The following is a 72,089-nucleotide window of genomic DNA, read 5'->3' as shown; positions in this document are numbered from 1 at the left end:
AGAAATAAAAGACGAACTAAATAATTGTTCCTCTCAAAAGGAATATGATCGATTAATCACTTTTGAGAATCACGATCAACACATCCGCGAACAAAGCATCAGGCTTATTCTATCTTTAAGGAAATCCTTTATCAGCATCGTGCCTTGGCAACGAATTCTGCTTACAATCCGGAAGAAGCCTTCTTGGATTTTGTAACTGCCAAGCGGGATGAACTTGATCAGCAAGGTGGCGAGGTTGTGGTGAGGGACCAAAGGGAACTACATTTTTTAAATGTATTTGTCCAAGATCTTTGAATGCATGGCCCAAACTCTCCCTATATCCGAGATATGCTTTCTATCGAATAAGAGTGCTTGGGTATGTGTAACCCGCCTTTTTTCTTTCTTTCTTTTATGACTTGGATTTTGAATGGGCGCTGGCCGGCCGCTTGATGTGAACTCGAGAATTAGGATATATCGAATCATTACTATATATCATACTGTAGTGAAAGAACAATAACCTGAAAGGGCTCTCAACAGCGGGTATTGACATAAGATGAAAACGTAATCACCCCTTTAGGATCAGGAGCTCGAACAAGAGAAGTTCCTATTCATTTAGGACTTTCTAAGTCTAAGACTGACTTCGGGTGTTTAGGCTTTTTAACCTTGCTATCAAGGCAGTCCCTCGGTCGAGCAACCTCAGGCATCACAAACTAGGCGGTCGTTGCCTAGGTCTTGCAACCTTAGGGCTCGTCACAACTACCGCCTAGGTTGCTCAACAACAACTGGTCTGCTGCTTGGGTTGCGATGCCTAGGGTCACGCAAACCTCATCAGGGTCACACGACCTTGGCGATGGTCGCTAGCATCAGATCTAGCTCACCGGTAGCCTTGGCCCATCGTTGGAAGGTTTGATTTATTAATAAGAAAAGAAAAATTAGACCCAAAAGCCCTTTGCAAAAAAATATTTGCAAAACACTATTTAGGACAAAGTTAGCATTGCAAAGGATTTTTTACCAAATGTAATTTGCATTTCTCCAATGCGCTTTAAGTCAAAAGCATTTACATATCCCCAAGGCTCATTTGTAAAGTTGAACCAAACTCATCCTAGAACATTCTATTTTGGCAAAGACAACTTAAGATTCTACCATCAATCCTACGTTATTCCAACTTAGAGCAATACTCTATGAAGCAAGCCTACAATAAATACCTTATTTAAAGACATTTGCTAGAAGTTAAATATTATAATGAGCGACAAATTATTTATATCACATCAATATCAAATGATCAATTTACGTATCCGTAAAATCGACAAATCTAGTGATCGGAAGAGGAAAATTTTCTTCTCACCCTGGAGTGGAGTTTAACGCAGCCAAGACAACAAAGCTCATTATTTCTCTATAAAACCAAAAAGCTGAAGCACAACAAGATAAAAGAAAATTTTCGACATGGACGAATGAAACAACAATGCCAATGCCACCGACCTAAGCCCAGCTGAGAAAGAAAGATGAAGTACGACTTTTTCCACCTTGAAAGCAGAGACAGCACAAATTACACTGGCAATTTGAGTCGAAAGCCATTCAGCAGCAAAGCATTTTTCATGAATAACAGCAAACTTACAGCAAGTTCGTGCTCTCCCTGAGTTGAAACCTCGAGTCTAAATTAAATCTTTTAAATAGAATAATAAAACAGGGTGTGCAATCTCTTGTAATAGCACATTACTATAAAAGCCATCTAGCATTACAAAGCAAGACATCCGGGGTGCAATCTGTGAAACAAATGCTTATTCAAGGTCTTCAACTAAGAGGCGTGCAATCTCTCTCACTTTCCCATCTATCACGGTCCAGTGTCGCCCTCTCTTGTACAATAAACAATTATACGCTTACACGTTACAACAGCCCCAACTATCATTAAATCAGATAAATACAATTCATATCTGAAAACTACTCGGAAACACGTTGAATAAATATACTGCACAGTGAAACTCATCTGGCTTCATCAATCTTCATCTGGGAGAAAACTCCAGTCGTGGACGTCTCTGAGCTATCCGCCCATTCTTTGCTCACGCCCTCTTCCTCCAAGTCTGTGCTAAATGATGGGAGCTTCCTCACATTTGAAAGAGTCAATATCGACGAACCGTCAGTCGTGCTGTCGTCGTACATCCCTCTTTTCACTGCAGTTTGCTGAAGCTGCAAGGCGTATTCCAAGTCCCAGAGCACATCCCCCATGCTAGGCCTCTCTTCGTCCTCTTCTTGCAAGCATTTCTCAGCAACCTCCCCATATTTCTTCAGCGAGTTGGGATTGATCTCACCAGCAAGAACGGGGTCCACTATTTGCTCGATGGTTCCTTTCTGGATGCACCTAATGCCCCAGTCGGCCAAGTTCGCCTCTTCTCTAGGAAGCGAAGGGACAATAGCAGGCCGAGCACATAGCACCTCGAGAAGAACCACTCCGAATGAGTACACATCTGATTTTTCCGTCAGCTGTTGGGTCTTAAAGTACTCTGGATCGAGGTACCCGAAGGTGCCCTTGACCCCCGTACTCACATGGGTTTGACTTTGATCAAGAGGCCCCGACTTGGAGAGACCAAAGTCAGCAACCTTCGCAACATAATTCTCATCAAGCAAAATGTTGGTGGACTTGATGTCCCGATGAATAATTCCTCCAGCCGCGCCTCTGTGGAGGTAGTGCAAGCCCCGGGCTGCTCCAACACAGATCTCGAGCCTTTGCTTCCATGGTAAGTATGGGAAATCGGAATTGTACAGGTGATCTCTTAAGCTCCCCTTCTCCATAAACTCGTAAACAAGTATCATCTCGGACTGTTCAGCACAATACCCAATTAAGGAGACGAGGTGGCGATGGCGGATTTTGGACAAAATGGTGATCTCTGTTTGGAACTCGGAGAAGCCTTGTCCTGACCCCAGCTCGCTCCGTTTTATGGCAACTTTGGTGCCGTCCCTGAGAGTTCCTCTGTAGACATTGCCAAATCCACCCTTCCCGATCAAAAGTTTGCTATCGAACTTGTTGGTAGCAAAATGGATTTCAGCGAGGGGTATTTTCAGTCCCAGGTGAAAATTAGGGACGATGGAGTCATGGTTACTTTGCTCAATCAGTCTACTGTGAGAACTGCCTCCTCCGAATGCAGGTAATGGTGACCAAACCGAAATTTCTGTTCTCTTTGGCTTTCTATGCTTGCATATGAAGATCGCTGCAGATACAAATATGCAGAGAAACAAGATGCTTCCGGAAACTAGACCAATTATGAGGCTAATGTGCTTATTCTGGTTTTCGCCCCCAGATGGCACAAAATGTGAGTCCCACGACCCAAGTATCTCCATTATCTCCAGGCCATTGAGATAGGCCTGCTGAGACGTTGTCTCTGATGCACTAAGGAGGCCAATGCTCATGTTCACTAACCCTGAGCTGCCCGGTTGAACTACGTAATCATAATGAAAAGGAACTGCATCCTCACGAAACCCTTCTTTATTATACGGGTCGATGAACTCAGCGAAATTCTCATAAATGTAGAGATTAAAGTACACTGTGTTGAGAGACGGGCTAATGAAGTCGCAGAAATGAGCCCGGACCAAGTGTGGGACGTTGGCACTCACGTTAAAACCCCAGGTGGTGTTGGGGTGTAATGGCCAAGCAGATGCATTCATCTCCTTAGCAGTCAGGTAAATGCGTTCCGATGGTAAGCATCTGTCTAGAGAACCATCCTGGTAATTAAGATTTCTCCCATAGCCAGCTGTATCTTTTGCAGCATTTGGGGGATAAATGTAATTATCATCAGGATCCCAACTTCTCCACAAAGGATCATAAACCGGAGTTACTTCATCGCCACCGACATTTATTCGGTAAACTGTTCGTGAGACTTGGGAGGGAATTCCACTGTAGTTGCCGCTATTTTTCCCTGAAATGCCCACACTCGGAGCAGAACCAGGAATGACTCCATCGGGCACAAGGAACACTTCAAGGGCATTTATAAATGCGAAGGATGACCCTTGAGGACTAAAATAAAGTATAAACTTATTACTATTTATGCTAAGCAAGAACTCCTCCACTACAGGAGAGTTGGTACTACCGGGAATTTGGAAATCGCTGAGAAGGGTGAGCCCCCTTACTGAGACATTGAACACAGCCTCAGAGAGATTTCTTGTGGAAGCGAAAGGGAGAAAGTGGAGTCGCACGATGTGAGTACCTTTATCATTTACATCAAGAACGTATTGCGACGAAGGGCTTCCGAAGATTCTTGCTGTGTCGTAGATTTCTGAGACGGTCGAGAATTGGTTGCTGGATTGCGTGGAGGTACTCTGTTTTGTGAAGGAGATGGAGTCAGAACTCGTATCCCCGACAAAGACCCTGTCGGAATAGTTCAGGCTTTTGCTTGATCCACAATTGATGAAGTAACTGGTCTGAGTTGTGCAGGTCGAGGAAAGAGTGAGAAGAAGTGGGAACTGAAGAGAGACGAAGAAGAGAATGAAGCCAGGGGTGTGGACTCCATGGATGATGTGAAGCTTTGCCATCGAACCAGAGGAAGAGCATGAAACTCTGCTTCGGGAGAGAGAGAGAGAGAGAGAGGGAGGGAGAGAGAGATTGGTCCGTGAATTGTGATCAAGTAGTTTCAGTTTGCGTTGACTTGAGATTGCCTATCAGGCACTGGAAGTTGGGCCAGAAGATAATTCTCAGCTGGAGATGAGTGGCTCATGTGGGGAGTGGATGAATTTGCTTCTGCAAAAGGGTGTTCGACTCTCAAACGGGCAGTGTCCTAGTCATGATGGAGAGGACAATTTGGCCCTTCTCATCCCACACTTTCAGCGAGCCGCACGTGCCCCGAGCAGACGAGACAGAGAGTGGAAGATATTGAAATTTGGGAGACCGGCCGAGAGATGAATGTCCTTTCGCTCTTGGGAGAGAATAGCAGACGGAGGAGACGGTCCCAAAGAAGTCGAGGTTGATTATGAAAACTCATAGCTCGTGTACCGAAAATATACGAAAATGTTAATGACGGTCTTCTACTTCTATCTCACCAGTTGTCCCTTGATCGGTCCTATGACGAATTTCACTGTCGCGGCATTAAGGTTATTAATTTTTTTTTTCTCTTTTACCAAAAAAAAAAAAAAAAAAAAACTTCTCTTTGCCCTTACTAGCAGTTCCAAAATATTGTTCACAACCCCGTTTCAGACCAAGGCCGCAACTCAAAAGCTCAAGCCCATTGGTGATGGCGAGGAGCTTAAGATCTACGAGATTTAGATCTCGCGGGCATGGCCGCTCGAGTGATCTCCCATCGGTGAGACCAAAGCTCGATCAACCATGGTGAACTTTAAGCCCATATCTCAAGCTTGGGTGTTCATGGTTATGAGCTTTAAGTTTGAGGAATCATGCAGCCATGTTGAAAACAATTGTCATCGATCAATTTCACTCTTATCATCAGCAAATCGTCTTCTTCATGATCTCTCTCCCTCGATTGTTGTTTTAAGTTTTCACATTGACTTTAATGCTGCATAATATTTTAAGCAAATCATAACATCACCCACGTACTTCAACGTCAGTATCAATGATTTATTGTCTTATGTTAGCAAAACTTGAAAAGTAGAAAAAGAAAACTTAACAGAAGCATTATCATGAAATATTTTAACGGAAAAGTATACAAAAAGTCCTAAACCTATTACATTGATATCAATTTAATCCTAAATATTTTAATTAGGCTAATTTAATTCTAAATCTTTTCATATCGGTACCAAATTTGAGACAATGCCCTACATCCACTTCGAGCTAGAATTTTCCCAAGTTTCTGTTGTTTATATGCATTTACAAAGGAAAATTGCTATTTCAGCTATGAGCCGCCTAATATAGTTTTATTCTATTCAATTTATCTAATATAAAAACAAACTATTGTGTGAAATTCAACTGTCATTGTTCTATGTGAGCTCTAAGTTGATGTCCAAATGAAAGAAGAGAACTACTTGCCTGATCTTTTCATCCGCACAAGTTCCCCGAACAGTGCCCCGCCCTTAGTGTGCGGTGGCACGAACAACGAGGGGCCTTTAAACTCAAGCTTCGATGCATGGCGCAGAGGTGCCGAGGATGACGCAAAAAGTCCCGTGACAACAATTCCATTCTCAAGGCTAATGTCGCCGCAGATGCCGCCGCGGATGCTTGACTCTGCCTATTGAACTATCCACTCGCTGCCTAGCTCGCCAAAAACCCCTTAGAAGGTTAATTTTAAGAGGAGGCATGTGATTGGCGATGGAAGTCGCCGCCACGTAAGTGCTGGATCTTGCTTCTCCATGTCTTAGACACAACCCAATGAGTAATACGTCATTTCTAAACAAAATGAGAATCCACTACGCATAAATAAAATGATACCACAAACTCATAATTCAAACCCATGATATAATATATGTATCAAAATCAAATATGAGTCGTTTCATTTAGATAAAACTTTATACAAATTATAAATACTGATTTAATTCACCATTACAATTTAAACAATGGTCAAGTCCAATGCTCTCTATTAAATCACAAATCAACGGTCTACTCTATTGACTAATTCTTACCATGCTTTGCGAGCTGAAGTAAATCTAGCTTGATAAAATTCCCGTGACATGTATGCACAACCTTCTTTTCTTTCTCTTCTTTTCCCCTATTTTGCGTTCACTATCTTTTTCTTCTTCCCATTTTGTCTCTCAATCAGTCAACGTCCCTTTGCTTTAAATAAAGTGGTCTTCCTTTCCTTTTTTTTCTACTTTTATTTTATTAGCCAATTCATCTGACCAACTCAACAAACCCAAATATTACAAAATATGTTAATATAGACGTACTCTATAATATTCACTATTCTGAGAAGCTAATGTGTATATGAAGATTATATGATATTCCATATTGTTTATACCACAGATTTCTGAGATGGTCGAGAATTGGTTGCTGGATTGTGTGGAGGTATTATGTTTTGTGAAGGAGATGGAGTCAGAACCTGTGTCACCAACAAAGCCCCTGTTGGTGTAGTTCACTCTGTTGCTTGATCCACAAATGATGAAGTGCTTGGTCTGGGAAGTGTAGGCTGAGGCAATAGTCAGAAGATATAGAGGGTACTGAAGAGAGAAGAGGAAGAGAATGAAGCTAGGGGCATGGCGTCCATGGATGTGAAGTTTTGCCATGGAACCAGTGGAGAAGCATGAAACTCTGCTTCAAGAAATGGCTTTTGATTTCCTTCTCTTAGCTATTTCAAGGGAGAGATAGCGATTGGCCTGTGAATTGTGATCAAGTAGTTTCAGTTCGTGTTGACTTGAGATTGACTATTGGGCATTGGAAGTTGGGCAGGAAGAAGATTCTCAGCTGGAGATGAGAGGCTCGCTTGGGGAGGGGATGGATTCGCTTCTGCAAAGACCATTTTGACGTGCAAACGGTCATTGTTTTAGTCGTGACGCTGAGGACAATTTGACCCTTCTAATCCAACTCAACTTTCCGCGAAAGGGGCATGAGCACACAAGATAGAAAGTTAGAGATGGATGTCCCTAGGCTTTCAGGAAAGAATAGCATCTGGAGGAGACGGTCCTACATAAATCAATGTTGATTCTGAAAAATCAAAGGCCATGCTGAAAAAATAGGATAAATCGGCGATGCCTCACTTTTGTCCAAAAGTTTAAATCGTCCTTGGATTTCTCTATTTTATTTAAAAGCATCACCCTATTTTATTTTATTTTTTAAAGAAGTGTCACCATTCGTCCTTTGGTCAATTGGCAATGGATTTTGCTCACGTGACATCAACATTATTGAAAATTTTCTAACCTTGATTTTTGTTATCAGATCAAATAAAAAGACTACAAATAATTGTTGATAAAATTTCCTAATGAATTTTGAAGTTGATAAAACTATCGATATAACTGTTTTGAAGTATTCTTGATTCAAGGAAACACTTTTGGAAGAGAAGTCTATAAGAATCTTGATCCTATTCAAACTCAAGTCTAAGTTCTTTTGAATTCAATAAGCTAGTTAGTGGATATAATCAAGATTTTATGTGGATATCATAAACCATATTCAGACTCAAAGATTATAAGCTGAATATCATTAGATTGTGTAATCTACTTCAAGCGAAACAGATTCAAACTTTATACTAAAGTTGAAATTCTTCATACTTAGAGAACAACTTATATTCCCTTTCAAACACAAGTTCATAATGTATGTAATGGCTAGTGATTTGGCTCAGATTTCACACTTAGAAAAACTTGATTGACTCTCAATCATAGGGATTGTTTTGCAAACCAAGGTTGTAATGCATAACACTTTAAATGATTGGCAATCAATCTAGAAGACAACTTCTTTCTTTGAAGAGAGATATCTACTTTTGGAAACCAAGACTTCGGTTGTATGGGTGACCAAAATCAATGGAGATTCAGATTTTATCACTCAATGGCTATTCAATTTTCTCGATATATATCTATCCAATGAGTAAATTGGAAGATAATTCTCTAGAGACTGTCCAATGGCTAAATTGGATATATTTGATAGAATAACCTATTCATCCCCCTTTAGGTGCTATTTACTAGCTCCAATAATAACATCTTGCAACAATGCAATTTGTAAGTATTCTCCCATGACAACCCTTATTGGCCATGACCACAACTCAAAAGCTTGAGTAGTGGTGATGACCATGAGCTCGTGATCAACTGGCTTTAGATCTTGTGGTCATGGCAACCAACTGCTTGAGCTCTTGCATAGCTGTGTGAGCAAAGCTTGAATGGCCATGGTGACAGTGAGCCTAGGTCTCAAGCTTGAGTGGCCATGGCTGTGAGCTTCAAAGTTTTGATGGCAATTACAAACTTTGAGTTTAGACATCCATATTAGTGAACTTCGAACTGAAGCTCAAGTAGCCATGGTGATGGCCGTAGGCTACGAGTTGGAGGACCATGGCTACCTTGGTGAAAATGCTTTTCATGGATTAATCTCACTCCTATTGTCAACAATTTTTCTGCAATATGCTTCTTCATGGTCTCTCTCTCTCTCTCTCTCTCTCTCTCTCTCTCTCTCTCTCTCTCAATTAATTCTAATTAGAATATCAACAAAGGTTTATTGCAAAAGAAGAAATTTAAGGAGGATTAGCATGTGACAAATAAAGAATTACAAGAACAATAAAAAAAAATTAAAAGTAGAGTTATGGTTATCAATTTTGGTCAAAAGTAGAAGGACCATGGATGACATCATCTCATAAATAGTATTGGCACCTGTGAGCTCCTTGTGACATCCCAAGTATACCATGCGTTACATGTGTCATTTCTTATTCGATTTTTGCCTTTAATTGATAGCATGTGGAAGTATTACAAAATAAATTATAACAATCCTTACGAAAGTTGCACGAGTTTAATACATACGCATATGTTTTCTTTTTCATACAAACATCAGTAGTTATTATCATAAAAAAAAAAAATACATACTTCTAGGAAAATGGTTGAATTAACTAGCACCACTACTCTCATACTATTCCACAAGGGAGTCGCCATCAAATTTAGGGTTGATGGTCTTAGGTGTCACCTCCACCATCATGTCCAAGGAGACCATCATCCTACACACTGAGAAATAAGAGGTGATTTGAAGCCTAGTAAATGAAATCCCTAGGTCTAAGGTAGGAAATTATCTTAATACTCAACTTGACATCAATCAAATAGCATAAGTTCAAACCAATACAAAATGACCATGCATAAGCAAATTCTCTCTCTTTTTATTTATTTATCATGATGTGCCTATAAAGACTATTAACTATAATGTAAGTCCATTCACTCATAAGCAAGCAAAAGGCATGTTATTTCATGATACACTAGTATACCCTACTACTCATCGTGAAGCTTATTGATATATATTAGTAACTTCATACATGTCATAAAGCTCACTAACATGCGCACGTGCAGAGGTGACTTTATACTTGTCATTAGCCAAGACCTTCTCGATTCACGAGGCATTTCGACTTATGAGGCATTGTCATCCCCAACTTATGGAGGACGGAATTATACATACCTTTTGCCACACCTCAGGCCATTCATCTTGGATGTCCTCTACATTAGCGAGGATAAATATACCATTGTATATACACATGATGATGGTCATTTTTTAACATCATAACATGACTATAAGAGTTGTCATACCATGATTATACGAGGCCACGTCATAATAGCATTTCATATCATCTCAACCTTATAGAGAATTATCATATACAATAGAACATCTAATTGACTCTAGAGTCTTATCCACATATTCATACAAGGGAATTTGCTCGGACACGAATAGGCCGTGGCAAAGGTCTTAAACACATATCATCATTCACATGCAATTCATTATAGCATAACAATCACCATGTTCATCACAAGATTTTGCCATTACTCATGCACTTTAACACTGTCTTTATTTTTTCAGCTCACATTCATCAATGAGAAGAACTACATTAGTAAAACAATCAAGTAAAGCAACAACACGTGATTATACTCATAAAGCGAATCAAACTCAAAGAGTATATCAAACTCAAAAGCAAATTAGACTCATAGAGGAGCAGACTCAACGAGTAAATCAGATTCAAAAAGTGTATCAAACTCAAAAGGGAATTAGACTTAGAGAGCATATCAGACTCAAAAGCGAATTAGACTTAGAGAGTAAATTAGACTCAGAGAGCAAATCAAACTCAAAAGTGAATCTGACTTAGAGAGCACATGAAAAGCAAAGCGTAAATCAAATTCCGAGAGCATATCAAACTCAAAAGCGAATCACACTTAGAGAATAAATCTAACTCAATGAGCATATCAAACTAAAAACCAAATTAGACCGAGAGAGTAGATTAGACTCAGAGAGCATATTAAGCTCAAAAGCGAATCAAACTGAGAGAGTAAATTATACTTGAAGAGCATATCAAATTTAAAAGCAAATCAAACTTAGAGAACAAGTCAGACTCAAAGAATATATCAGAGTCGAAAGCGACTCAGATTCACACTCAATAAGTGAATATTACAAAGGACAGTTAAATATGAAGTTACAACAATAACACTTTCAAATTCATATTCATCATTACACATACCACGTGTCACTACACCTAAAAGAAACAAATTGACACATTCTAGTCATGTATGAAATCCGCAAAATAAGTCAAACTATCATAATGTATTTGAATCCCTATTTCATATAGTTACATTAAGTTCACACAGATCAACCAACCAAGTCAAAAGCATTAAGTAAATCAATTCAACTTAGCACCTAAGGTTTTCACTTACCTTGAAAATGACTTCAAATTCAAAGCTTTAAATCACCTCAGATGGAATAAACCAAAACCAAGAATCAACCAAGCTTTATTTAAAAACAACAAAATCAATTGGTATAAAAGAGAGAAAATTGATAAATTTATTTCATCGAAAACAATTGAGAGAGAATCTAATATTTTGAGGTGGGACCATTCCTCCTATTCGTGGATTCTTGAAAATGAAAGATTTGGAGAAAGGAGTTGGTGATGGGTAGATATTGAAGTAAATGTTTTTATCCTTGGATCTTGAGTATTCTCAAGGGTCCTTTTGTATGGCCAAAAAGTTATGAGAGATGAAAGGCATAAATGGCCCAATGAAACAGCTTCAAGTGTTTTTATCCATGGTTAAAGTGTTCCAATGAAAGAGCTTCAAATGGCTCCAATGAGAATAGCTAAGGACAAATGGCCCAATGAAAGTTTGCCACAAGAAAATATTTTGATGGAGATGAAGATGAACCTCTCTCATTTAGTCAAGTGTGTGCATGAATCACCAAAACAATGACGATGAACTATAGGCATGAGTCACCAAAAACATTGATAAACTATAGACATGAGTCACCAAAATAATCATGACTATAGACATGGGTCGCCCAAAGCATTAATTAACCATAGTTGAAATTGATGATGTCATGCATGATGTCAAAACTATCAAATTCAATACTCTGATCAAAGCATAGGTTTAAAAATTTTGGTAAAGAAAAGAAAGTGGTGTGTCAAATGAAGAAAAATAAGGATTCAGGAAACCAATATTCATACTGAACATTGGTTAGTCCTAAAATATTGTGAATATAATAAAATCATCAAAGAAAGATATCAAAATTAGGAAAACCTCAATTCAATAAAGTCGAAACTTGAATATTATAAAATATGAAAGTCAGAGTATACCAGCCATTCTCTACAACTACTATGGCGGTAATTTAATTACCTTCATTCTACTCACCAAGGCAGTAATGATATCTATCCATTTAATCTCAAAGTATCGTATTTTGGGCTATTACAATGACAAAAATCATGCTAAATAATATCTGTTGAGCATAGAAAATTCAAGATATCACACTTCTAGCTCCAGGGGCATGGCTATGTACTGCAAGGTCGAGTGATCATGACAGCTGCAACGAAAATATTTGTCACTAATTAATTTCACTCTCATCATCAACAAATTTTCATTGTCACTGATTTTGTGGTGAGTGTTGCAATATTCATGGGCTAGCCCTCCCTCCCTCTCTCAATTAATAGACAATTTTAAATAAAAAAGAGGAGTGATTCAAACAAAATCAGAAGGACCATTAGTGAGATTATCTAAAACACGTATAGTCAAACATACTAATTGAGGCAAAGATTTTTTTTTTAATAAAAAAAAAAGGCAGAGTCTAGTTTAAAAAACCCCAAAACGCTTAGGATATTATACTTGTAACCTTTTTAAATTTTCGAGGATAAAAGTAGCACTTAGACGATGCAATGGCTAGTTTTGTGATAAAAAAGTGTATCTTTGGTTTTACGGTGATTTGTCAACCATTCACCCCATTTAGAATTTAATGCATTGATTAACGACATATGTATTAATGTAATTAACATGTGTGTCATTTAGGAATGTAGATTACTAATATTGGCTTCTTCTCAATGTAAGAAAAATGTTGTTGTTTTCTCTGCAAAAGTAGCCAAAACACCTATGCACTAATTTATTGTCTCTCATCTTTATCTTTTCATTCTTTTACTATCTGATGATAAATCATATGTATTTAATATTTTATATTTCGTCATAGTAATATAATTTAAATTTTTTCCTATATTAGTTAGTAGACAAAAAAATCTATCATTTATATGCATTTAGGATAGTATAATTTGTATAGTACCTAATTTGTTATGTTGTGCTTAGGAATGTCAATGTTATACAAATTAATTGTTTTGAACGTTAATAATCGAGTTTTATACGTACCTTGTAGAATTAAGGATGCGCTAAAATATTGTTGTGTTCATGCTAAAATATTTCATACTCCATTTTAATCATAAATTTTATATGATATTCCATGCAAAGTATGGATGAATGTCTAGTTAATATTATATATCAATGGTAGAATCTTGGAAAAGTACCAAAAAAAGTCCTAAGCCTATTACACTTATTAATTCAGTCATAAATCATATAATTGTACCAATTGAGTAATAAACTTTTGGACAATTTGTCAATATAGTTCATCTAGCCAATTTTGGCTAAAAATCACCGATTTGGACATTTGTCATTCTATGTAGCATGATTGATGCTGACGTGAACAAAATTTACAATTTTTAAATATTTTTATGAACTTTTTTTTATTCTTTTCTTTTCCTTCTCTATTTTTGTTTTACAATTCTAGACTGACGAGGGCCAATGACCCTCGCCTAGTCAAGTAAAGGGCATGGTAGCCTTTGCTAGCCACGACTGAGAACCTCTAGACACTCTCCAAGAGCCAATGGAGGGCGTCAAGCCCTCACCCAAATCCAAGAGAGGGGCTCGTAGTCCTTGCCCATGGGTGGTGAGGGCATTGGGACGCTTGCCAGCTAACAAACAAGGGTAGCGACCCTCTCCTAGATCTAGGTAAGGGCATGAAGCCCTTGCTAGCCCATGGTTGGGAAAAAATGAAAAGAAAGAAAAGAAAAAAGAAATGAAGAAAAATAAAAGAGAAGAAAAAAGGTAATAAAAGATATAAAAAAATTAAAAAAATTGTCCATATTAGTATCAGCCATGCCACGCAGGATGGCTAATATTCATGTCAACATTTCTTGGCCAAAACTAGTCGGAAGATGATTATGTTGGCAAATTTTTAAAAAAAAATTAAGACTCAATTAGTAAAAATTTAGGACTGAATTAGTGCAAGTGCAATAAGTTTAGACCTTTTTTTTTTTTTTTTTTTTGCACTTTTTCAGTGCAATCTTTGAAAGTAATTTCCAAAGTCATACTATATGTCACACGTATATGTCCCACCAAGTTTCTTTTTAAAAATCAATTTGTCCCCATCACTTCGTAGACTTTAAATTATTTAATTTGTAGTATGGAGGAGCTTCATCAGAACCTAATATTAAAGAATGGGAGGTTGAAAAGTATACAAGGAGGAGAAACTATCTACCAATGTTTCTCTCCTCTTGTATCAACCATTTTAAGTCTGAGCATAGTAGGTCTAGACTATACAGCACCATTAGAAATCGGAGATACCAAATGAGCAGCTAAGAAATCAACAAGCTTAATGAATATGGTGAAATTAAATTCTACCTTAAGAGCTTTTTTTTTTTTTTTTTTTTTTTTGCACAATTATCTTTAGAGCTTTTGTATTATTTTGAATAAATATGTCATGATATTATGAATCTTTTATCTATCCAAATTAATCATTTTATGCCAAATAATAATTAGCTTAAGTTTTGGCTCGCTCTATTTCCACCCCTCTATTAGTTTCTGATACTCCCTATCTCATTGAATTGACTACATATTCTCTACGGTTCCTACTCTTGATATAAGATTATTTTGTACATTATTTCTTCTTCTTTTTTCTCAATTTTACTAAAAGAAAAACTTACCCAAATCCTTTCCAAATAATTTTTTTTTCACCCTAATTGGTTCTTCTAAACCCATTACACTTCAACTTTTCTTCATGTTTGTCTTCTTCTAAATTTATTCTACATTATCATAATCTAAGTAAGCACTAGTCATATATCGGAGTAAAGAAATGTTAGTTTAATATGCAAATTGTATACTTTATTTCTCTAAATTATCCTCATGATCGTGAATTTTTTGACTTTGATTTTTGGTACGAATTTAGAAGAATTTATTCAAAGATTGAATATTATGGTTGATATATGCATTATGCACAATTTACTCTAAGACTATCCTCTTGCCTGTGCTCAAGTTTATTTTGAATAATAGTTTCCTACTACAATAATATATATATATGTAGACACACACACACAACTTATTAACAAAATAGTTAGTTTTTTTGTCAGAAACACAATAATTAGTTATCTATCTACGAAATAAACTAGTTTTTGGAAAAGAGGTACACCAATTATGTTCCAAATGGTGAAAAAAAAAAGCCAAAAAAGAAGGAGGAGGAGGAGGAGGAGGCAGCAAGCATTAGTCTTAAATCAAAAGTGGCCCCACATTTAACCTTAATAAATGTTGTTTGAAAGGAGCATGTGCAGTTTCATCTTTAGTAAATTGAAACAAAAGAAAAGAGGAAAAAATGTAAGAAATAATATTAAATCAAGAAGAAGTCTTGGATAATATAGTCAATTTAATGTAAAAAGGGGTATCGAAAGCCAATAAGGGCACGATTGGGATAAGTTTATGATTTCTTTTTTGGCAATTTTCCCCATTTGCCGGCATTAATGATGTGGTCCATTGCTAGCAAATCATTGACCATCATGACGGCAATCCAAATTCCACAGTCGCGGCTAAGACCCTCCCCTCCACGAGAGGTTGTAAACGAAGGTCGTTGACCATGGAGGGTCATGCATCGCCTAGGATCACACACCTGAAGCAATTTGGGGTTGCTCCATGAGAGAGACGACCGGGTAAAATGGAGGGAGGAGAGAAAAGAGGGCTTGGCAATATTGGGCACGAATTTGATGGCTGCACCGGCGATGTGGAAAGGCCGAAATCGACTTCAAGGTTATGTTGGCGGCATTGTGGCAAGGCCTGCAAAGGAATGCTATGGTTGGATTTGGGTGCAGCCAAAGTGAGAGAGGAAGGGAGAGTGCGGGAAATGAGACATGAAAAAAAAATGGTTTTGAATTCAGTGTTTTTAATTGGGTGGTTAAGAGTCAATGTAACATTTACCCAAAAAGAAAATTGTTGAGGTGGTTTACTCGTGAGATCCCTTGGCAATACAAAAGGATTAGTGTTAGGTAGAAATTACACCAAAGCAAGATGAGATAAAAGAGGGCATGAGGAGGAATGGTCAATTCTAGTAGACTCAGATACCAAGTGGGAATTGAAGAATTTCTACTCTTTACGCTTATTGTGGAGAGCTCCTCAATGATTATCTGCCGAAGTTCCATAGTCTGATGATGTTGAAGTCGATCGAAGAGCTAAGTCCTAATATTCAGAAGTCCCAAAGTTTCGAGAGCCAATTGCCAAAAGTTTCCATATGAGCAGGCGAATGGACTGTTTTTAGTAAGAGGGTTGAGTAGGATGATGCCATGTGGCATTCCATGTGTGGAAATCAATGGTGCATAAGTTGCCATGCGTTATGAGGGCACAAGCTAATGACGGACTGTCACATGTGAGGATTGAGGACACAAACTAACCCCAGATACACTAAAAAGGTTAAGAATGGCCCAAGTCATCCCTAATGAACTCCACTCTATTTTCTTTAAATCAATTGCTAGTAAATTTCACAAATTATAATAAGAAATAATTTACTTATTCTGCATAAATATGACGTGATCAATTTACTCATCTACAAAATGCACAAATCAAGTGATGGGAGGAGGAAAATTTCCCAGTGCCACCAACCTAAGCCCAGATGACAAAGAAGGATGAATTAGGACTTTTTCCACTAAGCCCAGACGACAAAGAAGGATGAAGTAGGACTTTTTCCACCTTGAAAGCAGAAACAACGCAAATTACACCGCAAACGGGTTGAAATTTGAGTCGAAAGCCATTCAGCAGGAAGTGATGAATGATGGAGAACAGCAAAGAAGTAGTTCAGCTCATGCTCTGAACTGTCGATGAATCTGAAACCTTGAGTCTAATCAAATCTATTGAAATCCTTCAAAGGAAATAACAATAGGACGTCTCATAGCTATAAAAGCCATCCAGCATCATTACCAAAAACAATTACGGAGCAGGACATCCATGGTGCAATCTGTGAAACGAGCGTTTATTCAAGGTCTGCAACTAAGGGGCGTGCAATATCTCTCACATTTGGACATATTTGCCCTCTATCGTACAATAAACAATTATATGCTTACACGTTATGATAGCAACAACTATCATTATATCAGATGCTTCAACAAGGGCTTTAAAACGATTGGTACATGCACACTTCTTTCTCAGATAAATAGAATTCAAATCTGAAAACTACTCAGAAACACGTTGAATATACTGCACAATAAAATTCATCTGGCTTCATCAATCTTCATCTGGGAGAAAACTCCACTCATGGACGTCTCTGAACTATCCGCCCATTCTTTGCCCACGCCCTCTTCCTCGACCAAGTCTGTGCTGAATGATGGGAGCTTCCTCACGTCTGAAAGAGTCAATAACGATGAACCATCGGTCACACTGTCGTTGTACATCTCTCTTTTCACCGCAGTTTGCTGAAGCTGCAAGGCGTATTCCAAGTCCCAGAGTACATCGCCCATGCTTGGTCTCTCTTCGTCCTCTTCTTGCAAGCATTTCTCAGCAACCTCCCCATATTTTCTCAGCGAGTTCGGATTGATCTGACCAGCAATAAGAGGGTCCACTATTTGCTCGATGATTCCATTCTGGATGCATGCGATGCCCCATTCAGCCAAGTTCGCCTGGTCTCTGGGAAGCGAAGGGTCTATAGCAGGCCTTGCGCATAGCACCTCGAGAAGAACCACTCCAAACGAGTACACATCTGATTTTTCTGTCAGCTGCTGGGTCTTGAAGTACTCTGGATCGAGGTACCCAAAAGTGCCCTTGACCCCTGTACTCACATGGGTTTGGCTTTGATCCAGTGGGCCTGACTTGGACAGACCAAAGTCAGCAACCTTCGCAACATAATTCTCATCAAGCAAAATGTTGGTGGACTTGATGTCCCGGTGAATAATTCCTCCGGCTGCGCCTTTGTGGAGGTAATTCAAGCCCCGGGCCGCTCCGATGCAGATCTGGAGCCTTTGCTTCCAAGGTAAGCATGGGAAATCGGAATTGTACAGGTGATCATTTAAGCTCCCCTTCTCCATAAACTCGTAAACAAGTATCATCTCGGACCGTTCAGCACAATACCCAATTAAGGATACGAGGTGGCGATGGCGGATTTTGGACAAAACGGTGATCTCTGTTTGGAACTCAGAGAACCCTTGTCCCGACCCTGGCTCGCTCCGTTTCACAGCAACTTTGGTGCCGTCCCTGAGAGTTCCTCTATAGACATTGCCGAATCCACCCTTGCCAATCAAAAGTTTGCCATCGAAGTTGTTGGTGGCGAAATGGATTTCAGCAAGGGGTACTTTCAGTCCTAGATGAAGATTAGGAACAGCAGAGCCGGGAGTACTTTGCTCAGTCAGTTCACTGTGCGAACTGCCTCCTCCGATTGCAGGCAATGGCGACCAAGCCCAAGTTTCAGTTCTCTTCGGCTTTCTATACTTGCATATGAAGATCGCAGCAGAAACACATATGAGCACGATGCTTCCAGAAACTAGCCCAATTATGAGGCCAACGTGCTTATTCTGGTTATCAACCTCTGAATGCGCAAAATCCAAGTCCCACGACCCTATTATCTCCATTATCTCCAGGCCATTGAGATAGGCTTGCTGAGATGGTGTGTCTGAGGCATTAAGGAGGCCTATGCTGATGTTCACTAGCCCTGAGCTGCCCGGCTGAACCACAAAATCATAATGAAAAGGAACATAGGACTGACGAAACCCATTTACACTGTATGGGTCGATGTACTCAGTGAAATTCCCATTAATATAAAGATTGAAGTGCACCATGTTGAGAGACAGGCTAATGATGTCACAGAAATGAGCCGGACCAAGTGCGAGGCGTTTGCGCTCACCTTGAAATTCCAGGTGGTGTTGGGGTATAATCCCCAAGCAGATTCGTTCATCACCTTAGCAGTCCGGTAAACGCGTTCCGATGCTAAGTATTTGTCTAGATCATCCTGGTAATTAAGAACACTCCCATAGCTAGGGCTATTTTGTGCAGCGTTTGGGACATGAATGTAATTACTATCAGGAACCCAACTTCTCCACAAAGGATCATCGCCCAGAGCTACTTCATCGCCTCCGACATTAATAAGGTAAACCGTGCGCAAAACCTGGGAGGAAATTCTGCTATAGTTGCTGCTATTAATCGCCAAAGTGCCCACACTCGGAGCAGAACCAGGAATGAATCTATCAGGCACAAGGAACACTTCAAGGGCATTGATAAATGCAAAAGATGACCCTCGAGGACGAAAATAGAGTACGAACTTAGTAGTATTTATGGTAAGCAAGAACTCCTCCACCACAAGAGAGCCGTTACTACTGGGCACTTGGAAATTGCTGAGAAGCGTGAGCCCATCTACAGAGACATCGAACACGGCCTCGGAGAGATTGCTTGTGGAAGCGAAAGGGAAAAAGTGGAGTCGCACGATGTGAGTACCTCTATCCATTCCCTCAAGAGCGTATTGCGACGAAGGGTTTCTGAAGATTCTTGCCGTGTTGTAAATAGGTAAGACGCTCGAGAATTGGCTGCTGGATTGGGCGGAGGTACTCTGTTTTGTGAAGGAGATGGAGTCAGAACCCGTGTCACGGACAAAGACCCTGTTGGAATAGTTCTGGCTGTTGCTTGATCCACAATTGATGAAGTAACTGGTCTGAGTTGTGTAGGCTGAGGAAAGAGTGAGAAGAAGAAGTGGGTACTGAATAGAGACGAAGAAGAGAATGAAGGTAGGGGCGTGGACTCCATGGATGTGAAGCTTTGCCATCGAGCTGGTGATTGGCCCGTGAATTGTGATCAAGTAGTTTCAGTCGTGTTGACTTGAGATTGACTATCAGGCATAGGAAGATGGGCAGGAAGAAGATTCTCAGCTGGAGATGAGTGGCCCATTTGGGAGGGGATGGATTTGCTTCTGCAAAGACCATTTTGACTCCCAAACGGAGCACTGTTTTAGTCATAATGCTGAGGACGATTTGGACCTTCTCATCCAACTCAACTTTCCGCGAATGGGGCACGAGCACACGAGATAGAAAGTTAAAGATGGATGTCCCTTCGCTCAACTTTTCGTGAGTAGCAAGCCGGAGGAGACGGTCGCCCGAAAGTCAATGTTGATTCTGTGCTGAAAATATTAGATAAATCGGTGACGCCTCACTTTTGTCCAAAATTCAAATCCTCCTTGGCTTTTTCTATTTTATTTAAAAAAAGCATCCCTCCATTTTCATCTTTATTTTTATAAAAAGCGTCATCATTCGTCCTTGGTCGACTTGGCGATGGATTTTGCTCACTTGATGCCATGCCAACATTGTTGAAAATTGAGCCGTGGCCTGCGTTGTGCGGGACTCCTCCGGCACTCTGTTAGATGGATTCTCGAAGAATATTTGGGCGGAATCAAGCGCACAAGCTGAAAGCCTAGCAGTCCTCGAAGCCCTAAATTTTATGAAAGAGAGAGACTTCTGTGAAGCCATCTTGGAAACTGACAGCAAAAGCGTGATCTCCAGCTTGAAGCACGAACGGGAAACTCAAGTTAACGCACGTGGGGCAGCGAGGATGTGTCGTCTTCTTCTCCAGCAGATGCCGCGTGTGGGCCTCGCGTTTTGTCCTCGCTCAGCAAACCAGGTAGCGGACTGGGCCGCACGAAATCAACGTCTGAAGTCCCTTCCTCCGAATTGGTGGGCCTCGCCTCCTTCAAGCCTTTGGGCTCTTTTACGTTTCGACGCCCCGGTAGCGGGCCAAAGCGGGTTTCCGCCTATATGATAAATAAAGTTCATCCTTTTGACAAAAAAAAAAAAAAAAAACATTGTTGAAAATGTTCTAACCTTGATTTTTGTTATTCAAATCCAATAAAAGACTACAAATAACTATTGAGAAAACTTCCTAATGAATTTTCAAGTTGATAAAACTATCCATATAAATGTCTTGAAGTATTCTTGATTTAGGGAAACACTCTCGAAAGAGAAGTCTATAACAATTTCGATCCTATTTCGACTCAATTCTAAGTTATTTTGAATTTAATAAGCTAGTTAGTGGATATTATCAAGATTTTATGTGAATATCATAAAACATATTCAAACTTAAAGATTATAAGCTGAATATCATCATACTGTGTAATTTACTTCAAGGGAAATGGATTCAGACTTTATATTGAAGTTCAACTAGTGTTCTATTTCAAACTGAACATTCTACGCCGAACTTAATTGTGATCTCGCAATTCTCTGCGTCCTCTCTGCCGATAGTGGCCTCTTCTCTCGCCGACGGTGAGTTTCCTTTTCTCCTTCCTGCGATCGCTCCTTTTTCGTTCCAGACTTCGATTCTGCCTTCGCAATGGATATTGCTACATTCTACCCACCGGATTGATCATTTCATTTTCTCTTCTCAACCAAAAACAACAAAAAGAATGAACAAATTGCTTCCTCAAACCCTAACTTGTCATAACCCAGATCTATCGGTAAATGCTCATGTAATCTACAGAGCTCCCTTCATTCCCTATAAATCCATCCTCTGAACCAAAATCCACCCATCTTCGGAACCCCACCTTGTTGTCAACGAAAACCCTCTCTCTAGAAAGTCCTGCTGGAGCGATGGAGGGCAGCTATGAAAACCAGCTCCGCTTGTTGACCCTCTGTAAACGCATGGGAGATCTCTGGGCTGCGGATGATATTACGGAGTTGAATAATCACATCCCTGAGGCAAACCAAACGGCTGGTGAGCATCTATTATATGGCAAATTGTTTTCGAAGCCAAATGTTAACTTTCCAGCATTCTGGGCTACAATAAAAAAGGCATGGAAGGTAGAAGAAGTCAGATGCGAGGTGATAGAACAGGGTTTATTTGTTTTCATATTCAAATCGGAGATAGATAAGAAGAGAGTATTCCAAACAGGCCCTTGGTCTTTTGCCAGTAATTTGCTAGTCTTACAAGAAGGAGACCCTGCCGTTCCCGAGCATTGTTATGAATTCAAATCCTGCTTGTTCTGGGTGCACTTGATAGGGCTTCCATGGGCTGCAATGTCGGAGCCGTGTATTAGCAAGATTGCTGGAAAATTGGGAGAGGTAGAGGATGTTAGAATTGATGCTCGGAACAATGATTCTCGAAAGATAGGCAAAGCAAAAGTGAAGCTGAATCTAATGCAACCCCTTAGAACTAGCACAATCATTCACGTGGGAGATCGAAACTGGTGGATTGACTTTAAATACGAGAGACTCCCACACTTTTGCTATTCTTGTGGTTATATAGGCCACTATGCTAACTATTGTCCGACATATCCCTATGAAGAATCTGGACTTCCACAGGACAAACCAGGCCGCTATGGTTCTTGGTTAAAGGCAGAGGTGAAAACTCTTAGCCCTTGCTGGAAAACCTTCTATGGTGACGTCGATTTTACCTTGATAGAAGATGAAATGGTTCCCGAAACCCCTGTTATTCCCTCTTGTGATGTATCAAACAGGAAAAGTCCATGTGATGAGAGTCAAGCCCTTGTGCTTTATCAACCTGAGACAAAAACAACACCAGAAGAAACAGATTCAGCAGAGCTTATTGCACAAAAGAAAGGGAAAAGAACACAGCAGCCTCCAGATTTTCTAAAGACATATCAGATACAGGATGAGGGTGTAGCGACACAGGGGGTAGTGAAACTTGGTCCAACAAAACCAACACCCAAGAAATTGAAACGGTTTGCTCCCTACGAGAAGAGGGCTTCACTGACAGCTCTAGTGGATTTGGACCAACTTATGGAAACACCAATTCAAATATGGGAAGGTGAATCTGTAGGGGCTTTGGTGGCTAGCCCTAATAAGCCACCAAAGGAGCCATGAAAATGTTAAGTTGGAACTGTCAAGGTCTAGGCTCTCCCTTGACAGTCCAGCACCTACGAGCCTTAGTGGCTCGTGAGAGACCTAATCGGTGTTCCTTATGGAGACAAAGAATCAATACCGATGGTGGAAAATATCAAAAAAGACTAAGATTTACTTCTATGTTTGCTATTAACCCTATCGGCTTTGCGGGAGGACTAGTAATCTTATGGGATGAGTCGGTGCATATATCTATCGAGTATAGCTGCCACGAGATGATTGAAATTTCATGCACAGATGCTGAAAATGGAACTAAAATGAAGATTTCGATGCTGCACGCGTCAACAAATTTCCAAGAAAGAGTCTCTCTTTGGAACTTTCTTAGAGAAAGAAATGGAAACACTTCACAACCTTGGCTATGCATAGGAGACTTCAATGAGGTTTTATACCATTGGGAGAAGGTGCGTCGAAAATCAGTGGAGAGATTTCGAATGACAGCCTTTCGAGAATTTGTTGATTCATGTTCGTTAATAGACATTGAAAGTAAGGGGTGTGCATTCACGTGGACTAATAAAAGGGAAGGAGAGGAATTAGTCAAGAAAAGACTTGATCGGGTATTTTGCAACCTAGAATGGCGGATCCTATTTCCAAATGCTGAAGCTTTTGTCTATCCAAAGCAATAGGTTTCGATCATGGTCCTCTAATGCTTTGTTTAAATTCAGTAGTACCGAAAAGACAGAAATTATTCAGATTTGAACCTTACTGGGTAGATCATCCTGAGTGTGCAGCTGTAGTAGATCAGGCTTGGAAGACAGTACATGGGCAGCATAAAAACTTGGTAAGGAAAACAAAGCAAGTAACTCAAGATTTGAGAAAGTGGAGCAGAAGATCCTTTAGAAATGCATCCAAACAGATTGGTGAGCTCAGAAACCAGCTTATCCAGATAATGAACAGAGCAGACTGCATAAATATGGGAGAGGAATACAATAATTTAACTGAGAAAATTGGCGCATTATGGCGCCAAGAAGAAATGTATTGGGGCATTAGATCTAGAATTAATTGGCTGAAGTGGGGTGATCGGAACTCAAAATTCTTCCATGCAACAACCATTCAGAGACGACAAAGAAACAAAATCAGCATGCTCAAACTTGATGAGAATGTGTGGAGCCGCGAGCCTCGAGTTATCAAACAACACATCACAGCCTACTATAAGAATCTATACCAGTCTGTGGGGTACCAACACTATCAGCCAGTCTTAGAGCAATGTCCTAGCATGGTAACCGAGGAAATGAATGAGGCACTCATAAGACCAGCCACAAAGGAAGAAGTGCAGCAGGCTGTTTTTCAAATGGGGGCAACTAAAGCCCCAGGACCGGATGGTTTAAGTGGCCTATTCTACCAAAGTCAATGGCATATCATTCATGAAGACATATTTCAACTTGTAAATTCTTTTTTCAGAGAATGAACCTTTGATCCAGAACTAAACCTAACCCATATTACACTCATCCCCAAGGTGGCAAACCCTGAAAGAATATCAGAATTCAGGCCTATCAGCCTGTGCAACTTCAGCTATAAAATTATCACAAAGGTCATGGCGAATCGACTCAAACCTTGGCTCCATCTCATTATTTCTCCTGAACAAAGCGCTTTTGTTAGCAATCGACAGATACAAGATAACATCTTTATAGTCCAAGAAGTTATCCATCAGCTACGAGTTAGAAAAGGCGAAGGAAATTCCAGGCTGTGCTGAAACTGGATATGCAGAAAGCATATGATAGAGTCGAGTGGGACTTTCTATGTGATTGCATGAAGAAGATGGGTTTCGGTGATAGATGGGTGCAGCTGATTAGATTTTGCATTTCCTTAGCCCAATTTCAAATTTTAAGCAATGGTGAAGCAGGGGAAACCTTTAGCCCATCAAGAGGTATACGACAAGGCGATCTCGCTCTCACCTTATCTGTTCATACTTTTGGCCAATGTCCTCTCCCACATGGTGAAAAATGCTGTCAGTGATGGTAGCCTAAAAGGTATTAAATTAAACCCTCACTGCCCCACTCTTTCTCATTTATTCTTCGCGGATGATGCTATTTTCTTTATGGATGGAACACTTAGAGAAGCTCAGAATCTTGCAAACTTACTGAATTGCTATTGCTTTGCGACGGGCCAGTCAGTTAATCGTAACAAATCTGGGGTATTCTTTGGGGAAAGCTGTCCACAGGTTTTAAAAGGAAACATAGCATCGGAATTGAGGGTTCCTATCTTAGAAAAGACTGGAAAATACTTGGGGATACCATCCGATTAGGGTCCAACAAAAAAACAGATGTTCAATTGGATCATAGCACGGGTGGATAGAAAACTGGAGGGCTGGAAGGAGCAGTTAATTTCAAAGGCGGGGAAAGAAGTACTAATAAAAATGGTTGTTCAGGCTCTTCCCCAATATGCCATGAATATATTCAAAATACCCCTATCCATTTGTAAAGCGATTGAAAGGAAAATTTCAGATTTCTGGTGGCGAAAGAATGCAGCACAGAGAGGTGTTCACTGGAAGAGTTGGGATGTCTTAAAGATGAGAAATGACCAGGGTGGCTTGGGATTCAGAGATTTAATGGAACTAAACAGGGCAATGCTGGGAAAACAAGCCTGGAGACTCCATCAAACTCCAGAAGCCTTATGGAGCAGAATGTTTAAAGGACTCTACTTCCCTAATGGTAGCCTATGGACTGCTACAAAGGGTGCCAGACCATCATGGGGTTGGCAAAGCCTTCTACTTGGCCGCGATGCTCTTGAACCTGATTTGAAATGGGAGATTGGGGATGGCAAATCTATAAACTTAAGAGAAGATTGTTGGCTCATGTCGCAAAATTGGAGGACCGGCGAATCAAAACGACCCAAAGTTAGTTGCAGATATTATCGAGCCACACTCGCGCACATGGAAAAATCAACTCATCAATGAGCTTTTTGACAGCAACATTTTAGAGGAGATCCAGCAAACGACACTTAGCATAAACACCAGACCTGACCACTTAATATGGATAGGGCATCACTCGGGGAACTACAAAATCAAACATGGATATCACAGACTATGAGCAGCAACCATAACAAACAAAGAGAATCAGGCATCATCTTCTTTTCAAGTCCCCAACAGACTATGGAAGGAAATATGGCACATACATACTAATCCCGTAATCGGCACTTCATGTGGAGCTTATGTACCGAAGGTCTTCCTACCGAGACTCAACCCGTGCCGGAGGAAAATCTTACCCGAGCCTACTTGCCCTTTCTGCTGCGAGCATCCGGAGTCCTCCGAGCACCTATTTATCCTGTGCCAGTGGACAAACGCAATATGGCTGAACTTTAGTGACCAAATCAACACATCCCCGGCATCAGTTACAAGAATAGATCAGTGGGTATGTAACTACCTCTTCTCCGGCATCTCAGCAAGTCAAAAGGCGACCTTCGCGACCATTTTGTGGTACATATGGAAAGCACGAAACGGCCTGATCTTTCAAGGAAGGAAAACAGAACGAAACAAGATAATCGTGAAGCTCGCCTAGCTCAAGAACTTTTCGAGAAGTGGCAACCACAAAAGACAGTGCTTACCTCGGAAAGACACTCGTGGGTACCTCCAGATCCGGGAGCGTGGAAGATCAACGTGGATTGCTCATGGCAGGAGAGCCGATCAGAGGGATCCATCGCCGGTCTTTGTAGAGGAGCTGATGGGGTGTGCACTGCTGGTTTTGTGCAGAAAATCCGTGCTCAATCGGCTCACATGGCCGAAACCCTAGCTATCAGGCGTTCGCTCGAGTGGTTGAAGGAGAAGAGAGCTGTTCTGACATAATCACTTTCACCCGCACGAACTGAAGCCATCTTTTACGTATCTAGCGACCGCTCCTTGGCCGTTCGCCGGTTCCGGGCTGCATGAAACTCCATGGGCCTCGCGGCCCTTTGTACCGGACTGCCGACAATTCTGGGCCAGATGAAGGATGTTTGCTTGCAATTTGAACCGCGCGAGTCCAACCGAGCCGCGGACTAGGTCGCAAAATCACACAGCTCCGGTTCCTTGCCGGGTAATTGGGTTACTAATCCCCCGCACGAACTCTTTCTTATCTTATGTGTTGATTTTCCTACTATTTGTAATCCACCGACTTAGTATCAATCAAAGCGTTTTCACTTCGACCAAAAAAAAAAAAAAAACTAGTGTTCTATTTCATACACATGTTCCAAACGTATATTATGACTAGTGATTTGGCTCAAATTTCACACTTAAAAAAACTTGATTGACTCTTAATCATAAAGATTGTTTTGCAAACCAATGTTGTAATGCAAAACACTTTAATTAATTGGCAATCAATCTTGAAGACAAGTTCTTTCTTTGAACGGAGACATCTATTTTTGAAAACCAAAACTTTGATTGTATGTGTGGCCAGAATCAATAGATAAATTGGATAGATTTGATAGAATCACCTATTCATCTCCTTTTAGATGCTACTTGCTAGCTCCAACAATAGCATCTCGTAAAAACATAATTTGTAAGTATTCTCCCATGACAACCCGTAGCAGCCATGACCACAGCTCAAAAGCTTGAGCACTGGTTGCGGCCATGAGTTTGAGATCAGCCGGCTTTAGATAGCGGCCATGGCAACCAGCCACTTGAGTTCTTGCATGGCCGTGAGACCAAAGGTTGACTAGCCATGGCAACGGTGAGCCCCGGTCTCAAGCTTGAGCGACCACAAGCCGCGGGCTTCGAGTAGGAGTGACCATGGCTACCTCGGTGAAAACACACGTCACGGATTAACCTCACTCCCCTTTCATCAACAAATCTTTTGCAATATTTCTTCTTCATGGTCTCTCTCTCAATTAATTCTAATTAGAAATCTAGCGACCCCCATCAACAAAGGTTGACCGCAAAAGAAGATATTTGAGGAGAACTAGCGTGGAACAAATTAAGAAGTACAAGAACAATTTTGAATAAGAATAAAAAAGTAGAGTTATAGTTATTAATTTTGGTCAAAAGTAAAAGGACCATTGTTAACACTTAACTTTTAACCAATGCATCATCAAAGTTAAAAATGTGAGATAAGGATTTTTTATCGTAACAGAGTCTATTTCTCGAGTCAAAAGTGTCATTTTTAGTTTTATTTTCTTTGACCAGCCATTTGTAAACAATTTCTTACTTATTTATAATGAAAACCCAAAAAGTCAAAGAGTTAACTTTTGAATTGATGTTTTAGTCAACTCTTTGATGAAAAGTCAATTTCTAGTTAAAATTTGGCTTTTTTTGCACAAAAAGATCCCAATTAGTCTTAACATCACTTTGGCAACAAAAATTTTGAAAATTAAAATTAAAATTTTTTATTATAAAATCAACATTTTAATGAATCAGCTCTTTAACAAAAAAAAAAATTGAAAAATATAAACACCCACAATTCATCTTATTTTAGCTTTGATTTAACTTTGACATTGAAAATTCTATGAAAATCAATTAATAACCTCATTTTTCTAATTTTTTTATTTTAAGTTCCAAATCGACAAAAAATAAAAGTACTTTCATTTTATTCATATTTTGGCTTAGTTTCATTTATGATATTTAATCTAGAGGCTATTTTGAAATCACTCTCATGATCATTTCAGTGATTTAGCATGTTGGGATAAAATTTAACATTTTTAGCCTAATTGATTCTTCTCGGATTGCGTGCTAGCATTTCCATTCAACTCATTTTCTTAAATTGAATCCAAATCCATGATCAATTTTGCCAAAGCCACTTGGGAAATCTCTAATTTGATGGATTTAGCTTAGTTGAACTTAAGAAATCCAAGCTAATAAGCTTCAATTAGTGCAATTCCAGTTGACCCATTTTAAAAATAAAGTTTAATTTGATAGATTGAGGTTTAATTTCAACATTGGCCCTCAATTTAATTGGCATAAAGGTTGTACCTTCATTTTAGTGTCAATTTGGATGCAATAAGCCATCACGAATGTGTGTAATTGAACTATATCTCGTTACATTAATTGGATTCAATTTCAATCAATTTGCGTTTTGAGATAGAAAATTGCACAAATTGTGCTAATTGGAATAGAAATTCTAATTTCGTACACCCATTGAGTATATTCATGATTTTCAACGTTATAAAGGTATTAAACCAATTGGAACTAATTGAGATGCTTTTACAAGATTTAATTGGTTTAATTTCATCGAAATTAGATAATTTCTTTTCAAACTAGCTCATTTCTTCTCCTAATTGAACAAAGATTCTTTGCAATTAAGTCCCTAGACTAAGTTGCACAAGAAAAGACCAAGAATCGATTGAATTGGTCGAAATTAGTTTGGACTGGTGCGATCGACTTGATTGGCCTTCGTCGGAAAACGGCCAAACTAGCCATTTTCTGGTGAACCTTCAATGGCCAACCGCCATCACTAGCAAACCCAAGGTCTAGTCGATCTTCCCTCACCTCATTGCATGTTATTACAAATTTGCCCCTAGTGAAATTACAAAATTGCCGTGAGATTTGTGAATTACAAAAACGCCCCTGATTAGCCTTTAATCCCAAAATTGATCATGATTATCCATTGAGAGTTCATCGTAGATATTCAAATTGACATGTGCATATTATTGACCAATCGTAAGTAAACTTAATGGCTAAGTAAGTTGGTTAAACTAGGAAGATAAGATCCTAATCCTAAATTGATCCAAGAGCTAGGATATGATCTTACAATGAGGTATAAAGCCCATTTTCCCTCCAAAATTGAGGGACTTTCATATTTAGATTCTCTCTCTCTACCCCTCCCCCGATCGCCATTTCTTGGCCTCCCTCTTTGCCGTGCCGATCATCGCTTGCCAGAGCCCCTATCGGCGATGCGCTTGCACCTCTAATCACCACCACCTTCTCGTGAGTCTCACCGTCACTGTCCATGTTGGGAATAACATATTCCCTAAACCAATCCGATACTAAATCGAACCCCTAAAACGAATGCGGAAGACGAGCCTGAGAATAACATGTATCACCGATCAAAGATACATCACGGAATTGAGCGTACCTTATTGTTCACAAATTAAACACCAATGCTGAAGTTCAAGGAAGAATCTTGATCCCGTTTTACCGAGGAGTGTACTGTTGCTGTAAGGGGGGAGAAAAACGTTGTTTTAGGAGTATAGCGTCTTACACTTCTTAAAGGGAGAGAGAGACTAAAAACAACGTACGTACTCTAAAGGGTAGCTCCCTTTTTTTTTTTCATTTTTCTTTTTCTTTTTCCCTCAAAAGCGTCTCCTCCAAGAGACGCATCTCTTCAATGTAAAACGTCCCTCCAAAAGGACACAACCCCTCGTATCAAAACAACGTAGCCTTTCACATCGCAACCGTTCCTCCATGGGCCCTTATCTTGCAGGCCGTTTAGGCCCAACATGGGTGAACGGGCCCACTTAAGACCATCATCACATATAAAAAAAGCCATCATCTCCTACTCGCACATGGTGGACCGAACATGATCATCTTTACCTCTCTGCAACATTCATACCGGTGAATAATCCGTGCGACCAGCATACTTTGAGAGCCCGTTGCCATACATCTGTTAGGAATATATAGTAGCTCATAATGAGCATCACACTTTGAGTAGATTTAGTATGCAGTACCCTAGATTGATCGATCACATTTATATCTCTCTCTTGATCTCTTTTTAAACAATAATATATTGTATTCACAATTATTATTATCCCAGAAACAATCATAATTGGTCGACTAATGAATACAAAACTAGAATGTGATTCTTTAAATTCGATCTTCCTCTTTACTTGAAACTCTCAATTTTAGTTCAATTGTTTTTCTAGAAATGTCCCATTAGATCGAATCAATTCATGATCATTGGCAACATTCTAAGATAGCAAACATTGAATAGAAATTTTGAGGATAAGTAAGAGTCATGAGGGCACTAAATTGAGGAACTCTTTTCCTCAAGAGTCTCACACGGCATAAAAACTGAAATCAAACTTTTGCCACTCTTATTGGTCGTCTCATGCATACGTCGTATGAAATACGTATTACGGTATTAACTCATTTCCCATGGAGCGTATGTCTACATCTTTAATATCGTACATATGATAGTTCAGACATACCCAATGTCTAACTTGAGTTCACATATCTACTCATACACAGAATTCATCAGAACTCACATCTGGCATCATAGACAGATAAAGTAAAATATGTGAGTTATTTTACTTTCGAACATAGTCAATATCATGTCCTCATATTAACACTCAATTAAGATGACATATATATTTTAAGCTTGAACTCTCGATTATCACTTAGATAATAAGCTTAAAAACCATCTCATCTCTATTTATCACACAATAAATAGAGACGATTACCCGTGTGAGTGGGTTAATCTTTTATCTGTCTGACGTACTTTCTCAACTTAATATAATGCATTGAGCATTAAGATGCATAAACGTCAAACAAAGATTCATAAGCATTAATAATGAAAAAACACAAATTCATTAAATGTGAACACTTCAGGGAAATTACAATATTCAGTATATCAGCCTCTACGCAGTTCTAGAGATTTACATGACCACAAAACACATCTCTAGGTATTGGCTTTGTCATAGAATCTACTACCATTCTACGTGTAGATATGTATTGTAAGTTCACATCTTTTCGTGCAACCATATCATTGACAAAATTATACTTGGTATCTATATGTTTAGTCTTGCCATGATATTTTGGATTTTTGGTGTACGCTATAGCTGCTTGGTTATCATAGTTAACCAATAACGGATTTACAGCATACCCAATAAAACCTAAATAATCCAAAAATCTCTTAAGCCAAACACCTTCTTGTACTGCTGCTGATAATGCCACGAACTCAGCTTTCATTATGGACAAGGCTATACACGTTTGCTTCTTATTGCTCCAAGATATGGCGCAATTATTTAGTAAGAAAGCAAAACCAGAGGTAGATTTTCTTTCATCTAAATCTCATCCCCAATCAGCATCTGAATAGCCTTCAAGTTGCAGATCATTTCCTTGGTAATTTAGCTTGTAATCAGCAGTTCCCTTGAGATACCTCAATATTCTTTTAACGGCTTTCAATGTGCTTGACTTGGATTGGATTGGTATCTACTCACCATTCTAACTGCAAAACATATGTCAGGTCTTGTATATATCATAGCGTACATTAAGCATCTCACAGCACTAGCATAAGGAACATATTTCATTTGTTCATTTTCTTATGGAGTCCTTGGACACAATCTATGACTCAATCTTTCATCTTTTGCAATAGTTTACAATCTTGCATATGAAATCGTTCAAGAACCTTATTTATGCATGTTTCTTGCAAAAGTGATAATGATCTATTCGAACAATCTCTTGAAATCTTAACTCCAAGAATGTATGCAACCTCACCCATATCTTTCATTTCAAAATTGGAAGATAACCAACTCTTCACAGTATTAACAAATTTCATATTGCTTCCGGCAATTAGTATATCATTAACATATAATTATATGATCACAAATTAATTTTTGGATCTTTTGATATATACACAATGATCCTCATCTATCATTGTAAAATCATATGCCATTATGGTATTATGAAAACGTATAACCATTGTCTTGACGATTGCTTAAGGTCATATATTGATCTCAAAAGTCAACATACATTTTCTTCTTGGCCTTCCATAATGAAACCGGCAAGTTGTTCTATATATATTTCTTTGTGGCACCCCGAAACACCTAAGGTCGCCATAGGTACCTATCGCTATACCTAATGAACACTAGTTACATCTCTTAGTAGAAGCATCGTAGTTCATAAGCATTTTTTTTTTTTGAAAACGGTCCCAGCACAACTTATTAGCGGAAGCATAATTGAATCTCACCATCTCTCTCTCCAATAACCATAATGCAATGCACACCAACTACGCACCATATGAAAAGATAAAGCCGAGCCACTTTTATTTACATATTTTCATGATGGATTTTCGGGTCGGTACAGCCAAAAGGAAAAGCCAAGATTTTTAACTACACTTGGCCACAACCCAAAAGATATCTCGACCCATATATTCAATCACGTGTCATCTTCCATCTACCAGCATCGGCTACCCTAAAAAAGAAACATCAGCTCTCTGCTCCTCACGCGGCCATCACACCCATCCTAGCGCGTTGGGCGGTGGTGGCGGCAACATCCCCCTAAACACTCCATCTCGGCAGACGTGGACCGAAAAAAACTCCTGAATGACTAGGCCCCTAGCCAGGCCCACATCGTACATGACCAGCACTCGAACTCGCACAAACGTCAGACCAAGGATGGTAACGCAGTCAATCTCCGAACACTCTACCTCCACGTCAGATGGGAGGCCATAGAAGGTACCCCGCGTGACCGGAGGGAGCGGCATCTTCCTAATCTGAAATGTTGGTCCCCGAAGGGGTGAGTACAACCACTCGGCAGGTAAAGGATCCAATAAACTACTCAATGCATCACACAATACAATCATAACAATCATCGCATAGTACATATCATTCATGCATCCAAGCATAACTTACCTTGAAGCCATGCATATGTCATCATACCATATGTACATACATCCTCATATACTTATCACCATCATGTCATACATATACCATGCCTCATGTACGCATACCATTGTGCCATAGGTGCACATACAACCATGCACTCATCATCATCATGTCATACATGTACCATCATGCTATAGGTGCACACACAACCATGCACTCATCATCATCATATCATACAGCCATGCATATGCAATCATACCATATGTGCATGATTCAATTTCCACTTTTTATCTTTCAATTTGATCACCACATCTTTCTTTCTCGGGATCAGTAATTGCATCCCACATTCTATCACTCGCACCCCAACCTGGCATCGCGAGAAACTTCCGGCACACACCACCGGGCATCCGACACCCCCACATTCCGGGCATCTCGCATCCCAATTGGCATCACGAGGCATTCCCCGGGCACAAACCTCCGAGGCTTCCGGCACCCAAACATTCCGGGAATCTCAAAACTCCCGAGGACATCCGGGCATGTATCTCAATGCAACCAGGCATCCGGCACCCCCCATCCCGGGCATCCTGACACTCCTAGGGCATTATTGGCCCACCTCCAACAGTTTCCTCATTCATCATAATTCATATTCACCAATTTATGTCTCACAATCAACATGGCACATGATGTAATGGCAACAAAGTCAAATTCAGCATTTGATTCTATATGCAATGCCAAATGTCATCACATGCTCAGCAAGATTCAATCACCTCAATCAATATAATTAATAGGGCTCATCCAAAGCAGAATAATCATAAATTTCAGCATTTGGAATTCGCACAATCCAGCTTGCACAGTTTTAGAAAATATTTCCATTAAATACCCAAATGGCCTTTAAAAATTATGAAATTCGAACATATGATAGTCAAGACATAATGGCAGATATTTCATAAAGGACACTGCACCAAAAGACCCTCATACAATTTGAAATAGATAACGCGTCACAGCATTTCTATTCTATCAATACAGCTTGCACAGTTTTTGAAACATTTTTGGTTAAATAGGAAAATGAACTTAAAAAATTATGAAATTTTAATATGTTTCAGGGAAGACATAAAGAAAGATACTTCATCAAGAACACTTTGCCGAAATAATTTTATGCAAAATGATATGGCCCACGCACTGAAACTGACCAAGTCTGAACGCGTCAGATTACACAGTTTTTGAAATATTTCTGATTAAATACTCTAATGACCTTCAAAAATTATGAAATTTGAATATGTGGTATTCAAGACCCTAAAGTAGATTTTTCATGAAGGAATAAAATTCATATTCATCCTAGATAATTAAATATATGCGGTTAAAACTTCTGTTCCTAGTATCGAAAGTTCCAGATTCAACACCCTCCGAAAAACCACGATTTCACCTAGCTATTCTTATTGGTTTTCTCTAAATTTTTGATATTTTAATCCTCAAGATGTCCTTTACAACTTTCGTTAAGAGATCAAGGTGAGATTTTCACAAGAAGTTTACTTTACAGACCACGAAACCACTGATCCAGATCTAGTCTCTCCGAAAAATGAATATTTCACCTACTTATACTTGTTTTTTTTGTCTAAAATTTGAGTATGTTATATTTCAATATGTACTTAACAACTTTCATTTAGAAGTCACGGTCAAAATCTAACTCAAACAACACATGCAAGCCAATAGAACATTCAAGGTCAAACTGTTTTCTCAAGAACAGTTTTCTAGTATCAAACATCCCTCTTAGAACTTTGACTTTTATCACCCTAAACATCCGAAATCTATCACCATTCAAGCACACATGCTAGACACAACATGCAAGAGCAGATTAAGAATCCCAACTTGCCTCCAAACCGAGCAAACACGAGCACACGGCGACTGGACACGGCGACGACGAGTAACGGACGAGCGGCTTCCTTCTTCTTCGCACTCTCACTCTCCCTTTCTCTCTCGATTTCTCTCTTTCTCTCGGTAACTCTCTCTCTCTCTCTCTCTCTCTCTCTCTCTCTCTCTCCCTTCGGACGAAGCCCTCTCTCTCCCTCTCTTTCTCGCTTAAGCTGGCCTCGTCATCCCCTAATTTCTTCCCCTCAATCATTAGCTATGATTAGGCATGCATGAAGGACACTTGGCACACTTCAAAGGACAAGTGGGGGAGGGCATGCAAAACTGGTCTCTTCCCCTCCTCTCTTCGTGCGATCGACAACCCTTTATGGGCTCTATGGGCCGGCCAGCTTGGCTCATCTTAGGCCCATCCCTCTTGGGCCTAAGACCCAAGTTTAATTAACCTAAGATTAACCCTTTTAAAAACTAATTAAATCCCTATTTAATTAAAGCACTAAATTGCAAATTAAGATAACTATATACTTGAAATTATAAATCTATAAGTTCCCATTTATCATACATACAGCCAAAGATAAAACTTCCTTTCCAAAATTCATCCATTAAAGACTTGGCCATACATCTCATCACAAATCATGGATTAGAAGGCTACAAAGTACAATATCGGTATTTCCATCGCCTATCCATGGTTCATGGCATATTCAGGGATTTTTATGAAATTCTAGGATGCCACATTCTTTCTCTAATTCTCCATTGAAGAAAGCAGTCTTTACATCCATTTGATGTAACTTAATATTCATATTAGCCACTATTGCCAGAATAATGCGAATCGAGGTAAATCTCACTGCAGGAGAAAATGTTTATTCATAATCAATTCCTTCCTGTTGCACCCAGTCCATTTCGGCCATGTATAACAGCGTGTCCGGCGGCGGTCCATGACTCATTTTTCTCGAATCGACGAGAGCTTCGACCCTACGCTATCAAAAACGAATTTCGACTTACAGAAAATCACAAAACAGGGTGAACAGTATGCGGGTGTGGGGATTTTTCCGTCCCCGATCGGCCAACAGCGATGTTTCATGAAAATTCAATCAAAAACAAATCATAAACATGAAAAGGGATCGGAAAACATGAACAATGGCTCTGATACCAATGTTGGGAATAATGGATTCCCTAAATCGATCTGATACTAAATCGAACCCCTAAAACAAATGCGGAAGACGAGCCCAAGAATAACATGTATCACCGATCAAAGATCCACCACGGAATCGAGTGTACCTTATTGTTCACAAATTAAACACCAATGCCGAAGTTCGAGGAAGAATCCTGATCCCATTCTATCGAGGAGTGTACTGTTGCTATAAGGGGGGGGAGAAAAACGTTGTTTTGGGAGCGTAGCGTCTTACACTTCTTGGAGGGAGAGAGAGACTAAAAACAACGTACGTACTCTAAATGGTATGTTCCCTTTTTTTTTCTTTTTCTTTTTCTTTTTCCCTCAAAAGCATCTCCTCCAAGAGACGCATCTCTTCAATGTAAAACGTCCCTCCAAAAGGACACTACCCCTCTTATCAAAATAACGTAGTCTTTCACATCGCAACTGTTCCTCTATGGGCCCTTATCTTGCAGGCTGGGCTTTTAGGCCCAACATGGGCGGACGGGCCCACTTAGGCCCATCATCACATATAAAAAACCCATCAGTGGACCTCAAATCACATTGGAGCCTTCTGTCTAGCACCTCTTTTCTGATCGGCTCGAAGACTGGCTCTGGTGCTGGTAATTTTGTTTGGCGGTTCTGCAGCTGTTCCGGGTGGTCTGCCACTTTTCTAGCTATCCTGACTTGTCCTTTGACATCCTTTGGTGAGTTCTCAACATTCCGGTGATTGGAGTTTAGCCTAACAGCCATCAAAACCCCTCCATTCTAGTGATCTCCTTCCGGCGGTCCTAGGTGTTCGTCCGTCACCAATCCTAGCTCTAGCTACCACTTGGTGCTCATCGGATCATTCCTGACCCATTCCGATGGTCCTTATCTCCCCTACATGGATCCCTCTCGACATGTCCTAAGTCCTGACGAAGTTCGATCCTAGCTCGTTAGAGCTCATTTCGCGAAATACACAAGGCATAATATATTCTCAAACTTAAGCTCCATGAAGCGAGATTGCCTTACGCAATCGGGGCTGGCACTCGAACCTAGGGTGATTGGTCATGCCTAAATCTAAATTTTAGATGCCATAAAAGTTGCTGTGAGAGGTTGTGGTGATTGATGACAATTCGGTGGCTTGATTGATCTTGATTGCTGGTTCTGTGAAAATCGTATACTTATTAAACCGACCTGATAAACGTCTTCATTTAAGCTAGATAATGTCCTTTTTAGGCTTCGATGTCTGCATGAGATTCTCGCATGACTTCAGGACCTTTTCAAATATATATTCCATGCATGAGTTTGACGTCATTTGCTATGTCAAAACCTATTCAAAATTAGTGAAAAAGTCTGCAATATGCTATTTGCGGCATATGTTTTTGAGGCTGACTGACCTGCTTGGTTTGTCATTTTTGTATTTTTTTTTTTGTACTATGTTTTTGGACTGAGTGTCTTCATGAAGTTTGATCTTGACATTTAATTTTAAATAATATAAAAACTTCATAGGATTTGCAAACCGTTTAGCTATAATTCAACTCTGTTTTAGATTTGTCCTGTTTGCTAGATATCTTCGTTTGAGCTGAAAAACGACATTAATTGAACTTGTCACCTTCTAGAAGTTTGTAGGAGACATCTTAAGCGTTCTTGTCATGTCTGGTTTGCATGATTTTAAGATCATTTGCTGTGCTTACCATTTTTCCCAATTCGAGTTACAATCTGGAACTTGCATTGAATCGAAATGCTTGCTGTGCTTTTATGGGTCTGACTATTTGCCAATTTTGTGTGATTTTTTGGGTGCTATTTTGGAGTTGAGTCCCGATAAAATTTGTCCATGATATTCATGTTTATAACATATAAAATTTTGAAAATTTTTGGATACCAATTGATAGGGTCGATTGGCTATAGAACATTCTCACTCATATTGCTCTGTTCTATTCCTGACTGACCTATTTGTGTTCTTAGATTTTTAGAAATTCGTGTGTTAGGAAATGAGATGCTTCCCACATAAAAGTTACTCTCACACGTTGGTTTACTTTCCATAAAATCCTAGGTCGAGATGACCATCGATCCTGCTTCTGTTAAATAGAGTTGGTTACCTTGTTTCTAAGATTGTTGATTTGGCTGATTGACATACATGTGTGATTTTTAGAAAATCAAGCATGCTGAATTAGACTTAGATGTCCTCTTGAGAATTGTTTGTCACAAACTGAACTTAATTGTCATTAATGTTCAGAAAATAAAAACATGTTTTAGTATTTTTACCAACCCTCTCAAAGTAATAGTGCATTATGGAATATTGATTTCCTGAACTAACTTTTGTTTAAATTGAGATCTTTATAAGTTCATGTGATGCCCATATTGCAAAAATTTCTTCAACAAAGTTGTTTGGCATTTCTCATATATTTTTTTGATGTCAGTTTTATTGAATTGAATGATCATTTGATGGTTCAAGGAGTTCGATAAATGTGTTGACATTATCTGCACCCGGGTTCTAGATATATTTCCCAATAACATCAAACTCATTCAAATTCTATAAAACTGTCATATCTTTCAAAAAAAAAAAAATTAAAGCCATTTTGTTAAGATTTGACGTTTGTTAGATGGTTCATGAAGTCCAATTTGTGTACCGACATTATCCGCACTCAAACTTTGGATTTATTTCCAGAAAACATCTAACATGTTCAAATTCTTATAAAATTGATATACATGTTTTCTAAACAATTGAAATTTGCAAATTTCCTTTCATTAGGACTTGTTTGTAAATATGTGAAGTTGAGGTTCCCTTTGCAATTTCATCTAACTTAAGCCCTTGCTTGCAAATTGAATATGAATCATTTTTTGGCATCACATGAATCGGATTTTGTCTGCCTTTGCTCGTCATGGTTATGCATTGTGTGATTATATTTCATTGGTGTGCATGATTGAATAATTGATCCATTATTACTAAATTGGTTGGTTGATTGATTGAGAACTAAGGCTTTATGGCCTAAGTGCATGCCGCCTTATATACTTTGCATGTGATTTTTAGATGAATGGCCTAGGTGCGATGCATGATCATGTGGATTACTTTGAGATGTCACTTAGAACTCGACTTAGGGATTTTATAGCATTGGTCAATTCTTGTGAACGCAAGCAATGGCTAATGACTATGAGTCACTTAAAATGAATGGGGGTAGGTCTCTGAATGAGGGCATTGCATGAATTTCAAAGGCCAACCCTAATGCCATGCTTGACAAGTGGAGTGCATTTGTTTGATGCTTTGTATTGCTTGCGTTTGTTTGATCTATGCATTTGTCATTGCTTGTGTGGCGCATGTCTTGTAATTCTATTGGCCTAGGATTAGAATAAGGTTTTTTTTTTTTTAATGATTAGAATAAGTTTGAAAGGCATCCTTTGGAGGTGGCGGTCCCAAAGATTTGAAGATGGCGAATGATCGATGTCCAATTTGACCTTTTCAAATTGTGATATTCATTTCTGAACAAATGTCTTGGGCTCCTTTTGTGTTGTATAAAGGTCCAACGAGTTGTGGGTTTTTCTTTTATTGTCCTTTTTAGACTTGTTTCCTTATATCATCTTTAAAATTGTCTTGGGTGTTTACTTTCCGTAATGTCTCTTCAATTAATTGATTGTCTCCTTTATTATTCTGGTTAGATTAGAATAGAAAGGAATGAACGAACCAAGCATGGTAACACCTTAGTTTTGGATGCACGAAAATGTAAAAAGAAATGTAAGGACCTGTTAAGTAATAAAGCACACCTATTTGGTATCGAAAGGGCATTAATAGAAATGTTAACGTAACACAAATCCTCAAGCCTTTGATCTTTGATTGCGTAGAAATCGAAGGACTACTTCTAATCCTTGATTGGGTATTCTTGTCGACCCCCAAAAAAAGATGCTAGTGGTGACTCCTAAAATCCAATTTTTAGGTTGTTTAATACAACTTTAAATAAATTCCGTTGTCATGCAAGATGTGAGCTTATGAGAGTTTAAGACCATAAGCAAACTCATGTGGTTGGTCCCAAAAAATGAGATGATGACATCTCTTGGAGTAGTATATGGTGAGGGAGTTCTCACAGTCAAGTACCTCTAAATTCTATCTTTATACCGCATCCCTAAAACTAGGGGCGTCAAGGTCGGGTTGTGACAACCACAAATGACATAATCTTGTAAATATTATTGGCATCCATGAGGTCCTTTTGACGGCCTAGGTACGTTACGCACTACATGTGTAGATTTTTCTCTTTGATTAATAGCATGCATAAGTACTACAAAATACATAATAATATTCCATAAAAGAAAGTCACACTAGTTTAATACATATGCATATGCTTTTTCTTCATACAAACATCAGTAGTTATTATCACAACAAAATATATAGTCCTGGGAAAATGGTCGGTTAACTAATATCACTACTCTCATACTATTCCACAAGCGGGCTGTCATCTAACTTGAGGTTGATGGTCTTAGGCATCACCACATCGCACCCACCAACATGTTCAAAGGGGCCATCCTACACATTGAGAAATGAGGGGTGAGCTAAAACCGGTATAAAATTTTTGGGTCTAAGGTAGGAGATCATCTTAATGCATAATTTGACACCAATCAAATAATGTGAGTATAAGGCATTTACAAAATAACCATGCATGAGTAAGTTCTCTTTCTTTTTCAATCATGATATGCCAATAAAAACTAGTAACTATCATGTAAGTTCATTCACTCATAAGCAAGCAGAAAACATGTTATTTCATGATGCATTAGTATCACCTCGTGGCTCATCACTATACACAGGGAATGTATATTCATTACTCGTTACGAAGCCTACTAATATATAATGATAGGTTCATACCCATCATAAAGCTCACCAACACACACATTGGCGATACTTGTCACTAGCTAGAACTATCTCGATTTACAAGGCATCTCGACTAAAGAGGCTACAATGTTTAATAATATTTTATTATTTTTTCTTTTTTTCTTTTCTCCTTTCTTCCTTCTTTGCTTTTTTCCTTCGGCGAGGGTCATGGCCCTCGCCTAGGCAAGGCCGAGGAAGGAACACATTGCTGGTAACTAACGAGAGCTTCACAACCCTCACCCAATGGCTAGTGCCTCTTGTGGGAGGCTTGCCAACCACTATGGGGAAAAGAAGTAAAGAAGGAAAAAAAAAAAAAATGAAAAAAAAAAAAGGAAAAAGAAAAAGAAAAAAATTGATAAATGTATTTAAAAATAATAAAATATTATTAAAAAAATTTCACGTTAGTGCCGGTTGGCTAAATTGATCAGGTAAACTGAATTAATACAATTGCAAAAGGTTTATGATTAAATTGGCCAAAAATAATAATAATGACTAAATTGACACAATAATAATAAGTTTAAGACTTTTTTGTTAATTATCCTCGTTTGTTTGTCTACATTAATGTTGTAGTCCATTGCTAGCAGATCGTTGGTCATCATGACAACAATCCAAATTCCACTATCAAATCGTTGACCATCATGACGACAACCCAAAACTCCGACTAAGACCCATCCCTCCATGAGATGTCGTAAACGAAGCTCGTTGACCATGGAGGGTCACCCACCATCGGGGATCACACACCTAAACCGATTTGGGTTTGCTCCATGATAGAGAGACGACTAGGTGCAATGGAGGAAGGAGAGAAATAGGGCTGGTAATAGTGGGCACAGATTTGTTGGTTACGTCAAGGATATGGAAAGGCCGAAATCGACTTCAAGGTTATGGTGGCGGCATCTTGGCAAGGCTTGCGGAGGCATGCTATGGTTGGAGTTAGGTACGGCCGAAGTGAGAGAGAAAGGGAGAGCGGGGAAAATGAGACATACAAAAATTTGGTTTTGAATTTGATGTATTTACTTGGGTTGTTAAGAGTCACTTGGCATAAGACTTACCCAAAACGAAAATTGTTGAGGTGGTTTACTCGAGATCCCTTGGCAATACAAAAGGATTAGTGCTAGGTAGAAATTACACCAAAGCAGGATGAGATAAAGAGGGCATGAAGAGGAATGGTCAATTCCAGTAGACTCAATTGCCAAGGGGAAATTGTAGAATTTCTACTGTGGCGCTTATCGTGGAGTGCTATTCAATGATTATTTGGCGAAGTTCCAAAGTCTGAAGATGTTGAAGTCGATCGAAGAGCTGCATTCCTAGTTCCAAAAGTTTCCAGATCCAACCGCCAAAAGTTTCCAAATAAATAGATGAATGGACTGTTTATAATAAGAGGGTTGAGCAGGATGATGCCATGTGGCAATCCATGTGTTGTAAATAGCAGTGGATAAATTGAAACCGTCACAAGGGCACAAACCAATGACGAATTGCCATATGTGAGGAGGATTGGAATTGACCCCAGATGTACTAAAAAGTTTAAAGAAAGGGCCAAGTCATCTCTAACGAGCTTCTGATCCCTTTAAATCAAACCTCAAAAATCTCTTTAAAATATCTTAGCGGGGCGAAAATAACTTAGTATCCTAGCACCAATCCTAAGTTATTCCTCCATAGAGCAATATTCAATGAAGCAAGCTTGCTGTAAGTCCCTTTAGAAAAGACATTTGCTAGCAAATTTACTTATTTTGCATAAAGATGACGTGATTAATTTACGCATCTACAAAATGCACAAATCAAGTGATGGGAGGAGGAAAATTTTCCCCTAACCTGAATGGGAGTAAAACGCAGCCAAGACATCAAAGCTCATTTCCGAAAGAAAACGGAAAAGCCGAAGCACGATCAGATAAAAAGAAAAATTGTCGACCTGGCCATAAAAAATCACAATGCTAATGCCACCAACCTAAGCCCGGGTGATAAAGAAGGATGAAGTGGCGCTTTTTCCACCTTGAAAGCAGAGACAGCACAAATCATATTGCAAACGGGTTGAAATTTGAATCGAAAGCCATTCAGCAGGAAAGCATTTTTGGTGAACGATGGAGAACAGCAGAGAAGTAGTTTCCAAGAATTATAAAGGAAGCTCATGCTCTGAAATATCAATGAATCTGAAACCTCGAGTCTAATCAAATCTATTGAAATCCTTCAAAGGAAATAACAATTGGGCTTGTGCAATCTCTAATAATAGCACATAGCTGTAGAAGCCATCTAGCATCATTCCCAAAAACAATTACGGAGCAGGACATCAATGGCGCAATCTGTGGAACAAGTGTTTATTCAAGGTCTGCAACTAAGGGGTGTGCAATATCTATCACATTTGGATATATCACGGTCAAATGTTGCCCTCTCTTGTACAACCAACATCTGTCATTATATCAGATGCTTCAACAAGATGGAATTTAAAACGATTGCTACATGCACTCTTCTTTATCAGATAAATAGAATTCATATCTGAAAACTACTCAGAAACACGTTAAATAAACATACTGCACAATGAAACTCATCTGGCTTCATCAATCTTCATCTGGGAGAAAACTCCACTCATGGACATCTGTGAACTATCCGCCCATTCTTTGCCCACGCCCTCTTCCTCGACCAAGTCTGTGCTAAATGATGGGAGCTTCCTCACGTTTGAAAGAGTCAATATTGACGAACCGTCGGTCGTGCTGTCATCGTAAATCTCTCTTTTCACCGCAGTTTGCTGAAGCTGCAAGGCGTATTCCAAGTCCCAGAGTACATCGCCCATGCTAGGTCTCTCTTCGTCCTCTTCTTGCAAGCATTTCTCAGCAACCTCCCCATATTTTCTCAGCGAGTTCGAATTGATCTGACCAGCAATAAGAGGGTCGACTATTTGCTCAATGATTCCGTTCTGGATGCATGCGATGCCCCATTCAGCCAAGTTTGCCTGCTCTCTGGGAAGCGAAGGGTCTATAGCAGGCCTTGCGCATAGCACCTCGAGAAGAACCACTCCAAACGAGTACACATCTGATTTTTCTGTCAGCTGCTGGGTCTTGAAGTACTCTGGATCGAGGTACCCAAAAGTGCCCTTGACCCCTGTACTCACATGGGTTTGGCTTTGATCCAGTGGGCCTGACTTGGACAGACCAAAGTCAGCAACCTTCGCAACATAATTCTCATCAAGCAAAATATTGGTGGGCTTGATGTCCCGGTGAATAATTCCTCCAGCTGCGCCTTTGTGGAGGTAATTCAAGCCCCGGGCCGCTCCAATGCAGATCTGGAGCCTTTGCTTCCAAGGTAAGCATGGGAAATCGGAATTGTACAGGTGATCTTTTAAGCTCCCCTTCTCCATAAACTCGTAAACAAGTATCATCTCGGACCGTTCAGCACAATACCCAATTAAGGATACGAGGTGGCGATGGCGGATTTTGGACAAAACGGTGATCTCTGTTTGGAACTCAGAGAACCCTTGTCCCGACCCTGGCTCGCTCCGTTTCACAGCAACTTTGGTGCCGTCCCTGAGAGTTCCTCTATAGACATTGCCGAATCCACCCTTGCCAATCAAAAGTTTGCCATCGAAGTTGTTGGTGGCGAAATGGATTTCAGCAAGGGGTACTTTCAGTCCTAGATGAAGATTAGGAACAGCAGAGCCGTGAGTACTTTGCTCAGTCAGTTCACTGTGCGAACTGCCTCCTCCGATTGCAGGCAATGGCGACCAAGCCCAAGTTTCAGTTCTCTTCGGCTTTCTATACTTGCATATGAAGATTGCAGCAGAAACACATATGAGCACGATGCTTCCAGAAACTAGCCCAATTATGAGGCCAACGTGCTTATTCTGGTTATCAACCTCTGAATGCGCAAAATCCGAATCCCACGACCCAATTATCTCCATTATCTCCAGGCCATTGAGATAGGCCCGCTGCTCTGTTGTGGCCGAGGAATTACGGAGGCCTATGCTGATGTTCACTAGCCCTGAGCTGCCCGGCTGAACCACAAAATCATAATGAAAAGGAACTGCTAACGGACGATAAGTTACACCGTATGAGTCGATGTACCCAGTGAAATTCCCATTAATATAAAGATTGAAGTACACCGTGTTGGGAGACTGGCTAATGAAGTCACAGAAATGAACCCGGACCAAGTGCGAGGCGTTTGCACTCACCTTGAAATTCCAGGTGGTGTCGGGGTATAATCCCCAAGCAGATGCGTTCATCTCCTTAGCAGTCCGGTAAACGCGTTCCGATGCTAAGTATTTGTCTAGATCATCCCGGTAATTAAGAACACTCCCCTCATAGCCACGGCTTTGTGCAGCGTTTGGCTTATGAATGTAATTACTATCAGGAACCCAACTTCTCCACAAAAAATCATCACCCGGAGCTACTTCACCGCCTCCGACATTAATAAGGTAAACCGTGCGCAAAACCTGGGAGGAAAATCTGCTATAGTTGCTGCTATTAATCGCCAAAGTGCCCACACTCGGAGCAGAACCAGGAATGAATCTATCAGGCACAAGGAACACTTCAAGGGCATTGATAAATGCAAAAGATGACCCTCGAGGACGAAAATAGAGTACGAACTTAGTAGTATTTATGCTAAGCAAGAACTCCTCCACCACAAGAGAGTCGTTACTACTGGGCACTTGGAAATTGCTGAGAAGCGTGAGCCCATCTACAGAGACATCGAACACGGCCTCGGAGAGATTGATTGTGGAAGCGAAAGGGAAAAAGTGGAGTCGCACGATGTGAGTACCTCTATCGATTCCCTCGAGAACGTATTGCGACAAAGGGTTTCTGAAGATTCTTGCCGTGTCGTTGATAGTTGAGACGCTCGAGAATTGGCTGCTGGATTGGGCGGAGGTACCCTGTTTTGTGAAGGAGATGGAATCAGAACCCGTGTCACCAACAAAGACCCTCTTGGAATAGTTCTGGCTTTCCCTTGATCCACAATTGATGAAGTAACTGGTCTGAGTTGTGTAGGCTGAGGAAAGAGTGAGAAGAAGAAGTGGGTATTGAAGAGAGACGAAGAAGAGAATGAAGCCAGGGGCGTGGACTCCATGGATGATGTGAAGCTTTGCCATCGAACCAGAGGAAGAGCATGAAACTCTGCTTCGGGAGAGAGAGAGAGATTCGGCCGTGAATTGTGATCAAGTAGTTTCAGATGTGTTGACTTGAGATTGACTATCAGGCAATGGAAGTTGGGCAGGAAGATAATTCTCAGCTGGAGATGAGTGATTCATGTGGGGAGTGGATGAATTTGCTTCTCCAAAAAGGTGTTTGACTCTCAAACGGGCACTGTTCTAGTCATGATGCAGAGGACAATTTGGCCCTTCTTATCCCACTCAACTTTCAGCGAGTGGCCCCAGCAGACGAGACAGAGTGGAGGACATTGAAATTTGGGAGACCGGACAAGAGACGAATGTCCTTTCGCTCTTGGCAGAGAATAGCAGACGAAGGAGACGGTCCCACAGAAGTCGAGGTTTATTATGAAAAATAATAGCTCGTGTACCGAAAATATACGATGACGTTAATGGGTGGTCTTCTACTTCTATCTGAAATTTAAAATATCTCTCTATTATTTATTTATTTATTTATTTATTTAAAAGCATTTCTCGACGTGTAGAAAGTGTCAGCAGTTGTCCCATGATCGGTCCAATGACGAATTTCACTGTCGTGGGGTTAAGGTCATTTAATATTTTTTATTGAACTTTCTTTTTGCCCTTATTAGCAGTTCCTAAATATTGTTCACATCCAGCTTTCGGACCCTGGCCGCAACTCAAAAGCTCAACCCCATTGATGATGGCCACGAGCTCGAGATGTGCGGGCATTAGATCTTGTGGCTGTGGCTGTGGCTGCTCGAGTGCTTTCCCATCCGTTAGACCAAAGCTTGATCGACCATGGTAAACTTAAGCTCATATCTTAGGCTTGAGTGGCCATGGTCACGAGCTTCAAGTCTGAGCAGCCATGCGGCCATGTTGAAAACAATTGTCATTGACCAATTTCACTCTCATCAACAACAAATCTTTGTTGTCACTAACTTTGTTGCAGGAGTTGCAATGTCTTCTTAATGATCTCTCTCTCCCTCAATTGGTATTTTAAGTTTTCATATTGACTTGGTATTAATGATTCGTTGATTTATATCAACAAAAATTGATTAGTAGAAAAAGAAAACTTGACAGAAGGATTAACATTAAATATTTTAAGAGAAAAGTACCAAAAAAGTTCTGAACCTATTGTATTGATACTAATTCAATTCTAAATTTTTGAATTAAATTAATTTAGTTATAAAACTTTTCACATTGATACCAAATTTGAGACAATGTCCATTTTCAGCTATCTTCCGAGCAAATGCATCCACTTTGAGCTCTTGGCTAGAATTTTCTCAAGTTTCTATTGTTTATATGCATTTACGAGGGAAAATTGCTATTTCAGTTATAAGCCTAATATAGTTTAATTCCATTTAATTAATTTAATATAAATAAAAAAATTGTGTGAAATTCAAATGTAGTTGTTCTATGTGAGCTCTAAGTTGATATCCGAATGAAAGAAGAGAACTACTTGCCTGATCTTTCCACCCACACAAGTTCCCTTAATGGCGCCTCGCTATCAGGGTGCGGTGGCAGTAACAATGAGGGGCCTTTAAACTCAAGCTTCGGCAATGGAAGTCTCCACCACATAAGCATGGGATCTCGCTCCTCGATGTCTTAGAAACAATCCAATGAGTAATCCATCTTTTTAAAGCAAATTCAGCATCCATTATGCATAAAAAAAAAATGATACACAAAATTCATAATCCAATTTCAAAATATAATAAACGTGTCAAATCAAATGTAAATTGTTTTATTTAGACAAAACTTTATACGCATTATAAGTACTGATGTAATTCATCATCACAATTAATACACTGGTCAAGTCCATTGATCTGTGTCAAATCACAAGTCAATAATCCTTTTTATTGACTAATTCTTACCGTGCATTGTGAGCCGAAGTAAATGCCGGTTGCCTACACGCACAACCTGCTTTTCCTTCTCTTCTTTTCCCCTATTTTGCGGTCACTGCCTTTTTCTTCTTCCCTCGTCTCTCGATCAGTCAATGTCCCTTTGCTTTAAATAAAGTAGTCTTTCTTTTCTTTTCTTTTTTGTTCTTTTCTTGTCTCTCAATCAGTATATGTCTCTTTGCTTTAAATAAAGTAGTCTTCCTTTTCTTTTTTCTTTTATTAGCCAATTCCTATCACCAACTCAACAAACCCAACTATCATAAAATATGTCAATACAGATGTACTATATTAGAGAAGCTAATGTATATATGAAGATTATATGATATTCCATACTATTTATATCTTTTTGGGATATATGCATTAAAAGTCCTAAAATTTATCACAAAAGTGTAATTGAGTCTTAAAATTTATAAAAAATAAAATCAAATTTTAAAACTTGTCAAATTGATTTTATCAAATCCTTCCATCGACTTCGTCGAAGTTAACTAACGGAAAACATTGACATGACTTTTTTAAATTAATTTTATACAAATTTAATTTAATTTAATTTAATATAATAAGCTAATTATTTTTTTAAAGGATAAGTAAGGTTGGTAGATGCCGATGAGCATGGGGAACAACAAGTGAGGGTCATCAGGCCTTGGCCAAGGGTTGGTGGCCCTCGCTGACGATGGAAGAGAGCCTGATCCAAAACCTAGCCGAGGGATGCCACTAGCGGCTGACCCTGACCAATGGTGTCCTTCACCTAAGTCTAGGCGAGGGCCGATGAGCCTCACTCAATCTAGGCGAGGGTTGGGGGAGGACCACAACCCTTGCCTAGATTTGGGCAAGGGCCTATAGGCCTTTTGCTGTCACCGATGGCTAGGGTCCAATGACCCTCACTAACTCACCCCCACCCTCGCCATCCCTTCTTGACAATGGTGGGGTGGCGGCGATGGTGAGGGCTTGTTGCCTTGCATGCCTGCCTAACTTCTTCTTCTTTTTTATTATATAAATTTAGCTTTTTTAAAAAAAATTTAAAAAATTAGTATTGAAAATCGATTTAGACTAAATTTAGCTTAATTTGTAATCTTATACTTCATGATTCAACCACGGAAGAAAGAGAAAATATTAAAAAAAGCTATATCGGTATTTTTCGTTAGCGAATTTAGATAATTAATGGAAGGATTTGATTGAATCACTTTGATAAATTTTAAGATTTGATTGCACTTTTTGCAAATTTTATGACTCAATTATACTTTCCTGACAAATTTTAGGATTTGTAGTGAACATATCTCTACTTTTTTTTTAATAAAAATATATTGAGTCTCTTCTTGTACATCTCAATTACATTTACTTCTTACATCATAATACTCTGGTATTCTTTTATATAAAAAAAGATAAAATAAATTGTTATTTGAGATAAAGCGACGAAAAAATGAAGAGATGAAAGGATAGCAGTGTGACCCCGAACGCTGAGAGAGAAGAGCTCTTACATTTTCAACTAAGCAAAATAGCCTAAAAGTAGTGTAAAGCATCAACATTACTCCATTTGCATTATCTTTCATAATATATATATATATATATATATATATATATGTATTTTCCTGTTTATCTTAAAATTAATACAAACTATCTCATATTTGAACCGCTCATCAAAATTTTGATATACATCTCATCATATCCATAAGATTACTACCATATCTAATGGCATGAGTTTGTTCACTTAAGATAGACTTTCACATTATAAACATCTATGTCATTTGTTGAAAAATATATTTCAAATTTGAGTCCGTAAAGAAAACTTGGTCCAATAGATCTTTTTGAAAAAGTTAACTATTTTGGACCTAGAATTTATAATTCACACACACGTGTGTATCTGTATGTATGTATGTATGTATGTATGTATGTATGTATGTATGTATGTATGATGATAGTGTTTTTGCCAATGAGTTAGGAGTTTTTAGCCGAAACAATTAATTCTACACATGTTCATCCCGAAGGAATCATATGTACTTTGAAGTTAACAAAACTTATGGTAAGATTTGTGAATTCCTTTAAAGTTTTGAAATTTTTTTGCCTGAATATTCTCAAATGTGTAAAAATCTTCCATTTTCTCTGTCTTGCGTGCTCGTGTCGTTCGCTGAAAGTTCAGTGGCATCAAAAGGGCCAAATTGTCCTCAGAATCATGACCAAAACAGTGCCCGTTTGGGAATCAAAATCGTCTTTGCAGAAGCAAACTCAACCCCTCCCCAAATGAGCCATTCATCTCTAGCGGAAAATCTTCTTCCTGTTCCACTTCCAATGTCTGATAGTCAATCTCAAGTCAACACGAACTGGAACTGCTTAACCATAATTTACGGACCAAACTATCTTTCACTCTCCCGAAGCATCTGAAAGAAAGAAATTAAAAAGCCATTTCTTGAAGCAGTTTCATGCTTTTCCACTGGTTCCACCATGACAAAGCTTCTAATCCATGGAGTCCACGTTCCTGGCTCCGCACTCTTCTTCATCTCTCTTCAATACCCACTTCTTCTTCTCACTCTTTCCCCGGCCTACGTAACTCAGACCAAGCACTTCATCAATTGTGGATCAAGCAACAGCATAAACTACTTCACCAGGAACTTTGTTGGGGACGCGAGTTCTGACTCCGTCTCCTTCACAAAACAGAATACCTCCATACTATCTAGCAACCAATCATCCAGCGTCTCAGCAATCTACAACACAGCAAGAATCGTCAGAAGCCCTTCGTCGCGATACGTTCTTGATAGAACCGGTAAAGGTACTCATATTGTGCGACTTCACTTTTTCCCTTTCGCTTCCACAAGCAATCTTTCCGAGGCTGTGTTCAATGTCTCCGTAAACGGGCTCACACTTCTCAGCACTTTCCAAGTGCCCAGCACCACGAACTCTCCTGTAGTGGAGGAATTCTTCCTTAGCATAAATAGGACTAAGTTCGTGATCTATTTTAGTCCTCAAGGGTCATCTTTTGCATTTATCAATGCCCTTGAAGTGTTCCTTGTGCCTGACGGATTCATTCCAGATTCTGCTCCAAATGTGCGCACAGTTTACCGAATTAACGTCGGAGGTGATGAAGTAACTCCAGCCGATGATAGTTTGTGGAGAAGTTGGGATCCTGATGATAATTATATTGATGTCCCAAATGCTGCACAGAACAGCACTCACTATGGGAGGGTTCTTAATTATCAGGATGATCTAGACAAATACTTAGCATCAGAACAAGTCTACCAGACTGCTAAAGTGATGAGTGTGAATTTTACCAATGGGAAATTATACCGTAACACCACCTGGAGTTTCAAGGCGAATGCGAACGCCCGGCACTTGGTTTGTGTTCACTTTTGCGACTTCATTAGCCCATCTCCCAACACGGTGCACTTCAATCTCTATTTTTATCGGAACTTCACTGAGCTTATCGACCCATATGGCAAAAATGGGTTTCGTGTGCAGGCAGTTCCCTTTCATTTTGATTTTCTGGTTAAACCGGGCAGCTCAGGGCTAGTGAAAATCAGCATCGGCGTCCTAAATGCCTCAATTTATCAGCAGGCCTATCTCAATGGCCTGGAGATAATGGAGATTATAGGGTCGTGGGACTCGAATTATATGCCCTCAGAGAAAGATAATCACAATGTTGGCCTCATAATCGCGCTAGTTTCTGGAAGCATCACGCTTCTCAGCATTTTTGGATTTGCAGCGATCTTTGTCTGCAAGTATAGAAAGCCAAAGAAAACTGATATGTCGGTTTGGACACCATTGCCTGCATTCCGAGGAGGCAGTAAACTGACCGAGCAAACTACCCACGGCTCCGCTGTCCCTAATTTTCACCTAGGACTGAATATACCCCTCGCTGAAATCCATTTTGCTACCAACAACTTCAACGGAAAACTTTTGATAGGCAGTGGTGGATTCGGTAATGTCTATAGAGGAACTCTCAGGGATGGCACTAAAGTTGCCGTGAAATGGAGCCAGCCAGGGTCTGGACAGGGCTTCTCCGAGTTCGAGACAGAGATCACCGTTTTGTCCAAAATCCGCCATCGCCACCTCGTATCTTTAATTGGGTATTGCACTGAATGGTTGGAGATGATACTTGTTTACGAGTTTATGGAGAAGGGGAGCTTAAGAGATCACCTGTACAATTCTGATTTCCCATTCTTAGCATGGAAGCAAAGGCTCGAGATCTGCATTGGAGCGGCCCGGGACTTGAACTACCTCCACAAAGGCGTGGCTGGAGGAATTATTCACCGTGACATTAAGTCCACCAACATTTTGCTTGACGAGAACTACGTTGCAAAGGTCGCTGACTTTGGTCTGTCCAAGTTGGGGCCTCTCGATCAAAGCCAAACCCATGTGAGTACAGCGGTCAAGGGTACCTTCGGGTACTTTGATCCAGAGTACTTTATGACCCAACAGCTGACGGAAAAATCAGATGTGTACTCGTTTGGAGTTGTTCTTCTCGAGGTGCTATGTGCGAGGCCTTCTATCGACCCTTTGCTTCCTAGAGAACAGGCCAGCTTGGCCGAGTGGGGCATTACATGCATCAAGAATGGAAACATTGACCAAATAGTGGACCCCGTTCTTGCTGGTCAGATCAATCCGAATTCGCTGAGGAAATATGGGGAAGTTGCTGAGAAATGCTTGCAAGAAGAGGGCAAAGAGAGGCCTAGCATGCGGGATGTGCTCTTGGACTTGGAATTCGCCTTGCAGCTTCAGCAAACCCCATTGAAAAGAAAGATATATGGTGACAGCGCAACTGGCAGTTCGCCGGTTTTTACTCTTTCGAATGTGAGGAAGCTCCCATCATCTAGTGCAGCCATGATCGAGGAAGAGGGTGTGGCCACAGAAGGGATGTATAGCTGTGAGATGTCCATGAGCGAAGTTTTTCCCAGATGAAGATTGATGAAGCCAGACGAGTTCCATAACACACGGTATCTATTGAAGTGTTTCTCATCATTGTCCTGAATTGGGCCTTGTTGAAGCATTTGGTTCAGCATAGTTGTTGTGGTGATGTGTTAGCATATAATTGTTTATTGTACCGGAGAAGGCAACAGTGGATCGTGATAAATGGGAAGTGAGAGAGATTGCATGCCCCTTAGTTGGAGACCAAAAAATAAAATAAAAAACACTTGTTTTACAGATTGCACCATGGATGTCCTGCTCTGTAATCGTTTTGTTAATGATGCTAGATGGCTTTTACAGTTATGTGTTATCATAAGAGATTGCACACCTCGTATTGTTATTTTCTCTAAATTTTCCTTCATCGTTCATGAGAAATGCTTTGATGATGAATGGCATTCGACTCAAATTGCAACCCGTTTGCAGCATAATTCCCGCTGTATCTGCTTTCAAGATGGTAAAAGTCCTACTTTATCCTTCTTTGTAAGCTGGGCTTAGGCTGGTGGCATTGCATTGTGGTTTTATTGGGTCCACCTTATTATCTTGTTGTGCTTCAGGCGTTTTGTTTTCTTTAGAAATAATGATTTTTTATTTTTATTTTTATTTTTATTTTTTTGTCTTGACTGCGTTTTTCTCCAATCTAGGTCAGAAGAAATTTGTCTTCACCCTTCACTTGACTTGTGGATTTTGTAGATGCTTAAATTGACCATGTTATATTTACGCGAAATAAGTAAATTATTTCTTATCATAATTTATCAAGTTTACTAGCAAATATCTTTTGCTAAGGAACTTATCAAAGGCTTGCTTTATAGAGTGGTGTTCTATGTAGGAATAACTTCGAATTGGTAGCACAATTCTAATTATCTTTGCTTGATTAGAATGTCTTAAAGAGTTTTGACTTGATGGGCTCGGAGGAGAGTTCATTAGGGATGGTTTGACCCATTTCCCAACCCTTTTTAGTAGACGCCAGCTGTGTGGATCAATTCGGCTGTGAAGTTGCGGGTGGAGGGCCCGCCAGGTGGGGCTATTCGAGGAGATGCACAGGGCGATTAGCTAAGATGATGCGTTGCAATTAATGAATATTAAGTCAATAGAACAAATGGAAAAAGTGGAAATAAATATTTTAATCAATAAGTAATATTAAGCATTTCTGACAAGTGAAAAGTCCCAATTACGCCCTCGCGCATGACCAAGTCATCATTTAGTAAAGGACAGTAAATGCTTTAGTAAGTCTAACATTGCTCTTAAACTTTTATAGCATAAGCGTTATCTTTGGGAAGTTAATGAAGTGAAACTAAACACACTTTCACCTTAGTCTATAGTAGACATGAATTTCGTGAATTAATAGTTACATGTTAGTAAATTGATCTATTTATTTAGTTATTGGGGATGCTTGATATGGCTAATTTATAAGTAATTATAGGTTGGTAATCATCGACAGATGTTTTGCCTATAGTATATCGAAAAATCAAATTGCAAAAAGAGAGCAAACACTAATATAAACAAAACAGAAATATAAAATTGAACATGAGATTCATGCGATTCACTAGTGGCACCTACTCTACAAGGACAAACACAAGATCACATTGTAAATTATGCAATATTACAAATATTACATTCACACTCAAGTTAGCAAACACTCCGAGTGGTTTTCACCCTTCAATTACACATAATAACTCAAACAATCTTTAGCCAATTACAATTCAACATTGAAACAATCTTTCATTCTCACAAAAAAATTCACAAATTTTACCACAAAATTTATTTGCTTCAAAACACCTATAGTTTTTCACATTATCAATTGAACAAAATAGCCTAAAAGTAGTGTGAAGCACTACATTACTCCATTTGCACTATCCTTCGTAATTACGTTATTGTATATGCATTTCTATTTCTCATAAAATCAGTGCAAACTATACCATATTTGAACCACTTACAAGATTACTACCATATCTAATGGATGTGAGTTTGTTCACTTAAGATAGACTTTCACGCTATAAACATCTATCTAATTTGTTGAAAAATATGTTTCGAATTTGAGTTCATAAAAAAATAAAAAATACTCAATCCAAGTAGGTTTTTGAGTAGTGTTTATGCTAATGAATTAACGTGAAATTTTTTGGCCAAAACAATCAATTTTGGGAATGTTCCTCCCAGACAAATTGCTGAGTATTTTGAAGCCAATAAAACTTATGGCAAGATTTGTGAATCTCGTTAAAAATTTGAAATTTTAGTAGGATGTATTCTAAAAAATTTGTAAAAATCTTCCATTTTCTGTGTCTTGAGCGTTCGTGCCATTCGCTCAAAGTTGCGTGGGATCAAAAGGGCCGAAATGTCCTCAGTATCATGACTAAAACAGTGCTCGTCTGGGAGTCAAAATCGTCTTTGCATTGCAAACCCCACAAAAATTGAGACGCTCATCTCCAGCCGACAGTTCTCTTCCTCCGGCCGAGAATCTTCTCCCTGCCCACCTAATTCCTGATAGTCAATCTAAAGTCAGCACAACTTAAACTCCAATCATAATTCACAGACCGATCTCTCTCTCTCTCTCTCTATATCTATCCAGCAGACTCCAGCTAAAAGAAAGATACTAAAACCCATTTCTTGTAGCAGTATTTCATGCTCTTCCGCTGGTTCCATGGCAAAGCTTCACATCCATGGAGTCCACCCCCCTGGCTTCACACTCTTCTTCATCTCTCTTCAATACCCTCTTCTTCTTCTCACTCTTTCCTCAGCCTACACAACTCAGATCAAGCATTTCATCAATTGTGGATCAAGCAACAGCATAAACTACTTCACCAGGAACTTTGTTGGGGACGCGAGTTCTGACTCCGCCTCCTTCACAAAACAGGACACCTCCACACTATCCAGCGACCAATCATCCAGCGTCTCACCCATCTACGACACAGCAAGAATCTTCAGAAGCCCTTCGTCGCGATACGTTCTCGATGTCATCGATAAAGGTACTCATATCGTGCGACTTCACTTCTTCCCTTTCGCTTCCACAAGCAATCTGTCTGAGGCTGTATTCAATGTCTATGGAAATGGGCTCACGCTTCTCAGCGCTTTCCAAGTGCCCGGTAGTACGAACTCTCCTGTAGTGGAGGAATTCTTCCTTAGTATAAATAGAACCAAGTTTGTGCTCTATTTTAGTCCTCAAGGGTCATCTTTTGCATTTATCAATGCCCTTGAATTGTTCCTTGTGCCTGACGGATTCATTCCGGACTCCGCTCCAAATGTGCGCACGGTTTACCGAATAAACGTTGGAGGCAATGAAGTAACTCTGGCTGATGATAATTTGTGGAGAAGTTGGGATCCTGATGATAATTATATTGATGTTCCAAATGCTGCACAGAATAGCACTAACTATGAGAGTGTTGTTAATTACCAGGATGATCTAGAAAAATACTTGGCATCAGAACGTGTCTACCAGACTGCTAAAGTGATGAGTGTGAATTTTACCAATGGGCAATTATACCGTAACACCACCTGGGTTTTCAAGGTGAATACGAACGCCCGGCACTTGGTCCGGGCTCATTTTTGCGACTTCATAAGCCCGTCTCTCAACACAGTGTACTTCAATCTCTATTTTTATCAAAATTTCACTGAGCTCATCGACCCATATGGCAAAAATGGGTTTCGTAAGCGTGCAGTTCCTTTTCATTATGATTTTCTGGTTAAACCGGGCAGCTCAGGGCTAGTGAAAATCAGCATAGGCCTCCTGAATGCCTCAATTTATCAGCAGGCCTATCTCAATGGACTGGAGATAATGGAGATAATAGGGTCGTGGGACTCGAAATATATGCCCTCAGAGGCAGATAACCACAATGTCGGCCTCATAATTGGGCTAGTTTTCGGAAGCATCACACTTCTCTGCATTTTTGTATCTGCAGCAATCTTCATATGCAAGTATAGAAAGCCAAAGACAACCGATATGTCGATTTGGACACCATCTCCTGCAATCCGAAGAGGCAGTTCTCACACTGAACTGACTGAGCGAACTACCCACGGCTCCTTCGTGCCTAATTTTCACCTAGGACTGATAATACCCCTAGCTGAAATCCATTTCGCAACCAACAATTTTGATGGCAAACTTTTGATCGGCAAGGGCGGATTTGGCAATGTCTACAGAGGAACTCTCAGGGACGGCACTGAAGTTGCTGTGAAACGGAGCAAGCCAGGGTCTGGCCAAGGCTTCTCTGAGTTCCAAACAGAGATCACCGTTTTGTCCAAAATCTGCCATCGCCACCTTGTCTCCCTAATTGGTTATTGTGCTGAACGGTTCGAGATGATACTTGTTTACGAGTTCATGGAGAAGGGGAGCTTAAGAGATCACCTGTACAATTCCGATTTGCCATACTTACCATGGAAGAAAAGGCTCGAGATCTGCATTGGAGCAGCCCGAGGCTTGGACTACCTCCACAGAGGCGCAGCTGGAGGAATTATTCATCGGGACATCAAATCCACTAACATATTGCTTGATGAGAATTATGTTGCGAAGGTCGCTGACTTTGGTCTGTCCAAGTTGGGACCTCTCGATCAAAGCCATACCCATGTGAGTACGGGGATCAAGGGCACCTTTGGATACCTCGATCCAGAGTACTTTATGACCCAAAAGCTGACGAAAAAATCAGATGTGTACTCCTTCGGAGTGGTTCTTCTCGAGGTGCTATGCGCAAGGCCTGCTATTGACCCTTTGCTTCCTGGAGACCAGGCGAACTTGGCCGAGTGGGGCACTAAATGCATCCAGAACGGAGCCATCGAGCAAATAGTGGACTCTCTTCTTGTTGGTCAAATCAATCCGAACTCACTGAGGAAATATGGGGAAATTGCTGAGAAATGCTTGCAAGAAGAGGACCAAGGGAGGCCTAGCATGGGGGATGTGCTCTGGGACTTGGAATACGCCTTGCAGCTTCAGCAAACTGTGGTGAAAAGGGAGATGTACGACGACGGTGACCAGAGGTTCATCAATAATGACTACTCCGAATGTGAGGAAGCTCCCACCATTTAGTGAAGACACAGTCGAGGAAGAGGGTGTGGCCGCAGAAGAGGCAGATAGCTCAGTGAAGTCCACCACTGGAGTTTTCTCCAGAGATGAAGATTGGTGAAGCCAGGTGAGTTTCATATTGCAGTTTAAGTGTTTCCAAGTTGTTTTCAGATGTGCATTCTGTTTATCTGAGAAAGACGTGTACATGTAAGCTTCGTCTTACATTGCATTTTGCCGAAGCATTTGGCTTATGGTAGTTGTTGTTGTAATGTGTAAGCATAATTGTTAATACAAGGGAAGACCACATTGGATTGTGACGGATAGGAAGTGAGAGAGATTGCATGCCCCTTAGTTGTGTCAGAATATTTAAATAATATATTACACATTCATCTAATAGTTTAAACTTTTAAAACAGTTAGCAGTGGCCTTATAAAATCTGATATGAGAGTTCAATTCCTACCAGACCCCAATTGCTTCCCCAATTAAACATGTCCACATTCAGTATTAGGTCAAAAAATTAGACCAAGCATGAGGAGAAGTGTTTGAATAATTAAATATTAAAAGACGTCTCAATATAACAGCTTAAGATTTTATGATAGTTGATAGTGGTCCTTTCAAATTCTCACAAGTTGGAGACTTTAAATAAACACTTGTTGCCATATTGCACCACGGAATCCTATTTGTAATTGTTTTTACTAATGATGCTAGATGACTCATGCTATTGTTAAAGATTGTATGGTTCGTATTGTTATTTTCTCTAAACGATTCCAATAAATTTGATTAGACTTGAAGTTTATCCTATAAAATCAATGCGGAAACTAATAGGATCTTATAATCTAAATTAACATGAAATCATCAAGGAAATAAATGAGAAATAATATAAGAGATTTATCAAGTTTGGTCCAAATGTAGGTACCTATTCTATGTAAAGAGTTAGCCATAAATAATCTATTAATAATCAAGGAATTAGAGTTAAAATCACTTATATATTTGAGTGTTTTTCATACTTAAACTATACCCAAATCCAAAATATTTACAAATTAATAAATAGTTCAATTGGATGATAAATTTACAGCACAAATCATCAGGTGTTTAAGTCCAAGCACAGCTCTATGTACGGCTGAACAACTCTATGTACGGCTGAACCAAGAACATTCTGTACGTTATTTTCATTCTCTTCCGGTGGCTGCTCTTTCACTAAAAAGAACCCTTGGCCTTGTTCTCTTATTTTTGAAGGGGTCGACAACTTCACCTTTGACCTGGACCCACCAAATATATACCTTTTCTTCTGCGGTTTTTAGAATATATCAGGTTTCTTTTTTCTTTGTTCTTCTTTTTCTCGAAGAATATATTAGCTTTTGGAGACCTGTTCTTTTGCGGATAAAAGAGACCCTTGTCTGCACAATATAGGAAATAATAGTCCACTTGGTCAAATCAGTCAAACCCTGAGTTTCCTCTTCTCTCCAAGCAAAGAATAAGGCATCTTCAACAAAATCCACTTCTTATCGCCCAAAAAAAAAAAAAAAATCCACTTCTCACGGCCGCAACTAAATTCAAAGAAGATATATTATATGAACTTAAACTTGAGACATAATTTAATAATTATTTATATTGGTTCAATATTTGAAGCCAAGTCATAATACTTAATATCCATGTTGCTATCCTAAAACCTTGACAGGTGCTCACTTTCTATAAATGCCAATCAAGGTTTGAGCTTTGCCAAAGGAAAAAGGCTTCATCTTCATGTTTGATGGGTCCTACACTGTCGTGATCTTCTTCGCAACAACTTTACTCCCTTTGTCAAGATGTCTCAGGTAAAATGATACTTTACATCAATATATTTTGTTTGTTAGTGATAAATTGGATTATATGTCATATATATTGCACCTTGATTGTTATAGTATATATCAACACTTTTCAATTCTAATCCAAAGTTTGAGAGCAAACCTTATAGCCATTATTGCCTCCTTCACTATAAAAATGAGGGTCACTCTGCCTTAGTCATATGGGGGCTACCAATACAATCTAGAGAGGGGGAAATATATTGTTTTAATGAACTCTTTATTTTAATAAACTCTACCAATTTTGTAGAAATCAAAAACTACCATGAAAATCAGGTGAAGTAGATGTTTCAAATATCACATGTTGTTGATGTGCAAGAATAGATGACACTGAAATCAATAAGAGCACATAGCAACTTAAAAGGAAAATAGGTTGTTCGAGAATTATGAAAAACATTTATGGAAGATAACAAGTAAATCTTCAAATATCATTAGAAACCAATTGTAGAATCGCATGCGTGTGTTTCCATTTAACAGATAATGATGATTACGAATAAATAATACTAATAGTGATGAGACAAGAGATATTGCAAGCAGATATATAATAGTTCAACTTTATCTTACATCCACTCTCAACACTAACAACAAGGCTAGTCACTAATAATCTTCAAGATAAGGGACAATCAACAAGTATTGCCTTTTCAATTGATCGCACTATCGGGACTCACATATTGCTATTACTTTTGTACACTTGCTCTTGTCACTAATTAGCATCACCTAGGCAATGACACTAGGACTACATAGTAGCTAACAACATAATAAGAGAGAGAAGAAGACTCAAAGCACATGACTCAATTTGTTCAATTTCACCCCAACCCAATTACTTCTCTTGGACTCAATATATAACCATTCATCCTTAGATGACTATTACCCATCGAAATTCTCAAGAAGTCATTGGTTCTAGCCATTGCCAATAGCAGGCCATTGCCAGTAACAAACTATTGCTAAAATTTGTTAGAACAACTCTCTAACAATAGTTAATTCTAGAGCAATATTTGTGTACTTTTGTCAAATTTGCTCATTATTGCCAAAATTGCTCTTGATCAATTTTCGTGATCTTTATGCAAATTCCTATTATTTGTAATAGTTATTGTTTCTTCTTTTCAATGTTCTAAACAATTGGTCAAGTGGCTAGAACCTTTCGATACTAAATATCTCATGATCCCTTTCCCATAATTAGGACATGTAGATCTTTACTAGTCCATTGATGTTGTCCACTAACAAACCATGTGGGCAACTTGCGATCAATCATCCAATGATCCTTTTGGCTTCTTTAGCATACAAAGACTACCAAGGATATTGACATCCCCATTGATTCCCCATCTTCGCTAATTAACCATATTAGTTTCCAAATATCTCTAAGGACATCAGCATCCTCGTCGATTCCTCATCTTCACTGATTTGACTAAGTCAGCTTCCAAAGATCTCCAAGGACACCACAGACGCATACCGGTTTCTCATCTTCACTGAACTCACAAGGATTATTGGTATTGTCACCACTTTCCACCTCATTTGTATAATATAGCTACTCTTTGCCAACAATCTGCTACTCCAATAACAATTTGTGGTACTCGATAATGATGTTGATCTTTCTTATCCTTCCAAGCATATTGTAAATTTCAACTATACCAAATTATTCATTTCCATAGCCCTTTCAAGTTTTAACAAACACTATCGTTTTAGGCTTGTTGACCATTACTAAGGTTCATCCAACTATTCACCAAATCCTTGTACCTCCAAGCCATCATGAACATCCCCATTCTTCTTGGTTTGTTCATCATCGATTAGGGTCCCTCTAGATATTCATTTTATCTAAAGATCCCTACAATTTGTAAAAATTTTCAACACCCAATATCTTGTTCACCTCAGATATTGACAGAGCAATTTTGACAATGGCAGAGCACTCCTCATATTAGAATCTTTAAAACTAGTAATAACATCATCGGATTATCGGCTTGTACATATATCACATAGCACTACTCAACCAAAACACATTAATAGCCTTTAACTGTCTTTGTCATCGTTAAAACATCATAGGAATTTCCCAATAAGTCAAAGATAAGGCGACACGGTCTTATTAGGATGCCTTCCAAAGCACTACACAACTTGCCAGCATAAACACATACATTGCTAAAGACCTACACTCATGCAAGTCACTAGCATGATCCAAATCATCATAACTTGTGGTCTCATTGTCATTTTCGTCCTTTCGATACACTATACTAACATCTGTTGTCTCCTTCAGATATATAAAGATCCACTTCACAACTTCTTAATGAGCTTTATCATAACCCTTAATGTAATGGCTAACTATGCTCACAACTTGTGAAATGTCAGACCTAGTGGATATCATAACTTACATAATACTACCCATTGCATTAAAATAGCAAACATGGGATATATGCTCCTCCTCCTCCTTAGTTTGTGGTAATAACTTATTAGAAAGTTTCAAAGCTTTGCTAAAGGTGTACTCACAAATATCTTTAGTTTTGAGTTGAATATTTAGTGCATAAGGAACGAACTTCCAAACCCTGATAGAGTCTTCCAAAATTTCAACTCCTAACAATGTACATGTCCCTATTTCTTTTAGTCCTCCTTTAGAACTTCACACCTTTAATGTTTTTAAGATTAACCTTCTTTATGAGGTTTCTTATCTCAAAGAAGATAGTAATATTTCAAAGACTCACCATATTTTGCTTTTGTGGAATCCTCATCTTCCTCTCCTATTCATTCTATTAAGTAGCTTGTTAAGCATACTCCTCGAGAAGTTAAAGAGTATGTTCAGTTCTCAAAATTTGATCAGCATTTAATCCTTGCTACCCAGCAAGAACATTTTGTAACCCTTCAAATTCCTTATGATTTTCCATGACAAAGGATACAACAAGGTTACATGCATCTTCACTTTGGTACCATTAGACTTGCTTTACCCTTTCATGGAAGAAAATGGTTACCCATGGTTGCTCGTATCGCCTTTCTATACACCCATTTTTTGGATTACCATCATGCTTGTATTGATAATAGCCAAACCACTATGAATGTAGGAACAATGTTATGCTATTTCCAAATTTTAACATGGCTTTTTTAGATCCATGGTTTCCCTTGGACCTTGAAATTCAGTTGCAAATTACTAGAGCTCCTCAAACTATAGATTCTATTGATGTTACTTTGTATATCATATGGTTTAGTGAGTTTGAAATCATATGCTATTAACCTTAACTTCCCTGGTTTTGAAAATGCATTGTTCATTTTGCTGGATAATGATCAGACTTTGTATATCCATGTGCCTAGAGATTCCTCATGATCAACTAGTTAAGTTACTCTTAGATACTTGGGTAACTAACTATAGAAAGCTTTATCAACCTCTAGGTCAATCCAGTCCACAAATTCCAAGTTTTCCAAGAAAAAAGATAGCACAGTGTCATTAAATCTAGTAAGGAGAAGGAAGAAACTTCTTTTATCTTTCCTACTATTTTTATAATGCAACATTGTGTAGTTGACGTTCCAGTCAAAGTCGGTGATTTAGATCTAAAAGCCTTGATTGAATCCTTTGATCAAGAGGGATGAACCTTTCATTACTACAAGGATCTCCGAGCAGGACATTGTTTTTGGGATCTTGATTGCCAGTGTTCCTTTTGTATAAACCTTCCATATAAAGAAGAAGATGATAGATCGTCCAAGAGAAAGAAACAATCAAAAGATAGTCTTTACTAGAGATATCTAATGGAGATCATACTATAGGACCTCTTGTGAAGATGGATGAAAATATCATTTCATGGTCTAATATGGACCACCTCAATCTCAGCCTTCTCCATTGGTCCCTAGACCATGTGAACTTCCTCTGCCACCATAGTCACCATCTGGAAAGAAACCTCCGTGACAAAACCAATTGTCTTGCCCATTTATAAACCTATTTTACGAATGGGTAAGAAAAAGTCTTTCCATTTAAAAATACCTAAAGCACCTCAACCCTCACGCTTTTCAAAACCATAACCACCACCTAACCTTCCATCTATTTGTATATTTCAACCTTTAGATTTGCAACCTTTGGAAAGATCTAATTCCAGTGCCCCAATCCCTACATTATAAGAATTTACAATGCTCAATGTTGGTTCCGTCATATGCCTAAAATCCCAAACCCTACAAATGTTGATTATCATGGCAAACAAAAGAGAGTAATTATTGTTGAAGCTATTCTATATTGGTAGTCAGAAATGCTTTAACGTTCTCAAGACAATTGACAACAAACTTTCAACTATCTAAACTCGTTTTGATCATGTTGATGAAAAGATTGATCAAATGGTTTTGGTCACAAACAAACTGCTTGAGATATTCCAAAAGAGACTACAGCGTATGGAATCTAGCAATTACGTTCCTCATCATTATTTGGAGGAATACACTGCTCAAATGGAGAAATTAAGGAGACAGATCAAGCTCTTAGAGGAAGGAAAGTTTATTCTCTCTTCAGACCCATTTTCCCAGCCTTGGAAACCAACTCAAATGGAAGTGCCTCCCCTTAAGGCTACATCAATTGCCTCGATCATTGAACTCAAATTAGCCAAGTCAAACCAGTTTGTGATCGGTAGGCTTTGGGAGAACTCGAGGCAAGTACAAGCGGCACCTCATAGAAGGAGTCAGGGCCTGGCGGCCTCGGCCGATGCTACCCCCACCGTCGCCGTCGCCCTCGTTCATGCTTATCTGGTAATTTGTTAACTCACTTCAATGAAAAATCTGATATTCGCCTCTAGAGGTCGCACCGAGTATACCAATTTTAGTGTACCTTAAATAAATATAACTTTTGTCATAGTATAAGAATAAAGTTGAGATTGAACCAAAACTCAGACTATTTTGGTAGCCCCTTTGCCTGCCAAAACTACTTAGCGAAACTCTAACCGCTACCAAGACCCACCAAACTGCTGCTTCTCCATTACTAATAAACTTCAAGTTTCCAGAACGAATAAACCACCGGCACTCAAGATTTAAATTTATAATAATTGAGTTTTTCATTTTTATTTCCTGAATTCTGTACTTGCTGATTACGTGTCTTACAAGCATGTGCGCACATATGTATCCTTTCCTCGCTTTCACCTTGAATTGTAGGGCATTATCTTCTTACACACCAACAAACCTTTTTTTTTTTTTATGTCATTGCAACGTCACCAAGCAGATTAAAAGCTTATGAACTATGATGATGTTTTGGCAATTATCACAGTGCGCATTAATTGTAAATTAAAATAAAGTAACAAAGGTATAAATTGTTACATCATGTTATTTACGTATTTCATTTGAATCGTCACTCTTAATCCGATATTATCATTGTTTTAACGTAAAAATAAGCGCCAAAAGCAATTGCAATGCGCACGGGCTTAGCAAGGGCATGGGAGCTAGTAGGTTTTTAATGAAAAATGAGAAGATACGCTCTCATTGTGTCTCTCTCATCTCACCGCGACACTTATTTTTCCATTATGAATAAAGCCTGGGCAGATTGGGCCTAAAATGTCTAGATCAATCCTATCAATAGGCCTGGTGCGACCCACACTAAAAAGGGTGAAGTTTCAGTTTGTGATATCACTATTCAAGCTAGTAGGTTTTTAATTAAAAGCTAGTAGGTTTTTAATTAAAAATGAGAAGAGAAACTCTTATAATGTCTCTCACATCTCGTCCTGATCACTTATTTTATCATTATGAACTTGGCCCGGATAGATTGGGCTTGACATTTCTAGATCAATCCTATCAATAGGCCTAGCTCAATCCACATTAAAAAAGGTGAAGTTTGGGCTTGTCATATCAATTCACTATCCAAGCTAGTAGGTTTTTAATGAAAAATGAGAAGAGAAATTCTCATCACATCTCTCACATCTCATCAAGATCACTTATTTTTCCATTGTTGGTTTAGTTAAAATAGATCGGGTGAGACTTTTCTAGACCAGTCCTATCAAAAGACCTCGCTCAACCCATACTTAAAAGGCTTAAGTTTTGGCTTGTGGTATTATTCCACTAGCCAAGCTAGTAGGTTTTTAATGAAAAATAAGAAGAGAAACTCTCATCATATCTCTTACATCTTATCGCGATCACTTATTTTTCCATTATTAACTTGACACAAATGGATTGGGCCTAACTTTTTTAGACCAATCCTATCAATGGACCTAACTCGACCCACACTGAAAAGGCTGAAGTTTCAGCTTGCGATATCATTCCACTGTACATGGTATCGTACAAATTACATGGTATCATAACTACTCTGTGGATTGACCATTCCCCAGGAGAGTTCTTACGTTGCTCTGCCTTGCTCAGTCAGTTTTAGGGTACAGAATCGGACCCACCATCTTTCAAAATTGTTGGATGTCCTGGGTGCCGTAAAGCCTAATACATTATACCGTTGATTTTGATGAATTCCACGTAGATCGCACATTGCACATTGTTCACAGGATATGACGTGTCAGGCTTAATAGACCCGATCCATAATTTAAAAAAAAAAGAGAGAGACTCAAATCAAGGAAAGATTCCCTTGGAAGTCCGATGAAGCGGTTTTAGGTGACCCCTGGTTTTCAAGAACCACGCCCCTAGACACACTTAGAACTTGATCCAAAATCCTTAGAAAGCAAAAGAGAAGCATTCGGTAAAGCTTCGAAGAAAACCATGGTGGATCAGTGGGCGACGGTGACGAAGCCGAGCCGCAGCGACGAGGTGCCGGACGAGGAGGAGCAGCTGAAGATCGCCAATCAGGTCCGAGCCCAGTTCGATTCGGTGGCCCCGAAGCGCCCTCTCAAGCCCAACCGCAGCGATCCCGATTCGTCATCATCTCCCGTCGACACTTGTGGCAGCTTCGACCATGCCATTCCAGAGCTCGACAAGCTCAGATCTCTCAGGTCCCAATCTCAGGAGGTAATGATAAATCCACAAAGCTTGCTCTCGGCTTGTTCTTTTCCCCTTCCTTTTGTGTTTGCATCTGCTGATCCTGATCGAGACGCGAGAACGGTCAGAATTGAATGGCTTCGTGTACGTATTGTCAGGGCCTGCTCTCTGCGGGATCCGGTTCTGTGGACGTGCAGGATGAGTTCGTGGAGACTCAGTATTACAAAGAGCTGGAATCGATCGACAAACAGCATCACGCGGTGATTAACCTTCATTCGGCCAATCTCCAACCTTCTTTTTGTTTTTCTTTTCAGATCTTTGCGATTCTAATTGACGTAGGTTCGTTTTTGATGAATCAGACTGGAAGCGGGTTCATAAGCCCTCTCGGAGAAGGCGGCCAAAACGGCGGGTACGACTTTCGGTGCGAAAGAGACGGTTTCGAGAATGGCCGAGATCACAAGCCGGCTTTTCGAAGCAATCCCGCGACGAACGATTGGGTCCCTAGCGATGCATTTAATCAGGTATTTCATCACCACGATTCTTCTCTGCTATTTTTCATACGATCCTTCTGAATTAGTTCGTAATTTTCAGTGAGACTTTCTGTTCTGATCACACCCCCTCAGGACTACGTTTCGACCAAGCCCGACAGGAGCGAGGGTTCTTAGATCTCTCCAGCAGCAGCGAGCCGGCGCTGAAGCAATTTAGAAAACATTTTCTTTCTTCTTCTTTCTGTCCTTTTATCCTTATATTGGAATAAGATTATGTATCAGTTTACGAAAAGCTTAAAAAAAACCGTGCCTTGATGATGATAATGATGACGACTATTGAACCACTCGAGCAACAATGTTTCTTTATTGTTTGAGCTTTCCGTTGCCGCCTGATGCACATAAATTAATGGCGTGAAGTTTGGTGCGGTTGTTGGAATAGTCCGTGTTGGTATGTCTATCCAATTCTCTGTAACGGCATGAGTGTCTGGTTTACTGCCGAGCCGAATTTTATTTTATCTCATAAAAAGTCACAAACTTTTATTTGAATCTCATATCTAGTACCTATTAATTTAAAATCGTTAATTGACCACTCTCTCAGTGGTTGCTTATCAACGGTGACCACCACGGCGATGGTCAACCATCAACAGGGCAAAAACAAAGGGAGTAGTGTAATTGACATCTAAGGCGACAATCATGACAGGTTCACCCCATAGATGCATAGATGCTACCATTGCATGATGGACACTAATGAAGCCAATAATAGGGCCACCGTTGGCATTGCCTAGGCAGAAGAAATTCTATGCTATGGACACGAAGAATCTTCAAAATGCAAATAAAAAAAAATTCTGAGTCAAAAGAAAAAAAGTTAATGGGTATTTATTGCGTACATGGAATCATCATATTTGATTCCAAATTAACGAATACCAATTTTGAAACTCGAGTGAAAGTTGATGAATTTTTATGATATAAAGAAAAGTTTAGGCTAAAATTGATGCTAGACCTAAAATTTGTGCTTTTTTAGGGAATTGGCCCATTTATTATATATAATAAAAGCATTAAGAAAAAAATTGTTCTTACACTTGTTGCATGCTACTTAATTATACTTTTGTGCCATGGTGCATAATTATGCCACATGGCCATGCTTGATGATGAAGCTAATTTAGTGATTTGCCATCCTTGTCACTTACTAAAAATGGATATATAATCTAAAATTATTAAAATGTATTGCAAAATATACTTTACCAATAAAATAGATAAACATAAGGATCGAATATCTTAAAATTAATTTCTATTATTCTTATCAAATATTTATTTCCTTCCACTTAATCAATGGATGTACTTTTTTTTTATACAAAAAGCAATTAAAATAAAGTATCTTTGGATAAATAAATTTTCATTTAATTTGAAATGAAGTTAAAAAGAAAAATATATCTTGTTATGTGAATAGTACTTATAATTTGAAGCAAAACTTTTAATAGTTATGTGAATAAATACATTACTTATCCATCCAATTCGAAATCAGTTGAAGCTAACTTGTTTAAACTTCACTTAACGGTGTGTCTATGTAATGAAAAACTATATGATAAAGAAAAATCCTTTTTGTGAAATTTATTCAGAGAAAAAAGATCAGTTTTCATTTATTTGGTGGTGTGCTAAAAATGATTTCCCTTAATTAGAACTAGGAATTCATTTTTCTAAATTTAAGTACACTAGTTTTCATTGAGTGAAAATGCTGTTGACTAACTAATTTCAAGTATGGATTATCGATTCCAGGATGGACGATTCCACCTTGGAAACAAGAACCTCACACTAGGGACCAATTTCAAAAAATTTAAATCGGAAATCGCCCATTGATTTCATGGACCCACCTATCAAAATGTCCCCACCAAATTCATGCAATTCATTTGTGCAAAGCAAATCAATTCACCTTTTTACTGTAATCTATTCCACTGCAATACTTGACCCCCTTAGACCATTAAATACAAAGGTTAATATGGGAGAGACATCTAGATTGTGGGAATGTGACTAGTTAGAAGTCACGATCGGTGCTCCTGTTAAAAACTGTAAAGATGTAAAACTAAATAGCAAGGCAAGATGTCTTAATGACAAGAGCTATAGGGAATGCGAGAGAAGGAGAAAAATTGGAGAAGTGAGCAAAGGGAAAGTGTCGTGGAATGTTGGTAGAAAACATATTGAAGGTGAACCTGTTATTTAGAAATTTGAAACCTTCATATAATGGAGTCTAAGAACTTTAGCATCTCCTACACGGTGCATAGACTTGAAAGCAAATTAAGCAGAGGAAATTACCTGACGTATGCAAAGACCAAAAAATAACTAAGGAGATCCAACAGAAGGCTCAGCCCCTAAAGTTGGAAATCTACCATCTACTTTGAAAGGGTCATCCATATATCCCAAAATCCCAAGTAGTACACTTGACAAGGAGATCAAACAAATAGCAAAAAGAGCCATGATGACTTGATAACACAACAATCACTACAAGATTTTGCCATAAAGTTCACAAGATTCACTTCAAATGCATCCATAGTCTGCATTTCATATTTCACATAAAAATGAATTTGCCACAAGTTCACATGAGCAAGCAACCAAGCAAATGATTTCTCCACTTCCATTGACATGTTTCGATTCCATTATTGGAGTCAACTTATCATATGATTTCTCCACTTCCATTTACATATTAATAGATCATCTGTCTGAAATTTGAGAGTATAGGTCTCGTATAGTGTACCAACTAAATTTTAGAAATAGAACTTTAGAGGAAAAATTACCAAAAAGTTTCAAATCTATTGCAATTGTGTTAACTCAATTCTAAACATGTTTTTTTTTTTGCCAAGTTAGTACTAAACATCTTACTTTTGTGCCTATTCAATCTATCTAGTTAATTTAAGCTGGTCGGCACTGACGTGGATCCCACCTTCCGGCCGACATTGATATAGATAATTTTTAATAATATTTTAATATTTTGAATTTTTTATTAAATTCTTTTCTTTTTATTTTTTCTTTTTCTTTTTCCTTTTTATTTTCTTCTTTCTTTGCCATTTTAAACCCACAATGGCCAGCAAGGCTCCAGGAGGGTTAAGAAGCTTTTGTCAACCACTGGCGAGAGTCACACTCCTCACCTGGCCTCACTGGAGCCTGGAATTTCGCCTAGGTTCACCACTTGAGTTTCAACACCATATCCATCTTAGATTACTAAGGCAAGAATTTCGTCTGGGTTCACTCGAAGGATTGGAGTCAAAGCCTGGCTTTTGGGCTGCTGAAAGGATATGGAGGAGCTGCAATCGTTAATGGCAGGAGAGATAAATTGGTGGATATGATGGTTGGCAAGGAAAATCTGCGCCATCTTCTTCCTCTGACGGACGAAGATTGCTGGGCCATATTCAAATGACCCTAAACTTGATTCTCGGGTTTCCTTCTGTGAAATCCAAGAGAGTTGGGGAAACAATGACAACGAGGAAACCAAAAGGAATGTACGTTGGTCAAGGCCATGGCTGCAAGTGAGGCCATGGCGAGGTAGCCTCGCCCTTGGTCACCGGTGAGGGCTTCACAGCCCTTACCTAGTGGCCAGTGAGCCTCGTCGAAGCCTCACCAGCCACTGTGAGTTTAGAAAAGCAAAGAAGGAAGATAAGAGAAAATAAAAAGAAGAGAAGACAAAGAAAAAGAAAATGTAGGCAGCATCCATGTCAGTGCCGGTTGACCAAAATTGATCGGATGGACTGAATTTGCACAAATGCAAAAATTTTAGGACTGAATTAGAAAAAAGTTTTAAGACTGAATTGACACAATTGCAATAGGTTAGTATGCATTTTTTGGTAATTTTCCTAAACTTTAAATGAAAAACCAGTGATGTCCCAAGCCGTGTTTAATATATACAACTAAATTTAGAGTTTTCTTTCTGTTTAGGTCATTGTTTGTTTAATAGCTTAAGCTTTCATGAACACCCCATCAGTCTCCTGAGGAGTTGCGCAACTAAGGGTCCCAACAATCAAATGCCAAATTTCAAAACTAGAAGTTTAATAAAGATCAAGTGCAGTGATAGTGAATAATGCCTGGAAAAACTCTAATAACAGAAGTTAGAAAATTAGATTAGGGGAAGTCATTGAGATTCACATTGGCAAGAGACCAGGAAGCAAAAGTTACTCTTGAAGAGCAGCCATAATTTGAATCTTGAGTTTGGTGATTCGGCAGTCTTCGAACTTTGACGAAAGAGTCTACAAGTCTTCAGACTAGACTGATGGAAACGTTTTGTCAGCTTCAAAACAAGTACGGAAGAGTTCTCCAACACTAGCGAGGGTGAGGCTTGAGGTTGCCGGATTTGGCGAGTCGTGAGCTTGCTTGGATCAACCGAGCCTCGAGCTCGCCAGCCTCGATGGAGCTTAAGCCGGCAGAGATCGAGCTCGCCGGATTTGGTGATCCTTGTCTTGGTTAGTCTCCGGGTAGCATACCATTGTTGAGGCACATGATGGAAGAGGATAGAGGAGGAAGGAAAAGAAAAAAAAAAGAAAATTAAAATAATAAAAATTCGATTTTTTTAAATAAAAATAATTAAAATTCAATTTTTAAAAGTATATAAATTAAAATTAAATATTTTTGGTCAATTGGAAAATTCAAAAAATCAATTTAGATAATGACGGAAAATATTTTCCACTCCATTTTCGGGTTTGAGCCGAATCTTGGAAAATATAGTTATTTTTTTTTTATAATGACTTCCTAGAAAATATTTTCTAGAAGCATAATATTTTCCGTGAAATAAATGGACACTTATTATACTAAAA

General features: G+C 39.2%; 5 protein-coding genes, 2 long non-coding RNA genes and 1 pseudogene across 9 annotated transcripts; 3 read left to right on the top strand and 5 right to left on the bottom strand.

The window, feature by feature from the left end:
- Window positions 1-1,613: 1,613 nt before the first annotated feature.
- Window positions 1,614-4,701, bottom strand: LOC104418496 (probable receptor-like protein kinase At5g24010). Its single transcript, XM_010029866.3, has one exon. It carries the CDS (start codon window positions 4,498-4,500, stop codon window positions 1,960-1,962), a length of 2,541 nt encoding a protein of 846 aa, XP_010028168.2. The 5' UTR covers window positions 4,501-4,701; the 3' UTR covers window positions 1,614-1,959.
- Window positions 4,702-17,124: 12,423 nt separating this feature from the next.
- On the bottom strand, window positions 17,125-46,563 carry LOC104418495 (probable receptor-like protein kinase At2g23200). The gene is made up of 2 exons (XM_039301714.1): window positions 45,237-46,563; window positions 17,125-18,788 (listed from the first exon to the last, which is right to left on the bottom strand). The coding sequence occupies exons 1-2, from the start codon at window positions 46,320-46,322 to the stop codon at window positions 17,340-17,342; spliced, it is 2,535 nt and encodes an 844-aa protein (XP_039157648.1). The 5' UTR covers window positions 46,323-46,563; the 3' UTR covers window positions 17,125-17,339.
- LOC104420354 (probable receptor-like protein kinase At2g23200) lies at window positions 18,779-19,930 on the bottom strand. Its single transcript, XM_039301715.1, has one exon. The coding sequence runs from the start codon at window positions 19,871-19,873 to the stop codon at window positions 18,833-18,835; it is 1,041 nt and encodes a 346-aa protein (XP_039157649.1). The 5' UTR covers window positions 19,874-19,930; the 3' UTR covers window positions 18,779-18,832.
- Window positions 21,450-23,730, bottom strand: LOC108960132. 2 transcript variants are annotated; one of them, XR_005546519.1, is made up of 4 exons: window positions 23,651-23,730; window positions 22,487-22,593; window positions 22,021-22,137; window positions 21,450-21,786 (listed from the first exon to the last, which is right to left on the bottom strand). It is a non-coding gene; the product is annotated as an uncharacterized LOC108960132 (long non-coding RNA). The 2 variants fall into 2 exon arrangements; XR_005546518.1 differs by having other exon boundaries at window positions 23,656-23,730.
- Window positions 26,149-26,749, bottom strand: LOC120288203. Its single transcript, XR_005546517.1, has 3 exons — window positions 26,493-26,749; window positions 26,312-26,389; window positions 26,149-26,212 (listed from the first exon to the last, which is right to left on the bottom strand). It is a non-coding gene; the product is annotated as an uncharacterized LOC120288203 (long non-coding RNA).
- A 3,973-nt stretch (window positions 46,564-50,536) lies between the features above and the next one.
- On the top strand, window positions 50,537-53,493 carry LOC104420352 (probable receptor-like protein kinase At2g23200). Its single transcript, XM_039301506.1, is given in 2 exon segments — window positions 50,537-53,108; window positions 53,111-53,493. Coding segments are annotated over 2 exon segments (2,478 nt in total). The 5' UTR covers window positions 50,537-50,674; the 3' UTR covers window positions 53,155-53,493.
- Window positions 53,494-55,580: 2,087 nt separating this feature from the next.
- On the top strand, window positions 55,581-66,316 carry LOC104420350 (annotated as a pseudogene).
- A 129-nt stretch (window positions 66,317-66,445) lies between these two features.
- Window positions 66,446-67,674, top strand: LOC104418482. 2 transcript variants are annotated; one of them, XM_010029852.3, is made up of 4 exons: window positions 66,446-66,838; window positions 66,967-67,068; window positions 67,168-67,329; window positions 67,432-67,674. In XM_010029852.3, the coding sequence occupies exons 1-4, from the start codon at window positions 66,593-66,595 to the stop codon at window positions 67,471-67,473; spliced, it is 552 nt and encodes a 183-aa protein (XP_010028154.1). In that variant the 5' UTR covers window positions 66,446-66,592; the 3' UTR covers window positions 67,474-67,674. The 2 variants fall into 2 exon arrangements, with proteins under 2 accessions (XP_010028154.1, XP_010028155.1); XM_010029853.3 differs by having other exon boundaries at window positions 67,400-67,674.
- The last annotated feature ends 4,415 nt before the right edge of the window (window positions 67,675-72,089 follow it).

This window comes from Eucalyptus grandis, chromosome 9 (assembly GCF_016545825.1).
Source record: "Eucalyptus grandis isolate ANBG69807.140 chromosome 9, ASM1654582v1, whole genome shotgun sequence".
Lineage (NCBI taxonomy): Eukaryota > Viridiplantae > Streptophyta > Magnoliopsida > Myrtales > Myrtaceae > Eucalyptus > Eucalyptus grandis.
The sequence above is the reverse complement of the archived record's forward strand: the minus strand, read 5'-3'. Positions and strand labels throughout refer to the sequence as shown.

What these genes read in the sequence shown, in the direction of transcription:
- LOC104418496 (XM_010029866.3), bottom strand. Translation starts at nt 4,500, where the DNA reads ATGGCAAAGCTTCACATCATCCATGGAGTCCACACCCCTGGCTTCATT.
- LOC104420354 (XM_039301715.1), bottom strand. Translation starts at nt 19,873, where the DNA reads ATGGCAAAGCTTCACATCCATGGAGTCCACGCCCCTACCTTCATTCTC.
- LOC104418495 (XM_039301714.1), bottom strand. Translation starts at nt 46,322, where the DNA reads ATGGCAAAGCTTCACATCATCCATGGAGTCCACGCCCCTGGCTTCATT. An exon ending in CTTTTCATTATGATTTTGTG is followed by an intron (nt 18,789 to 45,236) that starts GTTCAGCCGGGC and finishes TATGATTTTGTG; the next exon opens with GTTCAGCCGGGCAGCTCAGG.
- LOC104418482 (XM_010029852.3), top strand. Translation starts at nt 66,593, where the DNA reads ATGGTGGATCAGTGGGCGACGGTGACGAAGCCGAGCCGCAGCGACGAG. An exon ending in TCAGGTCCCAATCTCAGGAG is followed by an intron (nt 66,839 to 66,966) that starts GTAATGATAAAT and finishes ACGTATTGTCAG; the next exon opens with GGCCTGCTCTCTGCGGGATC. An exon ending in CTAGCGATGCATTTAATCAG is followed by an intron (nt 67,330 to 67,431) that starts GTATTTCATCAC and finishes ACACCCCCTCAG; the next exon opens with GACTACGTTTCGACCAAGCC.